This window comes from Bidens hawaiensis, unplaced genomic scaffold, assembly GCF_021521415.1.
Source record: "Bidens hawaiensis isolate Kalapana, Puna unplaced genomic scaffold, B.hawaiensis_p1.1 tig00002866_1, whole genome shotgun sequence".
NCBI classification, from domain to species: domain Eukaryota; kingdom Viridiplantae; phylum Streptophyta; class Magnoliopsida; order Asterales; family Asteraceae; genus Bidens; species Bidens hawaiensis.
In genome coordinates this window covers 36739-108827 of record NW_027491154.1, presented here as the reverse complement: position 1 = coordinate 108827, position 72089 = coordinate 36739, and the positions used below count along the sequence as shown (strand labels likewise).

Here is a 72089-nt window from a genome sequence, read left to right as displayed (position 1 = left end):
GTACACTCATCGGCATCGAACCAACAACCGCAACCAAATAAGAAGTACAAATCAGCTTCAAAATTAGTTGCAGATAGCCGTATCATAAAATCCCCAATATGGAAAATCGAAAATTCATAGTAGTTAGTGTTAAAGTTATACACTGATAAAGTGGTACGAAGAACATCCTTAATGTATACATCAATTTGTGGTAAATACCAAATATAATCTCTAAACAGAGTATGTTACTTCCTCCATAAAATTAGAAACAATATTCAAGTTAAATTACCAGTCTCTTAGTCCATATATGGTTCCAAAATGAAAGGTGACGACAGTAGAAACCGGAGCCATCGGAAAACATCGCCGTCTTAGCTCCGTCGCCTATGGTTCCAAAATGGAGTCACAATCGGAGCCACCGCGTTAAATAATCAAACCGTTCGATGACAGAGTCTTTCACACCGGCGACATCTGGAAAGCACAGCACTCGAACCTCCGCCGTCACGCCACCTAGGGATTCCAAATGGAACCTGGCAACATTGTAGACAGGAGGATCGTTACCATAGTACCACCGCTGCCACCTATGAAACTCGGCAACGGCGGGTGGGGTTGAAGATGGTGGCACCGTAGGGACACAGAGCTGTCGCCGGTAGAGAGAGAGAGTCATGGCGGTGGAACCGGTAGAAGAAAGAGAGGCCGGTGTGTGATCAAATTATCAAGACACAGAACAAAAGCAAATGTAATCGAAAAGCCCAATGTCATGACTGACGATGTAATAAAACACGAAGAACGTGGAATGGACCTGTGTATAACAAGTAAATAAACCATCTTAAAATGTACAACACGAAGAGCCTCAGATACAAATTATAAAGAACCATTTACAACAAAAATAACAGTATGTACAACATGTAATGCACATTTTTGGTTAAACATGTTGTCTTTTAATATATATAATAGTAATATGCAAATTTACCTATTTTGAATTATTTTATTAATAATCTCTCTATTCTAATAAAATAAAATGTCTGGGACACATGTCATTCTGTGGTTGGATTTCAGCTTCAAAATCCCACCCAATTTTTTTCTCCATTATGTTCCATAAAAGCTCTCGGGTAAAACCCATATTTTGATCCAAACCCATTTTTTCGGGTCATATTCAACGTTGTAAATTAGTCTATTTTGCTCAAGCTAGGGTTTATTATATTGTATTGCCTATTGGGATAGCAGCCTTCGGGCTTTGCCTGTCCTTTTTAATCAAGAATTATGGCTCGGCCCGGGAAAGCGCTGGCAACAACAGAAAGGAAGGGGTCCATGTAGCTGCTGCGCCCGCCCCCCTTTTAGTCAATGGGGCAGCAGGTTCGGCATCTACTACAAAAGAGAGAATCCACTTCAGATAACCACGCCTCTGCTAGGCAGCGTGTGGAATGGCCGAGAGCGGACTTTCATGTTTTTTAGATAGAGTACATGTTTTTTAGATTTAAATAGAGTAATAGTACTCTATTCCAAATCACGCGAGCAGACATTAGCTATTACTAAGAAATTTTGATATATTCACAGTGATTCGAAGCCTTTTTGGTTCCTTTTTTTGAGGGTACTTCCGGAAACAGATCCAGCGGAGACGCAGTGGGGCCTGTAGCTCAGAGGATTAGAGCACGTGACTACGAACCACGGTGTCGGGGGTTCGAATCCCTCCTCGCCCACAACCGGCCCAAAAGGGAAGGGCCTTTCCCTCTGGGGGTAGGAAAATCATGATCGGGATAGCGGGCTATGGAACTTGGGTGTGGGTCTTTTGTCGAAATGGAATGGACTTTTTATTTATTATTTATCGTAAATGAGTGAAGCATTACACATAGTATGCGTATGCCCGTCCCCCATCAGCGTATTTTTTTGTTTTACGCGCCCGTAACTCTTCCTCAGCCAGGATGGGGCAGAATAGCAGAGCAAGTACAAGTATTAGTAGCATAACAAAAACGCGTTCCTCGTCATTAATATGTTTGCTCGCAGCAATTGTGGCCTCTCGGTAGAATCGATAACTGCATCTTTGATGCACTGCTAGTACTAGTACATCTGAGAATTCTTAATTGGATAGTTTTCTCTCCTTCTCTGCCAACGATTCTTTGCTTCTCCTAGGGTTTGATCGATTTCGTTTCGTCTTCCACAGTTCTATGTACGTAATCATCTCTCTTTATATTTTAACATATGAATATCAATATCGATTTGGTATTTATCTTCTAGCCTTCTTGGGTTTCTTATTTCATCTATGATCTTCGTGTTTTTGGTTAGTATTTGATGTTTTTCATTATGTAATTACTAATCAGTGTCAAATAATCCATTAACAACAGAGGAACTTTAAATCGTTTAGGCTTATATTGGTGTTTTCTTTAATATTTGTCAAATAATCTATTAACAACATATGAACAGAACGACTAGGGCCAATATTGTTGTTTTATATACTTTTTTATGTTTGTCAATACGTATTGTCAAATAATTCGTTAAACACATACGAAGATATCAAAACTATTAGGGCGTAATTTTTTTTGTTTTTTTTCTTAATACTTGATGTCTTAATCATTTTTCTAACAGTAATTAAACGCTGTTATGTTTTTTGTTAAAAGGATTGTAGTTTTACATACACAAGCCGGCCAATATCATTCTGCTATACTTTGTTTCAATGTTTACCACCTGCTTATGTTGTAAAAGAATTTGTTAATCAGTTATGAACATGTTATTGCATATATATGCTGAAAATCGTAACCTTTGGGTCGTAAAGCTTCGAAAATTAGGATCTGAATATTGTCTATTTCATGAATGAATTGAGGTAGTGAAAAATGTATACCTAATAATTGGTTGTCATGTGATATTTTAGAGGGTGAAGAATCAAACCTGCATATCAATATAAAGCAAGATGCATGGAAGTAAAGTTGGGTTCTCATAATACTATAAAACAAGTAAGCAGTGTGGAATTTGTTGTACTTGATGATGATGCTAATGAAGGTGCATTCAAAACAATCAAGATAATAGACTAACGATTTGTGAGATCTAATCTCTCTCTTTTTTTTAAACTTTTTTTTTATTTATTACTATGGATCTTATTGTTCTTTTTGATCATTGTTAATTTTCAAGCGGCTGCTAAAGAAACTTGTTGATCTTGGTAATTTCGGAGATGGCATCTTATTGACCCTGGTGAGTTCTGAAGGTGTTCAAACCCAGCTAGAGGTCCATCGTACCTTAAGCATGTACAATTTAGGGTCTTGTGTAGAGTCAAACTGTCAAAGGCCCGAGATACCTAGATGAAGTCCAAGTTTTTTTTTTTTTTTTTTTTGATAATGCAGTGAACCAATGTGGGGATGCAAATCTCAACAAGCGTCCCAAGATGGATGACGTTGTTACAATGTTGGAGGTCAATCGATACAACAAAAGCCGAAAGTATGCTTCAAGCAAGGTTGTCTTTGCTTGCGGAAGTATCGCGGGCCTTAAAAGACACGTACTTTGTGTTGAGAAGATTTTACATTATTAAATGAATGTTGGAAGATGTGACCCAGTTTTGCTACTTTGAAAAAACAAGGAGATTATAATGGGTATATGCTAAATGATGGATGTTTCATATATGTAGTTTGCATATGTAAAGATTTATGTTACTATTTGACGCAGAGTTAAAAAAGTATTGATGATATGCACAAGTGCCGTTCGTTTTATGCTGTGAATGTACGTAAGATATTTTGATTCATCAAATGAGTAATTTTTATGTTACATGTGTTATGTGTTTGTATGTGTTCTCAAAAAAATTTTTGATTGTTTACTGTTGAGTAAAACTTGGTTTTGGTTACTATGTTATAAGTTTTTTTAATCTTTTATATTGGTTTCCATGTGAAAAGAAATTTCCATAACCATGAAAATATGTTTTGATATGGCATTCTTTAGGAATGATACAGTGGACGAATAAATATTGTAACATCATGTATGTTGGTTAAGTAAATATAGTAGTAGACTCATGTAAAACAGAGTATATAAGTTTGACATGACATCTATACTCTCTCACTTAAATAGTTTCATATTGAACATGAGTCAGTCCAAAGTTGTTTAGTCTGATCTCACATTGATAACTTATCTTTTAAAGTTTTACAAATTTTCTCTTCTTTCTAATTAACATGTTATTTTCTATGAGTGGTACGTACCTAATATCAAGGATCAAGGAAGCACACTTGTCACAAATAACTTAACACATGTTCAAACTACAAATACTCACCTCAAAAGACAGTTGAACTCTACAACAAAGCTAAGAAAATGTGTGCATACAAATTCTTTTTGATCCATACATTAAGGTATTGAAGGAACTACGGGTTATAAAAAACATAGATGTAATACATTTTTCACGTACATAATCTTTATTTTTATTATTTTGGATCATCTCGTGTATTACACAGGTTCTAAAGCTAGTAGTTGATATAGTAACTATTTTACCCTTATTTCTATTATACCTCTAAAAATTTTCATATTTATCCATTTTAAATTACTTTTTCATATGTTTTTACTTTTTTACTTGTCTCCTGCATTTTTAATAAGATTTTTATTGGGTTGCTAATTATTTTTTTCTTCGGTTTTTTGCTTATGTTGACCGAGATCCGAGCTTCACCGTTGTTCAGGGAAAAAAAGTGACTTGTGTCCCCGGGAGACGGCTTCCACCGGAACAACTTCAGTGCGTGGGAGAACGGCTATTAAAACCGCATGTGCCTCCCCTACTCCCGTAATATTTTTAAAGTGGTCCTGTATGTGAAATTGAGTATGCGTTTGGTTCATCCTCAGTGACAACCTTTATGGTTTAACATTAAATATCATGTTTCTTATTAATTGTTAAACATTTGACGCGTGGAAGTCAATTAAAATTAAACTTAGAGAAATAAAGAGAAGGTTTTAATTAGCTCCGATCGATGGTCATTGATTTGAGCAGCCACACAGTACGCAAGTAAGAAAGGTTCGTCGGAAAACTAGTTTACGTCGGAAACTACTTTAACTCGCCGACGAATGCACCAGGATACCGGAACCACTAATAACTTGCATACAGTGGCGGACCCATGATTTTTTTTCCAATGGAGTCCCATATTTTCGGTGTTCAAATTTTTCATGTCGGTCATTGTTCTGATCGGGTCAAGGCGAGGAACGTAATAAAAACAATATCATAACACAATTTTTTTTCAATCATCACCACTAGAGGTGGCAAATGTGACCCATGGGTTGAATGAGTTGTATTAAAATGTATATAATGAGTCGGAATGAGTCAAACTAAAAAAAGAAAATGATTGAAACGGGTCAAAACAGGTTGACATTTCTCGAGGGTTTTTTTTGGAACGATAAAAACAGAGAAATTTTTTTAGTATTTTTACTTTTTTAGTTTTTGATATATATTTCAAGTTATAATTTTTTAATTATTTTTTTTTATTTTTTAATGTGGGGTTTTTAAAATCTCAACCCATTTTAACCCATTTCAAGAACCCCTCACTAAAAAATTTAAAAAAATAATTAAAAAATCATAACTTGAAAATTGAAATATAAATCAAAAACTAAAAAAAATAAAAGTAGTAAAAAGGTCCCTCCGTTTTCTCGTTCCATTAAAACAAAAACTTTAAAGAAATTTCAATCATTTTTGACCCATTTCAATCATTATTTTTTTAGTCTGACCCGTTATATACATTTTAATACAACAAATTTAACCCAATGGGTCACATTTGTCACCCCTAATCACCACATAAACGAGTCAAAATGGGTCGGGTTGAGACATAAACCCTTTTTTCCCTTTCTTTCAAATTATCAATTTTATGTTCCTTTCGACCGATTACTTTTTTTTAAAACTATTTTCTAGATTAACTAGTTTGCGATAGAACCCATACCCACCCATTTATAAGTATGCGTCAAAGACCATTATCTTCGACTAGTGAAATATAAAACTGGTATTTTAGAGGTGTTTTGATGGTTCCAAAGAAAACCATACATAAAGTTGAAAACATTTATATGCATTTTAGAGGTGTTTGAATATTTCCAAAGTTATTATCGCAACATTAACAATCAAATGATTAACACTAAAATATTAACACTCCAACATTAAAATAAAATGATTAAAAAAAACAAAAACTGAGCCTTGTAATAATGTTGCAGACTTTAGTGTTAATAATCAAATAACTAACACCAAAAAAATCTTAAGAATGAAACTTGTAAATCTTAAACTTATGACCTTTCAAAGATAAAATAAGTGATTTTCTACCAGACCAAGTCAATATTAATAGTATTGGTTTCAAGTATTGAATCTTATGGGGTCTTAAAAAATTTAATATACCACTTCTACAAAAATTCTAAAAAACATTGGTCCCGAGACCAGATCCACAATTCCACACTATGTGGGTCCGACCCTGCTTGTATATAGTTCTTTTGTTAATTAGTTTCATTTAAGGTAGATAATGATATAATTTTTTCGTCAAATGTTTGCAAATGTATGGAGAAAGAATTGTTTAGTGGCCGGTTGCTTTAATAGTGTGCATAAGTTTTGGTCATGGCGATGGAAAAGAAGATTGTTAAAACCAAATAAAGACTTGGAGTTTGTTGTGTGGTCAACCTTTACCAGTAGGCGGCTCTTACGGATCATAAAGTTAAGTGGGCTTGGTTAGAAGACTCCTCCGGGACCTTCACGGTTACCTTTATGAATGAGACGTTGTTAAGTGCTTTCGACACAAATGTTCATTTTATTGTGAAGTGGAAGAACTGGACCATAAAAGGGTTAACATTTTAGACTAGAAAGTGAAGATAGATTGGTTGGCTACTAAGAAGGGTCTTCTTTTTAGAAATGTCATTGTCGAGTCGGTTAGCTGCCATCTTTGTGGTGAGGTTGCTGAAATTGTCTTGCATTATTTACTTCTTGCCCGGTCGTGAACTGTAGTTAGCAATATGTTAGTTACTGCATGGTGCAAAGTCCCTCCTCTTTTAGCGTTTTCGGTTTAAGATCTTCCACGATTCGCAACTCGATTCCAATTTGCAATAAAAAGGAAAAGATGTTCCAATGTATTTTCATGAGAAAAAAATGATACTTTTTTAACTCTACAGGATACTATCATGACCAACTGGACAATTCTACACGTCAATCCCACGAGCCTCTTATCTATTCTCATTTTGGCGGATTCCCTGCTATATTAATTACAACACCTCGCTCCTTATACAAGAGCAACTTTGGCCTAATGTTCCTTGGATCTTAGATGATCCACATCTCAGAGCAATAGGAGCATGATTTGGTAATGCGCCAATTTGTCAAGTCAATGGAATTGTTTGATCTTAAAGCCACGAACTAGACCAAAATCATTTTCAAAGAGTTTTATAAAATTTCTGAGAGATCAGAAGGGTTATTGGATTACAAATAGAGAAGAATCTAGTTTTTATTCTACATAAAGGATTTGAAAATAATACAGGCAAAAGAACGTTCTCTCGTGCTTCAAGACCGTTGACTAAAATATGTCTATGGTCAACTAACTGGCATATTTCTTTTTCTATTGTTTCAATTGTGGGCTTTGCTGGAGTAATTAGATGGGAGGACAAGACCATCTTGGGCAATAAAGAGATCTCAATCTCCAATTTAATCAAAGGATATAAAGTCTTTGGCATTTGTTTGGATTAAAACCATGTCGTCTTTTTAAATTTTAAGTAAGATAGATTGGTATAATTTCTCTTTTTAAGTTGTTTGCTTTGTCGTCCCTAGCGTCTCTAGCTTTGACTGTCTAATGAAAGTCGTTGTTGGATAGAAAAGAAGTTAAACTTTTGGTTTAAACTAATAGAGCTAAATATACCAACCACATACACCAAAAACATCTTTAGGATTAATTACTAAAAGTGGTTATTAGTAAGAAAATAACTATTGGTCTAGAGATAAACTTATATGTTTCTTAGTTGTAGGTTCTACGTTTGAGACCAGTTATTAACATTTTTTTTTTGGAGGGGGGGACACAAATTGTAATCTCATTTTAATTAAGGCCTTCAATATTGTTGAGCCGACCCTGTTCTCACCAACCGCTACCCTTAGTTGTTGTCTTTTTGTCTTCTCTGAATTTCTTATTAAAGATGTTTTCCGTTGTAATAGTATAATAAAACTGATTGAAAAGCAGATAGATTATTTCCTTGCAAAATTGGTTGATCTTTTCAAGTTTACTACATGGTCAGGTGTATTTTTATTTTTCTTATAAACACAAGAGAACATAAAAATTCTTTCCAATAAATGAGAGATAAAAACTTGGGGGGGATTTTATAAGTTGGAACGTTAGATCGGTGTGCTTCAGCTTTTCTGTCATGTTCGTTTATGTTGAACTAATAATAATAATAATAATAGAATATACAATTTTAGAACTTTATTAAAAAAACCATAACCAACATTAAATTCGTGTATGTGACTTTAGATGATCAGAACTCATGGTGCACTTGTCGATATTTGATGGATGCCTTGGTTAATACGATCAGTTGGGGGCAACTTTAAACAAAAACAATGATCAGAGTTGACACATACATGAATTGAAAGAGTTCCGCACTTTAGTGATGCACAATCTTTGTCGGTTTCACATTTGTGTTGAGCAAGTGAAACTTCAGGAAACTTCATTATTCCTGCTATGAAAACATCAAGAAGCAATGTTAACAACATGAATCAATATATGCAACACTTGTAAATACATTAATAGGACCAAGAGTTGTTTACCGTAGACGAAAATTAATATGACGCATAAGAGTTTCACTTTTGATGGAGTCATCTTTTTCTACGAAAGAAAGTAGAATTTGTTTTTTTTATGCTTATGATGAAATGTATGTTACGCCTTCAGATATTTTTATATGTAAGTAGTAGTATGGCTCAATCAATCAATGTAAAAGGTATACAAATAACAAATATATTATCTACACATAATATATATATAATCTATAGTATGGTTATTTTGATTGCTTGCATTTCAGGAATCTTTAAATATAAATTGGTAACCGGCATTTTTGCCTTCTCTCTTAAACACACTTCTTGAATTTTGGTTAGTTTTAAGAAAGAGAATATCAACTCTAAGTTTCTAATAAACTAGTAAAATGCCCGCACGATGCGGCGGGATACACACGTAAAAACTGCATCGAACGGTAGCCTCCTTGAAATGGTATGCATGTAACACGACATTGGACTCTTAACCGGTGCCGGTAAGCGTGTCACATAGTGCGTGTGTGTGCGCAATCTAGCGACGGTACGCGCCATAACGAGTGTGAGGATGAGGTTTTCGAGGATATGGATTAAGAAGTCCAAAGTGGAAGATGTTAGACAAATAATCAAATAATCGACCCGACACCATCTGGGCCTGAATATAACCAAATTCATCTTTTTTTTGTCGACCCATTTCGACCATAACCCGTTATGACCCATGACGCGAACTTGCATGATCCGACCCGTTTACGGTCCTAACTGGCTATCACGTAACATGTTATTTTTCAAAAATTAAGGAACTATATCAATACCATACTCAAATTAAAGAGAATAAAATACTCGTTTTTATGGTGTAATGTTTTAAAAAAAATATTAACGTGTGAAAAAGTCGTTTTAATATCGTGGGGGTTGTTGATTTAAAATTAGTGGGTAATATGTAACAATTCATCAAATTAACAAAAACTTGATCTAAGTTGAAGGACAATAATTGTAAATATTTTTTAACCAAATAATACTAACCGTATATAGTGTAACCAAATGACCATATTACCCTTAAGATTCAAATATTTCATGCAATGTAGATTGTACTTAAAGCAATCAAGGTTGTACCTCTTAAATTTTAAGAGGTCCCTTGAATTTATATATATATATATATATATATATATATATATGCTCCCTCCGTCCCATTTTAAATGTCCATTTTTTCATTTTTGGTTGTCCTAATTTAAATGTCATTTATATACATATAAATTCAAGTTCCAATTGTGCCCTTACTATTACATATACTAGATGTTTCATTTTACTCCACAAAACAAGTGAACATAATAACTTAAAGGACATTATTGTCATTTTACAACTCATAAAATAATATGATCAAACATTTTTTAATTTGTATGTTTTGGGTCCCATGACATTTAAAATGGGACGGGGGGAGTAGTATAGATATGAGAGATAAAAGCTTGAAAGATTTTGCTTCAGATAACACCCTTAAAATTATGATTCTCTTTTTACATGCTAATAAACGTTACAATCGGACTTCTAGCTCAATGACATGAGAGTGATGATTAAAAGTTGAGATCTTTGAGATTTCAGGTTTAAAACCTGACTCGAGGGCATTCTCACAATGGTGGGCTTTCTTCTTTATGTTGCTCTTGGATGAGTCATGCATGGAGCGTCAAATTCAGTAGAAAGGTTGACATCTCGTCTCAGGGATAGTTTCAAACGTTGTTTAAAAACATAGTTTTAAACGTTACAAGAAAATATTATAATAATAATAATAACAATAATGATAATGAGGCAGGGGTGTTCTTCGGATTCGTTTTTCGGGTTTTGGGTTTTTCGAGTCGGGTTATTTGGGTTTCAAAGTTTTAAATATTGACCTGAAATCCAACCCAAATCTCTCACGGGTTTTACGGGTTGGGTTAATCGGGTTTCGAGTATCCTAGAAAGAAAAACAGACAAAACCAAAAAAATTAATAACTACAATGCTAAAATTAAAACAACATATTCTTATTGATTTATAACACAAATGATCAAATAATAAACTAACCTAACTTGATAAAACAATTCAAAAGAAGAGTAAAACTAACTCGAACCATAATCGTATTCAATCGAGCGTGATTTGGTTGTTTGATTACGGTTGCTATTAGTAATAAACAGAAAACATAAATTAATAATAAGCAATCGGTCCATAATAGTTAGAATGACAACAACCGATTAAATACGGATTATAATAACTTTAGTGACCTACACTTAGCCAATTATACATAAAAATATATTTGGTTTTAAAACTAAAAGTTTATTCGAGTTTTTCGGGTTAACCCAAATCTTATAAATCAAACCCAAGAACCAACCCGAATTACTTCGGTTCGGGTTTGGGTTAGTCTTTTGTCAGGTCCGGGTTTTTTGAGTCGGGTTAGTTCCGGGTACTGATTTTTTTCGGATTGAATTGGATTTCGAGTTTCATGTAAAAGTGATAGCCCTAAAGTGAGGACACTAAATTGGTGCAAGTCAAAGTTTTATACTGGATTATTTGTTGATAAACATAAGTTTTAAAATAGTAAGAATAGAAATACCTCAACTATAAAATTTTATTAACCCACAACCAACATTATTTCCAGCACATAGTTTTAGTTTATCAGAATTTAAGGTGCATTTGTTGACGAGTTGTCTGGCGAGTGAATATGGCGTAGGAAATCTGACGGTGCAAATCTCCTATCACTTGATGCAAGTGTTAACACAACCCGAATTAAACAAACATCAGATCCACGTGAAGATGCTAATTCTCAGTCTGGGCTTTCAAGGCCTATCAGTTGGTAGGGTAGTGATGGGCCGATAGCTCATATCAATTTTGGGCCTGGTTCTTTCTGTTGTAGGGTTCCACACTAAAGATGCATAAATTGGGTTTTTTAAATACACAATTTCGGGTATGGAATCAGGTTTGGGTATAACCAGGTACTGGAAAATCAACTATTGGTAATACCCGGGTTGGGTTCGGGTCTGGGTATTGTCTCTAAAAACCATACCATATTCATCGGGTTCGGGTATAAAATCGGGTATTTGAATACCCTAATTTCAGGTATTGAAAAAACCTTATTTTTGGGTTTTGGGGATTTTTTCCGGGTATTTTTGGGTTTAGATTGGATTTTTTAAGAGGTTGCACTTTTTAGGGGTATTATTCGGGTATTTTTAAGGTATCTTTCGGGTATAGATCAAGTATTTGAAATACCCGGTTTCGGGTAATAGAAACACCCAGTTTCGAGTATTGAACTGGTTCGGGTCTTCGGGTATTACTTGGTACAAATCGGGTCCGGTTCGGGTTCGGGTTTTAGTATCAAAAATGCATACCGTATCGGTACCCTACGGGTAGGGTCGGTTACGTGCTCGGGTATTAAAAACCCGGGTATAAAAAAGCCGATTCCGGATTTTTTTTCCCGGGTTCGGGTTTTTGTGCACCAATATTCCCAACAGCTCGGTTCATAACAATTTAGGGCTCGTTGTTAGATCCAAATATTTAAACAACTGTTAAGCAACTGGTTTTGTTTATATTCTAGATTGAACTCTTTCTCTTTATTAACATGCATGATTCCTGACTCTGGAGCACAACTCACATGGCCTCGTATTTTGGCGTGGTTCATAACGCGACAGTATCTCGGTTTGAAAATGTGATAACCGGCAATGGTATTGTCGGTTGCCTAAACCACAAGAGCTTTATACATTTTTCGCTGTTACATCGGCCTCTTGTGAGTTATGACACACGCTTTTAGCTCATTCGTCAAATTCCATCTTTTCTGATACATTTTTGTCTCTTCTTATTGCTAAATCTCTAAACACAAAGCTACAATGCTTGTAGTACTTTCCGGCTCTACTTGATTACCCTTTTATCCATCTTTGTCTCGTACCATGGTACGTTTACACATCATTCACTGTGATATGGGGCCTATCCTCAATGTCTCACTCTGGTTACCGCTTTTTCATCACAGTTATGGCACCGTTAGTCCGTTCACCTAAATATATTTGTTAACCCACCATTCTGAGCTCTCTACTTAACTCATCATGTCAAACCTTTTGTTTTATTATCTTGCTAAACCTATATAAGAGCATTCTCATCCTATCACATAATCCTAAACCAAAAATTACACTATAAATTGGCAACTCACAAAAAAAGCTTTGGTTATGGATTGTTGGGAGGTTATAGGGAGGATCGATTCTTGGAAATGGCGGTGGAAACAGAGTCCATCTACTTTTGAAGAATGAAATCAACTTAAACAACTTATGGAAGCTTTAGCTCATAAATCTATTTTACAGGTTAAAGACGAGTGGTTTTGGAAAGATGGGTTGCACGGCAGGTTTGAAGTAAAAATGGACCGTCTTGACTTGGAGCAATCAAAAGGCAACATGTATCAAATTCATCCTTTTGTTTGGGATTGTTAGGCACCGTCCTAGGTAAAAAAATTTGTTTGGCGTGCAATTGATGGTAGAATTCCAATCAAGAGTGCCCTTGCCTATAGGGGTATGACATTTTCTGATTTGCTATGTCCCTTTTTTTTCTATTGAGGATGAAGACGCGGATCATCTTTTGGCAAGTTGCCCGTTTTCGGCGGCCATTTGAGAAGAGGTTTGTAGGTGGGTCAAAATTCCCACCCGGGGCAATTTTGTGGATGTCAAGACAATTTTGTTTTTTTGGAAATGATTGGAGTTCAAACAAGGTGAAAAAGAAATTGCTTATTACCATATTCTTTGCTACGATGTGCAGTTTATGGTGTAATCGTAACAAGAAGATTTTTGAAGGCAAGGATATTTTGATTCATAAAGTATTGAGCGATATAAAAGAACTGACTTTCTTGTGGCTCTCTATACGGTCGAAGATTTCTATAAGGGAGTGGAGCTTATGATTTGGTTTTAACTTGGACGGAATGATGTATTAAGTGTTTTGGTTTAGTTTCTTTGGTTCTCTTTGGTCTTGTTCCTCAGTTTCTTGTTGAGTTTCTATTATCTTGTACTCTTTGATTTATGGTTTATATAAGCCTTGTTGTTTAAAAAAAAAAATTACACTATAACTCACTATATTTTTTCTCTCAATTTCAATTAAGTAATTATTTTTTTTATATTTTTATCATTATCTTTTATATTTTCTTCACTCTCAACCACTTTAAAAAAATATTAAAAATTTATAGGGGGTGAAGAGTAGCTTTACAAATATACAAAAAAATTAGTTTGTATTCTATAATATAAAAATTTTTCACTCACAACACCCTAAATCACCCTTTAAATTATAAAAACACCTCTCATATAAAATAGAGCGTTAAATGAGAATGCTCTAAAATGTAATAATGCTCCTGAGCTGCTCACTTGAGGGTTGATTGGCCAAATTCTTTCGTACTTCGTTATTAGTTAAAAAAATTTGTGTTTCTACATTACAAGCAAAATGGGGTGCCGGAGCAAAAAGGATCGTAATTTGTTGAAGATTGCTCAAGCTTTATGTTTCCATGCGTATATGCCTCATAAATTTTGGTACGATGCTTATATCTCATATTTCTGTATAAGCTATTTAGTATTTACCTTCTCCAACCCTTGACCATTCTTTCATTACGAGACTCAGTTTTCCTTATCTCAACTTAACTATACACTTTCATATACCTTTGGATGCATGTGTTGCCCATTTGTTGAGGATAGCCAGCCACGCGACAAACTCTTACCCTAATACATTCCATATATTAACGTGCCTGAATTTTTCCATCGATTAATCATATTTATTTTAATTAGATACTTTTTACCCAACTTTTATCAAACCAATCGTACGTCATTCGAACGATAGTTTACATGTAATAAAGACTTTCTAATGGTCTTTAAAGTTTAAACAAAAATATGTGTGATGAGTGATGACATAACATTTCTACATCAGGAAATTATTTTTAAAGATACGTGTAGAATACTTAGTCAACACCATTGCCCTTTCACGTGAAGCTAAAGTTCTGCACCCTTACAAGGAATCTAAATCGTTAGTTTACCAATTGTTTTGGAAATTATCAGCCATCCACAAGTATGGAGGTAAATACTAAATTGTCAAATTCTTTTGATAACCAATAAATATTGGTATCCTCTAAAGTCTAAATTTGTAATTCATTTTAGACAGAATTACAAATTTTGTCCTTTAAAAAAAACTAAATTACGGTTCGTGTCTTTTTTTTTAGTTTTCTTGAAGGCGGTGTACTTTAAACTTTTTTTTTTCTACACGTTATGTCCTTTACGCTAACTGGGTTAGAAAAAATCAGTTAAGTATGACATGTGCCAGACATGTGATGGACATAATTGTAATATCAATGTATCTTTAAATTTAAAAAAAGAAAAGAAAATATATATAATACATTCCCCTTTTTTCTCTCTTCTTTCTCTCTAAGCCACCACCATCACCATAAATTTCGGCCACCATCATCACCATAAATTCCGGCCACCTCGTTACAGATTCCATTCAACCCACCACCACCACAAACAAGCACAAAATTAACACAAAACAAATCTCAAAACAGCAATAAAAACTCAAAACAATCAAATACCCATTTCATAAAATCAAAAACCCAGAAACGATTAGTCCAAACAATTGTTCTTCTACAAACAAACAAGCACAAAATTAATCTCAAAAGAGCAACAAAACTCAAAACCAAATGATACCCAGTTCATAAAATCCAACAACTCCATCTTCGCCGCCATCTTCTTACCATCACTAAATTCCGGCAACCACTTCATCTTCTCCGTCTACTACTTCAACCTCACCATACCCACCAAACCCACAACTACTTTGAGGCAAGTGGATCTGTGGGTGGGAATGTTCATACGATGGATATGGCGGCCCGGATCTAGGGTTTGTTGATTGAAACAACAGATCTAGGTTTCGCCTCGAAACACCGCAACACCACACCGCCGATACCTTTTTTCTTAACAGATTTGTTGGCCAGAGAGAGAGAGAGAGAGAGCGCATATACAGATGGGGTCTGATATGGTATATAACCCGGCGGTGGTCGTCACAAGCGGCGGAGATGGTACCAAGGCCTTGGTGGTGCTTTCTTGTAGAGAGATGAAGATGCTGCCGAATTTGTTGGCTATCGGGTGGTTGTCAGGTGGTGGCGGTGGTGGTGTATTAGAGAGAGAGAGTGAGAGAGAGATTGTTTAATGTTCAAATTAAACAAATAAGAGGTTTTGTTTGCAGGTATAGACAAAAATGCCCTCACATGCGCTTCACGTGAGGCTATTTAACTGAGTTTTTCTAACCCAGTTAGCGTAAAGGACATAACGTGTAGAAAAAAATGTTTAAAGTACACCGCCTATAAAGAAACTAAAAAAAAAAACACAAACTGTAATTTGGCTTTTTTTTAAAGAACACAATTTGTAATTTTGTCTTCATTTTATTATAACTTTAATAGTGATAATTAATATAGCATTATAGCGTAAAAGTGTAGAACAATTAATGTCTATGAATAGTATTATTTTATATTTGACTTTTCTTTAGAAAAAATTATATGCTCAACATGAATGTTTAGTATATCTAACTATTCCAACAAATTAAAATAACTGAAGACAAATGTCATTTAAAGATTAATTTTCAGTCAAAATTTTCTATTTAAACTATTTTTTTTATTTTTAATGAAAATTTATTTATATCAGTGTAATTAAAACCTATAAATCCTTTAATCAAATAACTAATTACCTAAATATAGCCCTCCTGGTTGCTTGTCATACCCCCCCCCTGGAAAAACCAACTTTCATATTACCCCTTGATATTATATAATTACCAAATTAGCACAAAAATAAAAATTTTATATTATTTTTTTACAAGTTGCGTTTTTTTATGATTCGAGTTTCGGGTTTCGGGTTTAGGGCGTAGGGTTTAGGGCTTGGGTTTAGGGTTTCGAGTTCGGGATTAGGGTTTAGGTTTTCGGGTTTTGGGTTTAGGGTTTAGGGTTCGGGTTAGGATTTTTGGTTTTCGAGTTTCGGGTTTATTTTGTAAAAGATAAAGAGGTAAAATAAGGATATTATAAATATATATACTATTAAAATTAAAAAAAATAGATATTATAAATATTTACAATATTAATACTAAAAAAATAAATTAATAGTAATACTTGATGGATTTTAATTTGATACATGTAGTGGAGATTATTAAGTGAAAAAAATATTGTAGGGACTAATATGTATATAAATAATGTTAAGAGGTAATAGGTAATTTATTTAATAAGTTAAGGGGGTGTATATTTAGTAAAAATGGGGTAAGGGGGGTACATTTAGCAGCACCATATGTGAAAATGATTTAAATTCTAATGAACTGGAATTAATTTCAATAAAATCTATATGGTATTTGGCTTGTAAATTTATGAATGTAATCGGAATGTTAACTCCTTAAAATAACAAAAATTAATATTCACCCACCTCCCATTTATAACAAAGACTATAATGTATCATCAAGAAGTCAAGAAAGATAGATAATGAAATTATAATCGAAAGGATTATGGTTACTAAAGAACTTGTAATCTACCCGTGTTTTAATCTTATAATGAACAAAGAGAGTATATTTTTGCTGTAGGATTAGAAAGTGGTAGCAGTTCTGAAAAACAGAATGATTTTGTGTACAGGTAGTATACAACTTCATTTGGGTTGGTTCGTATAATCTTTATTCGTGATACCGAAAGTGTTGGTGTTGACAATTCTAACAACAAGACCATATTATTTATGTGATCAACTATATATCCTCATTGTTGGGATTTTAAAATTGTAGATCGAGTTCACAATTTCCAAATTTGGGAAGTTTGACGTGCATTATATAAGGGATTGGTTTAGAGGAATATATTTCATGCTTCTAGATTGTGTTACATGGATTATCGTAACTATATTTGTAAGTGTTATCAACTATATAGTGTTTTTCTTCTTATGATACACTATATGATTGGTTCATGAATGATGAATGATGTGAGGCAAATTATAAATCCTCATATTTTCTCGTGTAGAGAGGTAGGTTTCGTCTTTCATTTTGACAAATTTGATTCGGACAACTTTTTGAATCATGTATGTTTTACTTTCAAATTACAGTATTTCGTAGATACACAGAGATAGACACATGTTTTCTTCTATCATTAATATATGTTCATGAAATATATTCATTTTTACTTTAGACACGTACAATTTAATGATATTTTATGTTAAACTATCATCCTTTACATTTTACTCTAGTTTTAATAGATTTTAAATACATTTAATTGTACTTGATGTTCGCTCAGTCATACCCATCTATGCTCGTTCATCTATAATAAGTTATTTGTTCATTTGTGTCTATTTACAACCGTGTACAATTCATTTAAACATGGAAGTCATATGCGGCATCTGTTTATGGTAATCCAGAAAACGAGACTAACCATGATAAGGGTCAAAATTTTCATGGGGACAGATCATAGACAAAAGTTAGGCCGGAAACATATAATATGTTAGGTTTGGATGATCTTCATGTGTGGTTCGATCAGGTAAATAATGTAAACTTGATACTCTCTCTATATATCTCTATAGGGTGTACGTGTTTGTTAACTGTTATGTGGGTCGATTATGGGTTTGGTTGGAATTCAAGGCTAGTAGCGGGTGTAATAAGTATATTATTGGAGGACTATGTGATGAAAAATCCGAAACAGGGAGCGAGACATCAAATCTTGTTGAGCAACCGCAGTGTGAGGGTTGTGACTGATCCATTTAGTTTGAAATTGGTGGTAATCAGTTTATATGAATTTTGTGTTATAAAGTGAAATATTCCACATATGCCGTATGTCACATCACCAAGTCCATTTTGTTGTATTCGTTGATGTTTATGGAATTATGAGCATTGCAACTCTAGAAAAAAATATTAAAGCCCAATTAATCTATTCAGGGCCGGTTCTGAGAAGGTGAAAATTTTTTTGGGCCAAAGGCGAAATTTTTTTCGAGCCTTAAGTAAAAGAAACATTTTGTTGGGTTTAAACAATTTAATTTTAAGTTGGCGTACTTGATTATGATTTGAGTTGTGTAAAAAAATTTTGTATAAAAATAAGCTTAAAATGGTCTCAAATAAGATTAGAATCCACAACCTTTTAGTTAGATGTCATACACATTTACCACTAAACCAAGCTAGTGGTTATATAATTGTGTTGAAATATTGATTATACATATTTTTTTTGATAAAAATACATATAATTATTTTTAAAAAAAATATTTCGGGCCTAATGGGGTGTCGGGCCTATGGCCGTCGACTACCCCGCCATGCCTCAAAGACGGCCCTGAATCTATCTTGTAGGTAAAAATATAAACCCGCCAACTTTTAAACCAACTTCGTATAAGTTATACCAATATTTTCTTCATGTGTTTATGCTAATTGCTATGAGCATTTATCAAGAATGATAAACGAGAATTAAAGCACAATTTAGAAATAACCGACTTATATTATAACCAGAAAATATAACTCAAAAAACTGATTACAATATCTTTGGTAGCGATGGTGGTGATGGTTGTGTTTATTGTGTTGTTGTTGTGTCTCTAACACTAACTTTGTACATGTATTTATTCTAGCAACCCAACTTGGTCACCAAGCATAATGTGTGTCCACCACTCAACTTGGCCACCAAGGTAAACTTGGCCACCTAGCATATGGACAAATGTTTCATAATACCTCTTAGACTTTAACCGACTTGTTAAAACCTCTTAGGCCCAGTTCACCGACTTGTAACCCGGAATAGAAATTAATCGAACATTCAACCCCCTAATTTCTGATTCGGATTAGAAAGGTCTTCAACTCCAAGTAATTTGTGCATCTCCGTGAACTTATTCTTGCGAGTGCTTTAGTGAGGATTGATATACATCTATTTATACATCTCGAATCCCTTGTAAAGTTGTGTTTATTTAATGTTTTGAGTTCGGTTTAGTTTGTGTTTCGTTTATCTTTTATTATTTAAGGTTTTGAGTCAAGTATTTTACATGATTACTTCACTAATGTTTTGTTATGTTTTCATATAGATGATGGCTTTGGTGATCAAGGAAAAGATGTTTTAGGAGGTTCCTATTGTTACTTCCCTTCTGTTCGGCCCAAACTTTGCAAACAAGCCCGGTTTTCACTATATAAACTTAATTTTGTAAACCTAAACGAATATATAACATATTGCAGCCGATTTCAAGAAGGAAAAGAGAGTTTTGAAGGTGTTTTTGAGGTTAGGAATAGAGAAGATCATCAAGCTTGCATACGAGTGTTCAAGGGTCGATTAAGACGGGTTCTCTCGTTCTTTTTCATTGTTCTTATTCATTATCTATCATGTCTTGCTTCTTTGTTTTTAACACTTGTTTAGGATTGTTTTTAATAATGATGCTAGGCTAGACTTCATGTCTACCTAGGTTTGATGAACATTTTGATGCTTGATTCTTGCTTTGGACAATTGTTTTGATTATGGATTTCGTTATTTAATAGTAAAGACTTGATTTTGCTTTCATGATGCATATGAATGTTTTTTATCTTGATTGATTGTTAATTATAGCTTCACATAGATCTTTTATCTATTGCTTGTGTTCTTTAGATTTAGGGTTTATGCTTAATCATTACTTGATATTTTGATTATTGTGATTGAATAGGCCTATTAGATCATAGAAGTTTGTTGATAGTTGATTTAGGGTTTTAAATGTTCTGCTAAATTCCAATAGCTGTAAGGTGAGGAGTTGTTCATGTGTCTTGGTCAATCGCATTCCAGGTTAGATTAGTGACAGTAGTCTTACATGGTTATTGTGTTGATCCTTGTTCATGATGTCGTGTTTAGTTTATCAAGTTATCTAGGGTTTAGTGTTTCGTAAGATTGTTTGCTTTAGATACTATTAATTAACCTTAATTGATGACTGTGAGGAAATCAATATAACTGATTGCTTAATAATCTAATAATTATTCTTTACGATTTTAGCGATTAAGGGTCCTCTAGGGTTTGTTATATGAATATATTTAGAAATCAGTTTCCATATCATATTAGTTGTTCATTGCTTGATGATTGTTGATACATGGGATTCTCACCTAAGTAGATTCCTTCTCTTATTGGTTTCGATCTTGTGTTTGGTTGCTTGTTTTTTTAGTTTACTTGTTTATTTAATTTCTTAGTTTAATTTAGTTTAAAAACCCCCTTAAAACATTAATAATAAATAGCTGTGTCGTAAGTCGAGTCTAATGTAACACCACGGCTAAAGCGGAATACGCCCGGGTCCGACGTACAGATTGCCCAAAACACATGTGATACTATTAAGTGGCAATAATATCATTAATTCATTAAAATCTCAAGTACACAACTTTATCAAATGAACAAATACAAAGAAGAAGGAACAAAGCAAATGTCTTATTGTTTATTAATTAAATAACCTAACTTCTAGTATTTTCGTCATTTCATCCTCTAATGAAAATACATGTAGCATATATATAAAATTAAGTCAACTAATTGAATAGTTGGTGAGTTCACACAAGTTTTGATACAAGTATATAAAAACCATACAATTCCATGAACAAGTATAAATGAGCAAGTAAGGTCCTTTCCAGTTGGGATTGTGCACCAACGTACTCGGATAATAGCGCAAGTAAGTGTCTTTTCTGTTGGTAAAAACCAACATACTCGGATCGGGGGTCCCTATTCCACTCATAACATCGAGGTCCTGAGTGCATAGGGGGCGTATGATCATACTTAATGAGGAAACCATGAGCAAGTAATCTTTGAGTAAGTAAGCAAGTAAACACACAAGTCCATGTAACGAATTGTAGTTTGTAATAATAAAAAAACGAAATTGAATTGCTGATAGGATATATATGTTACCCCCAAAATAGTTAAAAAGGGTAAAAATGGGGTGTGAGAAACGCACCTTGATGTTGAAGACAAACTTGAAATAAAACCGAAAGTACGTAAATGAAATCGAAGCAATTGAACGTCACGAACTAGAATTAAAAGCATAAAAATTAATATTAACTGACGACTTATAAAAAGTAGATATTCATACAAGCACTATAAGTATATTCTAAGCGATTCATAGAATCCTTAGTATCCAAACAATCCCACAGATTATTAAAAGTTTGACCAAAGTTTGACTTTGGTCAAACACTTTCGTTGGCTTTTGACCAAAAGGTCCAAGTTGTTGACCGTTGACTAAAAATATTGACCGTTGACCAAAATATTGACCGTTGACCCTAAATGTTGACCGAAGACCCGTTAGTGACTTTTGACCAATTATCTAGACTTAGAATAGTCATAAGATATTCATAGTCGCAACCTAACAATCGATCATGTAATTTGCATTTAATCATTTTTCATGCAACCCTATGACTAAGTCACACTTTTACCAATTTAATTTCTCATAAGTAAGACCAAACATTTACTCAAATAATTTCAAGTTGACCAATAAAGTCAAATTCCAAAATAACACAACAATCTATGTACAAACTACAACTATTTTTACCAAACAGCATGCTGGACAAATTTGGGCAGGTTTTAAGTCACCATAACCTATTCTTCTAACCAGTCAAAACATGCAAATAATTTACCAAATAATTACCACAGATAATTTCTTGTATTAGGAACAACATAAAATTTTCTTGTAATTTTTCAACATTCACAAAAATCATGAACATTCATACACTACAACAACCTATTTTCAGCTACCTTATCAGCACAACAGAATGTAAATATTTGCTAAAAATTTCATATTTGTCCAATTGATGCAAGACCAATTGGATTGGATTCCTAATTCAATTTATAACATTCCAGAGGTGGAATCACACAATTATCCATTTTCAATTACAAGCTACACAACTTACAATACGAATCCAAAAATTACTTTTTCAATAAGAATTGCAACCCGGTTTTGTAAATTCATAAAAACTAATCAAACAGAGTTCAAAAATTATGATTCTTGACTTTTTGAAAACTAGATTTAAATTAATTAATCATAGTATCACAAATTAATCAGAAACACCAACTTATCATCAAGTTATAAAATCTACAATCTAAAACACAGAATCTGTCAACAAGAAGATTCAAACCAAAAGTCACAAAAATCATGATTCTTATATCCTTATGATCTTTAATCATCAAGGAACCATTTTCTATAACCAAATCTCATGTATTTAATTATTTTACTGATTTATAAAATAATATTTATGTACAAAAGGTTTCCATATTTTCTTTTATGACAAGACACACAATTTCTTTTAAAACCATCAACTTAATCATCTTTTTATTTCTTATGATTACATGTGTTTGGATACTCAATCCCACAATCCCAAATCAAATAAACATAAACAAAATGTATATTAACCATGCTTACTTACTTGCTTGATCAATGCTATATCACTATTTGTTCCAAGAATCACCCAACTTGATTATGATATTTTGAGAGTGTTTTAGAAAAATAAAATGTATGTGTGTGTGATGTGATATGGACGGCCAAAAGGAAGAAAAAGAAAAGTTATAACCTTAATTGTTATTTACTCATCATTAACACAATCATTAAGACATAATTAATTTTATTAAACTTTAGGTTATGTCATTTTTTATTACATGTGACATGTTACATTCTATTATAAACATTTTCTAGTAACCATATGTTGTGTACTAGTATTTTTGTTACTTGTCATGTAATATATCATAGGTTATGTTATTTTAATTATTTACTTCTCCTACAACATATAAGTATACAACAACTAATCATGTAACATGTAACACAATTTCACCCACCACATATAATACATGTAAATATCATGTGTGACAAATTTATTATAACCTATCATATATTATAACATGCGAGACAAGTTTATTATTCTAGTTATACTAGTTACTCTCACTTAAGTCACCAACGACACCACTGACTCAATGTATGCATACATGACACTATATGCATGGGAGTTCATTAACTTAGTTAACAGAACTAATTGGGTTTACTGACACAGGCAACGGGACTTAACTGAAAATGCCGTGTGTCACATTGGGGATTAGAAATGTTGAATGTATATTTTATTATGTAATTGGATATTATAATATGTTTTTATACATATATTTATAAATAAAAACCGAAAATTTAAAACGGGTCGGATTTTCGGGTTTGAAAAGTAACGAATGTTACATCTAATTAGTTAATTAACGTAATTTATAGAGTCATGTGGGTTCGATATTCTGGACTTACTTAGCTTTAGTACAATTTATCGGTTCACTTGCCGGTGTTTTGTGTAGTTGAGTTTTAGGTCTTTGATGTGTAGTGAAACACACTTACTTTCCGTATCATTTTTATCATGTTTTAATTGCTTTTTAGTGTAATTATTAAGTTTTATGGTTTGTTTATGCTTGATTTTACAAATATAATTGTTTACTTGTAGGTTGTGAAGTTTGGTGGAAAAAAGAGTTAAATTGAAGAGTTTAGGGGCCTAATTGTGCAACTTTCAAACTTATAAGTCAAGGCCCGACCCAAGCCCACATCTTAAAAGCCTTTTATATATTTTATGATTAATTAATAACAAGAGGAATCAGCCAATTATTAGCCATTAATCCCGAAATCACACAAAAACCTAAAACTAAACCCTAGTTCCGATCGGAACTAGTGCAGCCGGCAAGAAAGAAAGAAAAAAAGGAAGAAGCAAGGCGGCTGAGGGTTGTGACGGCTGTGGAAGAAGAAGGAACCTTGGGGCTGCTGCTAGGGGCTTCAAACAATCAATAATATCAGCCATACTCTTAAGTAAAACACTCATAAACTTTAGTTATTGTCAAGAACCCTAACTTTGATTGATTTGGTCTTTTGTTTTACATTGTTTTGCAATTGATTGATAGATTGACTTATAATTGATTGTGTTTGGATCTTGATTGAGTTTTATCATGTTTATATTGATGTTTATGATGTTTACTTTAATTGTTTGTGGCTGTCCAAAAGTTATGTTAGGCTAAACTTGCTTGTTCTACCTAGGATAGATAATTGTTGAGTAGTTTTGACTTGTTTAATGGATTGTTAATGTTCAAGACTTAAATTATTGATGTAAAGTTTAACTAAACCATAAATTAGATTGTGTGTGATGGCTGTGTTTTATTTGTTATTACTTATAATCCTCTTGCATTAGTTAATTGAATTGGTTTTGATTAATTGATTGCTTGTTAAACTCTTTACTTGGTGTTTTGGGTTTATTTGCGGGAAGTACAACCGTAGGGATAAGTGGGTATTATATCATCTAAAATCAGTTGAAATACACCTTCTTTGAGACCGAGAGGTGATAAGAAGTAATATTGTCTTGTTGCTTTTACTTGTTAGAATTAAGACCGCGCGAGAGCGGGTTTTTGTCTTGTCAAGTTTGAGTGTTTATGTGCAATTAGTTGGTTTAATTTGGGTTAAGTTGAATTGTTCCTCTATCCTTGGTTGCGTAGTATTCGTTTCTATTAGGATAGTGTGTCGGTGAGACCGAGAGGTGAGTCGTCATTTGAACACGTTAATAATTGTTTTTTTCCGGTTTGTTCTTTAAAATCAACTAAAATAAGTTAAAGTTTGTTAGAGAGACTGAGAGGTAATTTGACTTTCTTAAACAAGTTTTGGTTGTGTCATCTTTTATAACCGGTGTCTTGAATATTTTCAATCCGTTGTCTTGTTATTTCTTTCAACATGATTCATTCCTAGGTAGACGTTTTTACATATTGAATTTAAATCAAAGTTTTCTAAAAGTGTTTTGTCAAACGTTTTCGTTTAGTTAAATTAGTTTAAGTAGTTAAATAAAATCTTAAAAATTAAATAAATATTATTTTGGTAAGTCTTGGTTAGAGTTTTCTTAATCATAAACGTTTTCACGTGTCTTTGAGTTCGACATCCGGACTTCCTTGATGCTATACTATTTATGATCGGTACACTTGCCGGTTTTGTGTGGTTTCTATAGGATTTTCGTTTTTATAAATTTAAAGCTTAATTGTGATTCGTTCTTTATTTATATTATACATTTTCACACATCAGTCTTGTTTTTATTACTTGTTTAATTTAGTTAATATTTAATTGACTGTTTTTAACACATCAAGGATATCGACCCGTTACTCTTTCCCGCTAATGTGCTCAACATCGACCTCACCGTCGTTGTAGCAATCTCGGATAAAATGAAAGCGAGACGTTATATGCTTTGTTCGGTTGTGAAAAACCGGATTTTTCACAAGGGCTATTGCGGGCGTGTTATCAACTTTCAACATAACTTTCTGCAATGCTTCTCCAGTCAATTCGCTCAACAACTCTCGGAGCCATACAGCTTGACATGCGGCTGCTGAAGCCGCCATGTACTCGGCTTCACACGATGAGAGTTCAATTGTCGCTTGCTTTTGTGAGCACCATGCAATTGGAGATTTCCCGTAATAAAACATGTGCCCCATGGTACTTCTACCATCATCCTCATCTATGTTGTGACTACTATCACTATAACCTACAAGTCGTTTAGACCCGTTCTTCCCGTACTTGATCCCGTAACTCGTCGTTCTCTTCAAATATCTCAATAGGTATTGTATTGCCATACCATGAGATTCTCGTGGGCTTTGCATATATCGACTAACAATGCCCATAGAGTACGCCATATCCGGACGAGTGTGTAATAAATACCATAAGCAACCCACTACCTTTCGATACCCGGTTGCATCGAGTTTTGCTTTATTCTCGGCTTTTGAGTATTTCACACCATGATCCATCGGGAATTGAGACGGATTACAGTTTTTCATACCGGTCTCCTTTAGAATTCTTTTGGCGTATCTTTCTTGTGTAATTATTATCTCGTCCTCTCGTTGGAATACTTCGATTATGAGATAATAGGTTAACTTCCCGAGATCCGACATCTCAAACTTGGTCTCCATACCCTTTTTGAAATAGGAAATTATACTCGAGCTTGTACCTATCACAAATAAATCATCCACATACACGGCTACTATCAAAAAATGTTTCCCATCCGTCTTTCGGTAACCGATTGTTCCTTGGAACATTTTTGAAACTTCATGTCTCGCAGGATGTTATCGAGCTTTGTGTTCCAAGCTCAGGGAGCTTGCCTTAACCCATACAAGGCCTTTGACAACTTGTAAACTTTTGTCTACTCGCCTTTTTTCTCGTATCCTTCGGGTTGTGAAACGAACACAACTTCTTTCAATTCACCATGTAGAAATGCCGTTTTTACATCTGATGTGTGAATATATATATATATATATATAAAACGAATCGCAACTAAGCTTTAAAAACCAAACAATCTATCATAGTTCACACAAACGGAAAGTGTACCGGTCGCGTATAGCAAAGATAAGGAAGGTCTGGATATCGAACTCGAAGACACGTGAGAACGGTTCAAATAATAGACCCTAATCCAAGTCCTACCCTAATAATATTTCTAATTGATTTTATGATTTTTATTTTAATTAATTAAAACTAACTTACTCAACTTAACGAAACTTACAAGAAAACTTAATGGCACTAACGGAACTCTTAACGAATATGGAGAAACGACTACCTAGGCAAGAACCCTATTGACAGTTCAACGGTTAACGGAATTAACTAGTCACACGACACCGGGATCTTAAAATAATCAACTAAGGCTCATTAAGTTCGCTATATCACCTCTCGATCTCACCAACTAACCCTCACAAATCTAAGAAGATTGAATAAATGCACCGGGAAAAAGATTACTAAGGTACCTATCACTCCCCGACTTAAGGCCTAGGCGTGTGACCACAAGTTGGTACCTGTTTTGTAAATGTATCAGAGTTTATGGGTTAATTTTAGCGGAAGACTTTTGGTTGAATATAATATTAATTTACATTGAAAATTTACTCGGGAATTAAATACCTGAGTATTGGTTTAAAAAAGATTGTTTTCATATTACAAGGATTTTATATCAAAAATGGAGCCATCTTGTATGCGCTTCTATCTTCACTTAGACTTCAATCATCGTTAATGCTACTTATGCGTAATTACCTGCAATGGGTTGGAAAAATACGTCAGCTATATGCTGGTGAACACGTATGACTCAATAAAACATTTGAATGACATTACAATACAAATATAGTTTTCTCTACAAGCTAAGCAGAAGCATTTCTACTACTGGTCTATGTACCACTGCCCTACACACACAATTGTTCCCGAACCACGTAGCCCTTACCGGGAGACTAGTTATGACCATTAGCCCGCGGCCACGTAGCCTTTGAATGATTTAGGCTGAACGGTTATGTTTGGATCCAGACACATGTGTATTCGGTCTGAGTTGACTTTATTTTCTACTTTGTATTATAAAGTTTTAGAGATTGTATGATCTCATGTAGACATTGATTGACTCGCTAAGACAAACACCCGTTAGTCTCATTGAGTATAATAAGTTTTGACTGATTAAAAAGGTTGACGTATTCACCTGTACCGTCGGTGTTGTAAACCTTGATTGATTGATTGACTGTGAATGATATTTAACCTACACATAATTAGGTTCGTATGAATGTTTTGATTGATGATTAAGCTATGATTGTAAGCTTAACCTTGAAATCGTTTATCGCTGATTGTGAATGAAAACACTTGATTTTATGTGACGTTTGATATAGCATGCTTTGGCCTAATAGGTTCTATCATGTTGATAAGTTTCTCCAGGTAAGTAATGGGTCCCTCGGTTGATTGGGATTTATGTGAATTACTTTTCCTTAGGCAATAAACTTACTACTAGTGATATCCCCCTTCCAGTTACTACATGCCCGTCAAAATATATCTTTTGTTTAACATTACTTCATCATGAAGTAACGTTTATGAAAACATGATTATGAATGAATGTTTGTAAAATACGATCAAGGTTAAAGGCCATAGCCTCGATTGATAGTCTAAGCTATAATTCAAATAACTTAAACATAACTCCTATCTTAGATTGGATGCTTAAAATGATAACACGATAAGGCAGGACTTGATCTACTCGCTTATGAGATTGCTAGCTTAATTCCAACTTCGTTTCTTGCACGTATTACGAGAAAGCAGCACGTCGGCTTGCTACGGCGATAGGGCATGCTTTCCAATGCTATATGTGTGTAAAGGAAGGTGTTTTGGGGATGATTTGAGCTCATGCCCGTCACCCCCATTTTATAGCCAATTTTCGTCCCCATCGCGGTACGCGATGGGTTCCTTAGGACCTGTCGCGTACCGCGGCGCCGCAATAATACGCCGCCTTATGCGGTGGTGACACGTGGACTGTCACAACGTGCCATGTGTTGACACGTCGTTGGACACGTGTCCACTGACTCAGCAACCCCATCGCGCTACGCGATGGGTTTGATTGTTATCCCGTCGCGTACCGCGACGGGAGGAGATTTCTAGATTTTCATTTTTAGTCCCTATACTTTCTAAGTTAATATATTTAGACTTAAATTAGAGAGGGTAAAAGACGTGGTGTTACAGTAACCTAATGACGCATCTCCTCTCGGACTCAACGACACAAAACCCACTAAAAATTGGTACTAGCAATTACAGGGATAAATGGGTAACAAAATCTAACCCGATCTAAGACACTTATTTGCACGCAAAACTAAACCGGACAAAACCAAAACTCGCTATCGCGCAATTCTAACCTAACCGAATAAAGATACGAGACAAACCGACTCCCTATTACCTCTCGGTCGCAAGGAAGGTGAAACTATTGAATTTTAATAATTAATTGCACTCAAAATTCCTATGGTAGTACTAACCACAACGAGATTAAAAACACCAAGTCTATGACCTAAACGTAAAACCCTAATCGAACGACACACAATTAATCAATCAAAGTCAAACGCGGAATCTCAAACAATAATTATATAAAAACAATATTTTAACACATCAAAGATTGAATTATATAAGCCTTTCAACAGTAATATGTCGTGTAATTAGTTAAAACCAAATAAACCGTCAAGCAATGTCAATAATCATCTCAACCTAGGTAGTACAAATAGTTTAGTTACTCATAATAATAATAATAATAGAATCAAAATAAATAGTAGCAAAACTCATCTCTAACAATTCTTGAACTTGAATGAAGAAAACAATGTCTAAAACTTAAAACCAGATAAATAACTAACCAAATAGTGCATCAAAACTCTTTGACCAATACGTCTTGGCTGCCCTCCTCTTTAAAAATAATATTTTGTTCTTCTTTGAGATGCTGGTTCACAACAACAATGGTTGACTAGCCAAAATAATTACAACTTGTAGTTAATTCTTTTTTTTCTTCACTTCGATGCAACTTCCGATCGAGATTATTATTTTAAGGTGCTTTTTAGTTTTTTATTTTCTTTCTTCTTGCCCAACTTCCGATTGGAAGTCAACCTAAAATGGGTTTTGTTAACTTTCTTTCTTGCTGCCGCACGGACACAACTTTTGAGCTTAGGGTATTTTTTTTCATTCTTATGTTATAATGTTAATAACATGTAAGGCTTTTCACAAATGGGTTTGGGTCGAGCTTTTAACTTGGTTCTTTAAACATTGATCAAAAAGGCCTTTTAAGTCTTGCAAGAACTCGGTTCTTTTCCTCTTTAAAACCCGCAACATACGAAAGATAAATAACTTTGTAAGATCGTACTAAAACAAGTTAAGAAACATTAAATATTATATATATAAATGACTAAAACAATGATAAATGGTGCAGAAAATAAGTGTGTTCTACAACACATCAACATCAAGATGGTGGATTTCCCACCCGTTAGATGCAACCAATGCAATTAGTTGCCGAACGGTCTCTATTCGGGCAACCGGAGCGAAAACATCATCAAAGTCAATCCCGGGTTGTTGCACGTAACCCTTTGCAACTAACGAGCTTTGTACTTGTTTATCGTTCCATTCGCATTTCGTTTGATTTTGAACACCCACTTCAACCTGATACATTTTGCACCCTTTGGAAGTTCGACTAACTTCCATGTTTCATTCTTGTTTATCGAATTGATCTCGGTATTCATAGCACGAACCCATTCTTGGTTCGACTTAGCCTCAAAATAGCTACTCTGTTTACCACATGCTGTGAGAAACAATTGCTCATAGTCATAGTCAATATGTAACACATAATCTTCTTGTAATCTTCTTGGTAAAATCGAGACTCGGGTTGAACGTCTTAGACCTGTTTGGGCCTCATTTTCACCCGAATGGACCTGTGACTCGTTACTCGTCGACTGAACTTGAGAGCTGGTTGAGTAATTAGGCCCGATATGACTTGGTTCTGCTGAGTCGTTGGACTCGGGTTGAACCGATGATGTAGGTTCAGAGCTTGGGCTACCCGGGTTGCTTCCAGACGTTTCTTCAATGGTGGGTTCGATTTGACCAATTCCATTGTCAACCGCACCCCCAAACAATAGAAAACATACCCGGCTCGTAGTCATTCTTCTCGAATTTCTTTGCCCAATTCCACCCTTTGTTTTCGCCGAACACAACGTCTCGACTATCGAGTGTTCGGATAGAAGAGAAGGTATGCTTTTAAACCCGTCTCCGACCCGAGAAAAACGAGTTGTCTTGACCTATCATCAAGTTTCTTTAGATGTACACTATCAACTTTAGAATTCGCCATGCACCCAAATACTCGAATGTGTTCAATAATCGGTTTCTTTTTCTTAAACCGTTCATATGGAGTTTGATCAACCAAGGCCCGGGTTGGCACCCGATTGATCAAAAAGGTTGAATGTCAGACCGTTTCTCCCCACATATAATTTGGTACCTGCATCGCCTTTAGAATACTCCGCACCATCCCTATTAAAGTTCGGTTTCGCCTTTTTACCACACCATTTTGTTGTGGCGTGTACGGGGCGGTTAAATGCCGAATAATTCCACTTTCATCGCATAACTGATTGAAATCACGTGAAGTGAATTCTCCTCTTTTATTGGTTCGAAGAGTTTTCATTGGTAAACCCGCCTCCGTCTCGATTAGGGCTTTAAAACTCTTGAAACTTTCAAACGCTTCACATTTTTCTTTCAATAAAAACGTCCACATATATCTTGAGTAATCGTCTATAATAACAAAGACATGCCTATTACCCGAGATAGTTGATGGGGTTATTGGACCGCACAAATCACCATGAACTAACTCCGAAGGTTGGGATGCTCTAAACGAGGATGTAGCCGGTAATGAATGCGTCGTTTGTTTACCCACCAAACACGATTCACACAACTGACTTTCGTGTTCAACATGTGGTAAACCTCGTACAAGATCCTTCTTAGCCATCGATTTCATTAACTCGAAATTGATGTGCCCAAGTCTTGCATACCAACGCCATGCATCATCTTTAATCTTTGATTCCAAACACACAGGAGCTCCAATCTTCACTCGTATTTTGTAGAGTCGGTTTACGGATCTCTTGATCTTCATAAGTAACCTCCCGTTCTCATCGTACATGGTTAGAAGATCATGTTTCATCCGAATGTCATATCCGGACTCCGTTTCTTGACCAAAACTTATTATATTATTTTTTAACTCCGGAATGTAATAAATCTCGGTTAGCAAGTCTTGGACACCCGGTTTTCCTTGGAAAACAATTGAGCCTTTTCCCTTGATTTGAACAAATGACCCATCTCCGAACTTAACCCTCCCGGTTATGTTATCGTTTAACTCTAAAAAATATGACCGGTTTCCCGTCATATGATTACTTGCCCCATTATCCAAATACCATACATCATCTTCGACCCGCTCGGTCTCGTATTTCTTTGGTATTAGGTTTTGTTCATTTAAGAACACAACTTGTTGCATATACGCCGCATCATCAAAACTTTCATGGGTTTCGGTTTTATTTGATTCTTGACCCTTTTGAACTCGGTCCGGGCAACCGGATACAAAGTGACCAAATTGGTCATATCGGTAACATAAAATCTTTGACCGATCTTTCTTCACCTTTATTTTCCCCCGACTTGATAACCCTTGTTAGGTACTAGGGGTTCGGTATTGGCCATTAAAACGGCCTCGACCGCGACCTCAACCTCCTTGTCCTCGTCCCCCAATAGATTCAAGACTTCTATGACTTGATGATTCATATTTACCGAATAAAAGTTTATCTTGGTCACCCCCTTGAATTTCTTCTTCTAGGATTCTCTCCTCATAGGCTCGAAGTCGGCCTACAAAATCTTCAAATCCTGTTTTATTGAGATCCAACACTTGCTCAAGCGAAGCAACCATCTGAATATACTTCGATCTTGGGAGACTTTTGAGAAACTTCTTTACACACCTTGCTTCGTCTATAACTTCGCCGAGAGTCGCAGATTTCGAGGCAATGCTCGATAACTTGCCCGTAAAGTTATCTATGGAATCTGACTCGTTCATCTTCATATTGTCAAATTCCACTGACAAGGTTTGGAGACGTGCTTCTCTAACCCATTCGACACCTAAGTGTCGGGTTTTAATCGAATCCCACATGGCTTTAGCAGTTTCTTGATCTCCAATTTGCATGATCAAGGTTTCAGGTTTGGATTGAAACAACAAGGCCATAGCCATGTCATTTTTGTCTTCATCGAAGACACCAGAGTTGATGGTGTCCTAAACTTTGTGAACTCTTCGGACTACTTTCATCCTCATAGCCCACACGATATAGTTCGTTGCAGTTAACATTGAACATTGAACGGAAGATGGACCGTTCTCTTTCCCCTTTGGCGGAGGCGGTGGAGTCGTGTCACCCATGGTTACTCAAACCCAACTTGTTTGAATAAAGTAACAATTGAACGAACTATTTGATTGACAATGACAACAACTTCTTCAGGAGATAAAACCAACTTGTTCGATCGAGACACCTTCTTTGTTGGTCGTTAATTATCATGTTCTTGAATCGAGCTCTGATACCAATTCAAGAATGATAAATGATAATTAACGCACAACTTAGAAATAACCGACTTATATTATAACCAGAAAATATAAATCAAAAAACTGATTACAATACCTTTAGTAGTGATAGTTGTGTTGTTGTTGTGTCTCTAACACTAACTTTGTATATGTATTTATACTAGTAACCAAACTTGGTCACCAAGCATAATGTGTGTCCACCACTCAACTTGGCCACCAAGGTAAAGTTGGCCAACAAGGTGAACTTGGCCACCAAGCATATGGAAGAATGTTTCATAATACCCCTTAGACTTTAACTGACTTGTTAAAACCTCTTAGGCCTAGTGTGAATAGATTCAATTTTATATCTCACAATATGGAGGATTACATATATATATACACAGATAAAAACCAATTACAATAAATAAAGGGAAAGTGAATAGACATAATGAATAAAGGAAAATGAATGGACATGCATTAAGTCACGTTGACATCCCCCTGCAAGCGGAACGGTGGCGGTCGACATCCTAGCCGATCTCGAAAAAATTCAAACTAAGATCGGGAGAGGCTCTTGATAAAAATATCCGCAACCTGAAAACTTGGTAGGAATAAAAGCAGTCCGAAGTTTCCCAGAAGCAAAAAGTTCTCGCACAAAATGGTAATCAAGATCGATATGCTTCGCACGTTTATGTGAGACCGGGTTTTGTGTTAGGAACAAGGCACTTTTGTTGTCACAAAAGAGAGTGGGACAATCTGGAGGCAAAGTATGCAGTTCGTGTAACAGATTAGCGACCCAAACAATCTCTGCCGCAATATTGGCCATAGCACGATATTCTGACTCACAACTGGAGCGAGCAACAGTTGGTTGTTTCTCGGCACTCCAGGAAACTAGATTACCGCCCAAAAAGATAGAGTAGCCGTAGGTTGAACGGCGAGTGTCGATGCACCTGGCCCAATCGGCATCAGAATATCCAAGAACCGAAGCATTTGAGGGCCTATATAAAGTTAAACCATACGACAGTGTTCCCTTGATGTAACGAAGAATCCTTTTAACACATTGAAAATGGGCGGTAATCGGAGCTTTCAAAAACTGACTCACTTGATTGACGGCATAGGAGATGTCGGGTCGAGTAATGGTCAAGTATTGCAACGTCCCAACAAGCGAGCGGTACATAGTTGGGTCCGAATGTGGGACACCCTCTGAAGTAAGAGATTCATTGGTTGCAAAGGGCGTGGACACCGGTTTACTATCAAGCATCTCCGCACGTTGTAGTATGTCAGTAGCATATTTGGATTGGCAAAGGAAGATGCCATTAGAGATGTGAGATGCCTCAAGACCCAAAAAATATCCAAGCCTGCCAAGATCTTTTATAGCAAACTGTTTATGTAAAGTAGTAATAAAACGAGTCATAGCGTCTGGATCATTACCAGTTAAGATAAGATCGTCTACATACACAAGTAGGTATAGGTGACAACCATTATGATTGAAAATAAAGAGCGAGGGATCAGCTCTACTGCCCACAAACCCGTTTTGAACTAGGAAGTCGCTCAAGCGCTGAAACCAAGCCCGTGGTGCTTGACGAAGACCGTAAATAGCCTTCCATAACAAACAAACATGATCCGGGAATCGAGGATTAGCAAAACCAGGTGGCTGCTCCATGAAAACCTGTTCACTGAGGCGACCATGTAAGAACGCATTATTAACATCTAATTGATGCAGTGCCCAATTGTTAATAACCGCTAGGGAGAGAACTACTCGGATAGCGGTAGATTTGACTATAGGGCTAAACGTATGAGAAAAATCCAAGCCCGGTAGTTGTGAGAACTCTTGAGCCACAAGAAGAGCCTTATACCGATCAATTGACCCATCAGACCGGTATTTGGTACGAAACAACCACTTGGAGCCAATAACGTTTTGAGCTGTTGGACGGGGAACAAGAGTCCAAGTGTTGTTATTGTTAAGTGCCGATAATTCATGATGCATGGCATCAATCCAGTGTGGATGTTTGCTTGCAGACTTGAAGCCCTTTGGGTCAGTAGTAGCAAGATCTGCGTGGTGTTTGGGTTTGAAGATACCGGCCTTTGCTCGAGTAATCATAGGGTGGAAAGGTTGGATAGATGGTGGTGGCGGTGAAGGGGTTATTGGGTTTTCATCGGGGTTATTAGATGTAGACTCATCTGACGAGTCGGAGGAACTGGTTGTTGGCGAGGGTGGTGGAGAACCTGGAGCATCATGGACCAATGGAGGTTGTATGATTTGGTGAGTTGAGGAGGCAGTGGGTAGAGAGTCATCACAACAAGGAATAGGAGGTGAGGAGGGTTTGATGGGTGTTGCATGTACAGGAACAGTGGTTGGCATAAGTGGGATGAACTCATTGTATGTGTGCCATAAAGTGGTATCAAACTGTTCGGTTGAAGTGGTTCGTTGGCAAGAAAAGAAATTCTCGAAAAACCTTGCATGTCGGGTGATGTAAGTGCGATTTGTAGCCGGATCAAGACAGCGATAACCTTTGTATTGCGGACAATAACCCAAAAAGATACATGGCAGGCTCCAAGGGGACAATTTGTGAGCAGAGTAGTCCCGAAGATAAGGGTAAACTAAACACCCGAACACCCGAAAGTTGTCATAGGCCGGTGTGGTATGAAATAACACCTCGAATGGAGATTTGTTATCCAAAAGCCTCGAAGGGAGACGATTTATAATGTAGACTGCGGTGCTGAAGGCATAAACCCAATAGATAGCCGATACATGACTATTGAACAACAGGGCCAAACCGGATTCAACGATATGACGATGCTTTCTTTCCGCACGCCCGTTTTGTTGAGGCATGTACGGGCAAGATACCCGATGAAAGGTGCCATTCTCCTCAAATATTTTCTTGACATGATGATTTAAAAATTCGGTGCCGCCGTCACTTTGGAATACTTTAATTTTACGATTAAATTGTGTTTGAGCAAACTTGATGAAAGTTATTAAGACATCTTTAAACTGAGACTTCGTTTGCAATGGGTAAAACCAGGTGAATCGAGAATAATCATCGACAAAAATAACATAGTAGCGGCTGTTGTCAACAGAGGTGACAGGAGAATAACCCCATAGGTCACAATGGACCAAGTCAAGCGGTTTTGATGCACGTTGTTCATTAGTAATAAAAGGTAAGCGGTGCGATTTTGACAATTCACAAGAGTTGCAAACAACCGGCTTAGGTAAAACTGAAGTAAATGTTAAACAACCATTTTTATTTAGTAACATAAGCGTATCATGAGATACATGACCCAACCGAGTGTGCCACAGTTCAAAAGAAGCTTTATTTGAAGACGCCAAAAATGCACGCGGCTCAGACTTGAGAATGTAAAGACCATTTTCACACCTTCCTTGTGCTAGAACCTGCTTCGTTGCTCGGTCCTGTATGTAAAAATATGGTTGGGAAAACAAAACATCCACGTTATTGTCACTAGTTAATTTGCTAATAGATAACAGATTTTGCACGAGGCGAGGTACAACTAAGACCTCGTTTAATCGTATATTTGGGGAAATAGTTTTATGGCCAATACAAGATATGGATAAAGAGTTACCACTGCCAAATGTTACTTTATTGTCACCACCATAGGAAGAACTCTGTTGCAAAGACTGATTATTATGAACCATATGATTGGTGGACCGGTATCTGCAACAAACCAGTCAGGTGTGGAGTGGTGGATGTTACAAGTAGCATGAAATGCCTTGGCTGTATCCTCGAAAATCGGGGTTTTTGAGGCAACAAATGATGACAAACGTGGGCATGCCGATGCATAGTGGCCATTTTATCGGCACAATTGACAGTGCGGGGGTCGGCGAGAACCACGACCCCTACCACCAGACGCAAATCCACGATAGCCACGACCTCCACTACGATTACCCCGTCCCCGATTAGCATTAAAAGCAACTGGAGGGGAACCGGTACCATGAATTGACGAATGGAATTGTTCATACGATTCAGCTTATGTTATAATATCACAAAGAGATGGTAAGGGCTTGACGGTGCGAGTGGCTATGGAAAACGTCTCGAATTCAGGGCCTAGACCACGAAGAAACAGGTGCGATTTCTCAGCATCTTCAACCGTTTGGCCAACGGCAGTGAGTTGGTCCAGGATGTGCTTGAACCGGCGACCAAAGTCAGCCACGGTAGAGGTGCCCTTCGAAATCAGACGCAATTGATCGCGCAGGTTCTGAATCCGATCAACAGATGTATTGCTAAAGGCCTGTTCAAGTGCCTGCCAAATAGAATATGCAGTGAGGAGACCGATGACTTCCCCTAAAACTTCTTCAGTTAGGGATGCATTTAGAAGCATAACAGCTTTTTGATCATCAGTCTGCCACACAAGATACTCTGGGTTGGGGGTGCGTTTATCACCATCAACGATCTCAGCAGAGGGTGGATCGGAACCATTGATATGTGCACTCAGATTTTGCACATAAAACACAAGAAGCATTTGGTTTTTCCAATAGAGGTAATTTGTGGGAGTGAGTTTTAGGGCTATCATGTGCATGAAGGAGTTCATAGGTGCAGAAATATTAGGTGCAGAGGAGGAGGCCATGGACAAGAGATAAAACTGTGAAGAAGATGAAGGGGAGGGAAAAAAATGGGAAGAAAGTGAGGAAGATAGACTGGCTCTATACCATGTGAATAGATTCAATTTTATATCTCACAATAAATAAAGGAAAAGTGAATAGACACAATGAATAAAGGAAAATGAATGGACAGGCATTAAGTCACGTTGACACCTAGTTCACCGACTTGTGACCCGGAATAGAAATTAATCCAACAATTTATAGTGGTTTGTTTGTTGATCTTTTTGTTTATTTTTTCGGCATATTAGCCATAAAAATAGTTTTTACATCAAAACAAAAGACAAACGAGCAACAAACTGCGTCGCATATGATATGTGGCAAATGAGTAAATTACATGATTGATGCTACCTTAGATAACACGAGGCTATTATGTTATAAATACAACTTTTTCTAACCGAAATACATATCGTACTTCAGATTTTTTTTATCACCAACTAACTCAACTGCTTGATGAAATTTGAAAAACAGTTTAAACATCAAACAAACACATACTGAGAAAACGTTTGTCTCAATCTGAAACTTCAAGGATGTCACCGTTCATTTCAAAGTTGACTTTAGCCAAACTTTTGACTCTCGACCCTTTATCTACTCTAATAAACATGACCATAAATTCATAATCACAGGTTCAAAATTGACCACATGATAAACCCAACTTGTTTGAAAATTTAATGGAAGTGCAATTTGTGTGTAAGCTAGGGACCAAGATATGGTTTGGATCTCTTCATAATTAACATGATCAAACATCCTATTTTCTTTTTCAAACTAAATAATTTTAATTATGATTAGAACAATATGTCTGGATTTTTGAAATCCAATAAAGTTGAAAACAATTATTTAAAGGTGTTCATGCATTATATGATAACTGAAAAGATACAATAAAAAATGATTGGACACTTCTTCATCTTTTTAGTGCAATTGCTCTGTAAAGTGCTAAGAAGGGCCATGGGTGGAACCTAAATTATTTATAGTAGTTAAAAGGAATCTGTCACTTACTATAATCTCATTGCCTCATTATTCCTCTTATAATTTCTCAGTTAAACTACTCACAAATTCACATAACATGTTTACTACAGGATTTGAACTCTCAACCTCTAAGAGATAAAACCTATTATATTTCTCGTATAATACTCTAATCTTTTCCCTAACCCTCTATCTCCTCCGGTGGTGTATATATCACCTTCGTTTTTTAGTATCATATGAATTTTTTTTATCCCTTTATATAAACACAAAATATAATTCGTTTATTAGTTAGTTAATTTTATAATATACAAAATAAATATATACTGAATATTTAGAACTCGGCTATTGTTGCGAGATGACAGTATGTCTCTTGGTAAATTGTAAAGATTAATATTTATGCCTCTCCAACTTGCAAATTAAGTTAGATGCAAGGACATTTCATTCACGCAATTAAAATAAATCAAAGAATGCGATCACCTTCATATTATATTGGTCGACTTGCCGTTTTGTGTTTCGTCCAACTAAGATGAGAACATGACTTCAAATATATTTATTATATTAAGGATTCTTTTTTCTATAAATAGTTAAATCAGATATTAAATTGTTGCGAGATGATGACAACGATCAAGCTTTCAACTTTCAACCGAAAGCTTACGCTGCTACACCTAAGATACCCTTTGATCTGAACCTTGAGTTGCCCATTTTCTTTTTATTTATTTAATTTTGATTTTAATATCCTCAAGTTTGAGTTAATAACGTAACTATTCTCTTATAAAAAAGAATTTGCTTATAACTTATTTTGAAATAAAATATATATCAAATAACCTGTTATTTTTCCTTAACTTAATTGGTTGTTATAACCTTGAAAGTAACCTGAATTTGAAGAAGATTACTTTGAAACTTTTACATTAGTTGGTGTTCAGTTGCGACTTACTAACGGCTTCAAGAATCATTAAAACGTATGTATGATCGAGTTCTTTGATAATTCATTAAGAGTTTCTTATACATTTGATAGGTCAAATTAAGGCTTGTTAATCTTTCATGTAAATGATTAGAATACAACATAAAAATGTAGATTGAATAACTTAATTTTATATTTGTATTTGACTTTTGGAAGATGAGATCAAGATGAATATTCTAATCATTATTTTAATATTAAAAGTTGCATAGTTGATGTTTTGACATCAAGTTGCTGTGTTTGAAATTAAAGTTGCGTTTGATAATCAATTTCTCATTATCATATAATTAACTTCATTAATAAATCCCAAATTTTTAATTTTTTAAACCAAGAAATTTAAAAGTCTCAAGCTTGGATCCCTTATCAACCATTAAAAACTTGAAGATAATAATGACAGGTTGACCGTGCCATGACGACATACCATTTGGTTTTCTATAAAGAGAGAATATTATGAAGGATTGTTAATAATTAACATTTGAAATGGGTCTGCATATCCAAAGCATCTCCTGAGATTCATGAGATAGACTATGGTCATGAAAATGTTATTTATTACCAAGACATAGTTACCGATCAAAAGATCGGTTCAATCCACACTCATCAAGGATCTAAAGGACTCAACCAAGATGCTGCCATTCTTTATCAGGTTTCTTTCTCATCTCATAAATGATAATTAGCTATATGGAACAACTCGGTAGCAAATTCATGACACACGAATATATGCTAAGGATTTGGCCGTAACAAATACCTGTTGTTGTAGTAGTGTCTATTTTACTTTATACTTCCAATACACCGTCAATATCTTTTCAGTATTACTGATGACATGTTTATATTTTGATTTGATGAAGGATTACGGAATGGACAACGGAGTATTTGCCGGTGTTTTTGATGGTCATGGAAGGAATGGTCAGATAGTGAGTAAATTTGTGAGAAACAAGTTGCCATCATTAATCATCAACCAAAGAAATGCCACCATGGCAAAGGGTAAACCAGTAAATGAACCAGATGAGTTTGAATCCAAAGATTTCCATAGTTGGAAAGAAGCATGTCATAGTGCTTTCAAAGTCATGGACAAGGAGGTTAAGCTTTTGGAACATATAGATTGCTCTTGTAGTGGTACAACGGCAGTTATTGTCATTAAACAGGTACCATAACGCAATCTATGTCTTTTGATGGATCATTAGCTTCTATCGTAAAAGTTAGCACGCGATATGACGAGATTATATAATTTTTTGTTCTATAGGGTGATGATCTGGTTATTGCTAATCTTGGTGATTCAAGAGCAGTGCTTGGAACAATGGCGGAAAATGGAATTAGTCCGGTGCAATTGACCACTGATCTCAAACCAAGTGTACCTGGTAAGTATGGATAAATTAACATAATACTAGATGTAAAATTTTGTCCTGGACCATTGTGTTATGTTGTGTTGTGTTGTGTTGTTATATAAGCTAACGAATGATAAAATTTTGTGCAGCGGAGGGGGATCGAATTAGAAGGTTAAATGGTAGGGTGATGTCATTAAAAGACGAACCACATATAGACCGAGTGTGGTTGCCACATCATGACTCACCGGGCCTTGCTATGTCGCGGGCTTTTGGGGATTTTGTACTTAAAAGCCATGGGATCATAGCAATTCCTGATGTATCATATCATCGGTTGACCCCAAACGATCAATTCATCGTTCTTGCTAGTGACGGGGTAAGTCAAGTACTTATTGTAACACCCCGCAACCGCAGCGGAAACGTAAACGGGGTGCGACAGACTCGTCTGATATCAACCACATTGTTTATAAAGAAAACTGAATACATTAATATACTTCAAATTACATTATCTTGTATTTCATTACCGTCTAGGTGATGCACACATCATACAATACGATACACAATTCTATTTGTTATAATGTATCCTAACATCCTGCACGCAAATCTTACACACATCAAGCACTTAGCACGTAAGCAATCACTTCATCTTAATTGTACCTGAAAAGTATGTGAGAAAATGGGTCAACTACGAATAGTTGGTGAGTTTCACAATTTGAGTAAACCATGATAAATCCATATCAAAATATAATATTATCTGGAGACACTGTTAACCCAGTACTGTACTCATTCCGGGGGCAATGTTAACCCAGAATTACGATGTAATTATGCTGAGCCCACAAGTGAAACCTCTGACTATCACACACAACCCCCGTGGCATATCCCCCGCCCACGGGCCCGTGGCATATCCCCCGCCCACGGAACTGCCCCAAACCGCTATGTCTAACATTACATAGCAAAATAAATAACAACAAAATAGACATGTGCAACTGGCTGGGAAACATCAGCAAATCCATGCCGGACCAGTTGGGTTTGTCAAACCAATAGTACTATCCACACTCTACCGGCTTTCAGTTAATCACTCGTGTTCCGGGGCCTTAGAATGTTAGCAACTCAGACAATTACCATCTTAGTACATTTCCGTACGATTCCCGTACAATAAAATATATATAAATCCACGCAAATCCATGCGTTCAGTATGTACTTAAACATTTCAGTAAAAACATGCTTCCGCCCTGAGAAAATATTCGAAAACAGTTCAGAAAAAGGGGCTTGTGAAACTCACATTAGCACATGCAAGCAGGTAACAACAATCATTATCAGTTAACACGTCCAATCTGTAATATGATCCCTACGATCGTTACTATACACTCATTATTAATATAACTTTAACCAAGTTAACTGGTACATCTGGGGACACTGTTAACCCAGCACTGTACCCGTTCTGGGGGCAATGTTAACCCAGAAACACTTCTCCGGACTCAGATTGTGATGTCGTTTAGAGTTCCATGGTCACAACTACTATTAGTCGTTTTTCTCGTTTTGCGTGTCTAGCACGGTTATCCGTTTTTACGTTTCAAAAAATGAGTTTGGTCACACACGACCCGAAATTAGTGGTTGACTGATAATTTAATTAAGGTTGTGAAATTTGAGCTCGGTTTAGACGCCCCGTTTGGCCGCGGGACCCGTTTTCGTCTTTAGCGTACCGGAAACTGTTAAAATAGGTTAAAATTACCCAAATCATCCGAATTAATTTCGGATGATTCATTTTTACTTGTCTAACTCAGTAATATGAAAATAGTTCATTTTTAGGGTTTATATACACCAGTCAGCTCGTTTAAGCGAGCTTTACCGGTTTACTCGTTTTAAGCTTTAAAAGTTCGTTTTTGCATAAATAATTATCCGTTTATTCTCGGATCTTTAAATTTTGCACAAATGACTTTTTGACAGTGGGGAATTTTATAAAAATATTTCCAGAATTAATTTTTATATTTAAAATTTATTTATCTATTTTTAAACACCATTTAAACACTAAATATGTCGTAAATACCAAACGATCTTAGAAAAATCCCAAATTTCTCCTTGATGTCCCCTGCCATCCACATAGTCCCCTGTAATTTTTCCAGAACTAAAATCTTCTTTTACATGCCCCTTTTACTAAAACCGAGCTAGAAAACCCTAGAACTCGTTTAACTGAAAAGCCTACTTATACTTCTCCAACGGGCCTCAAATTTTGTGTGTGACTTATACATGATATAAAAAGTTTATCTGCAATTTTCCAGAATTTTTCATCATATTTAACTATTTTTCACCATTTTTGGCCAAAACCGAGCATTAAATTCACCAAATATTCATCCTTTATCCAAAATTTACCAAAAATTCACAGAACTCATATTTTCATGTGTTTAACACCTCTGTAAAATTTCATGACCTAACTCTAAAACATCAACAATCTGTCCAAATTTCCCAAAACCGAACATAACCGAATATACCTTTCGTTTTCCGCCACTACAAGCTACAAACTCGTCTTTCCGCCTTATCTACCACTAAATACAGAACCTACATCCAACATACCACAATACCAAGCAAGTTACACTCACGATCAAGCCTCTTACACTATAGTTTCGGTTATGATTCAAAAACAAAGATTTAAACCGTAAAAATTCGTTCTTGGTTCGTTTAACTCCTTTCTTGGACCAAGATCCCTTGTATAACCCGTATACATCACTTGATCATGCAAGAATCGGTTTTCATCTTTGAAACCTCATTTTCTTGCAAACTAACTCAAGAAACGAAGATGAACACGTATATAACACGATTTTTACCTCGGTTTTCTTGCTCAATTTCCGGATTTTTGGATGTTAAAGTGGAAAGGATTGAAGGATGTTGAGAGATTTGATGAGAAAAAAGAAAATAAGAATGGGAATGTGGACTTAAGGTCAAGGGAGGGGTGGGGTGGGACCCACCTCTCCATTTTTAACCACATATTCGGATATCGGAGATCTGGATAATGTTTTGGATAATCTGGTTCAGTTCGTTTTTCGGTTAAAAGTTTAATTCGGCTTAAAACGAGGCTAAAACGGTCGTTTTTGGCCTAAAAAAATGAAATTTATATAAAACCGATTTAAAAACTTTAAAAACCTAAACCATGACATTTATTAACTTAAAACGTCATATCATTAATTATTGCGCATCTTTTTCGGCTTGATCGATCATCTCTTGCTCGGTTTGGTATTAAAGGTTTCGTTTAATGTACCGACGTACCATTAAATCGAAATTCTTTTTCTGTGACGTACTTTACTTATCCCGAAGCATTAATGCTTCGTAACATCACTAAATATCATATATATCGTCTATAATTGAACCCTCGATTCGTTCGGGTTTCAATAACTATCGATCGATTGATCGCGTATTCAATACGATGAATTATATATTCACGTACAATCAATACAGTGAACCATGTATTCTCGTATAATTACTCTGGTAACTCATGTACCCGACATTAAATATGACGTAATTATTATCTACCGGTTAGGGTATACCGGGTTTCGTCGGAATCGTTACACTTATGATCTCATCATGCTACAACTTTTTACCATTTATGATAGTAGATCTATTCAGATTTCAGATTATATTTTATTGTGGAAGAGTGACATGTTAAAAAACTAAAAAACCAAATGAATCTTAATTGTCATAACCTAAACCTCCCCACTTGCTTTATTAAAAAAGTTGGTCATTATTTCAACAACTAATTTTAATCCTTTCAGTTATATGTTATTTATGCAATATTAAAAAAACAAGTCAAAAAACGTTAACGAGCCAAACCAATCAAAAGGTGTCAAGATGAACTGGTTGTTAGATAACGGGTCAAAACATGTCACTTTTTACTACGTGTTACAACAAGTTTGTGAATAAAATATATCGTGTCAAGTTGGAGTGATGGGAAAAATATTTTTTTGTTAACGTCTTTACATATAATCTAAAAGTTAAAGCATAAAATATAATTAGAAAAACATTTTCACCAATAATTTAAATCTTTACAGCAGCCCATATTAATACACCTCTTTAATACACTCATGTCACTAATGAGAGTTGAACCCATGACCTCATAAATGTTTGGCCACCTGGATTAGATTAAAGCAACTTGCCCCATTTGACTAGCAATCGGGTCAAACCGCCCTCTCATGGTTACTAATTCTACAAATTTCAGGTGTGGGATGTGCTTAGCAACAATACAGTAGCATCAATAGTGTGGGGAGCTGAGAGTGAAGAATCAGCAGCAAAAGAAGTCGTTGTAGCTGCAACCGCGGCTTGGAAACAGAAGTTCCCATCATCAAAGAGGGATGACTGCTCGGTCGTCTGTTTATTCTTTCACAAAAACAAGCAAGACTTGTACAGTGCAACTAAACAGTCAGACTTGTAACGCACAAAACTTCTTTGACACACTCGTGACAAGCAAGTACCTACATCTATGTTATTTATTTCTTTCATGTATGATGTGAAAAGAATAGGTTTTTGATATGATATAAAAGTTTCAATGTGATTATATTAATGAAAAGTGAAATAAAACATTGAAAAAATACAGACAACACCAAAGTGATTATTTGCACTAATGTTATAGTTATATGATTAACTAGCTAGGTTTATCTGATTCTTTCTTTTTTTTTCGCGATAAATGAAAGTCATACCAACAGACGAAGAAGTATATCCCCCGTCAATAACAAGATTATGCCCCGTTATGAACCCTGCTTCATCGCTAGCCAAATATACAACAGCATATGCAACATCTTCAACCAATCCACATCTCCCTTTTAACAAACTCGCATTCTCGCCCATTTTCTGTTGCACTTCTTCGGCTGTTATATCCTTTACAAAACCACGATACGATTCGACTAGCATACGTGATAGGACAGCGTGAGGTAACACACAATTTACACGGATCCCATATGTGCCTAACTCGCATGAAGAGCTTCTTGTTAATCCTAGAATGGCCTCTTTGGTTAATGTATACGTGTGTGATCCAAGGCCGCCCATGATGGCGGCTGTGCTTGACGAGTTTATGATTGCACCACCTTTGCCGCGTGAGATCATAGCGCGTGCAGCGTGTTTTGTCCCGTGTAAAACTCCATTCATGTTCACTCCAATAACTTTTTGAATCTTTTTCATATCAAGAGTTGTGATGCTTCCTCCTTCAACTATGCACAAGAAAATTTTGGAGATCATTTGGGTGGTATTTAACTATTTATTGAATAACCGGGACCCTACCAATAGCCTGCTATGAGTGAGATTTTACTGACTACATTTGCATGTTAGGTAACTATTTATTGAATGTTAAACAAGCATACAACCATTTTGTCACTTGCATCTAACACTAGAAAATACTTAAATGTTTACCTCCAATTCCTGCATTATTGTACATGATATCGAGTTTGCCTTTCCAAGTAATAGCAAGTTGAACAGCAGCTTCGACATCTGATTCTATCGAGACATCACAATGTATAAATCGACCGTTAATTGAATTTGCAAGACTTGTTCCCAAGTCATCCAGAATATCTGCAATAACAACATGTGCCCCGTTCTCGGCCATTAACTTCGCAGTGGCACCGCCGATCCCTCTTGCACCGCCCGTTACCACCGCAACTTTGTTCATTAACCTTGTAAATATGAAAATTTTGTTTTATCACATAGTTGTATAAAAAAAGTCTTTGATTATCTAAAATGTTTTTGGGAAGAAATATAAAATATATATCATGGTAAAGGTAGTAAATTAATCCAACCTTTTTGTTGTAATGATGTGGGCATCACCATTATTATGGCCATTTTGTTCCATTGCTTTGAGGGTTATAGAAGATCATGGGAGGTATTACATTTATATAAATGAGTAAGGATGGAGATAGGTTCTCTTTGTATGAATTATGAATGTTTATGTTTATGTGCATGCAATTACCATTCTCTTCAACCATTTTCCACCTATCATATTGTTAATCTTTCTTTTCATTCATTAAACATGCATCATGATAGATTATGAAACAGGATCAAATACATTTTATTCTTAACATGAAAATGGTGAGAACCAATTTGTTGTTATGATTAGGTTTATTTTTATAGGTGTTTGCTGCTCTTTTTTGTTCGTATTTGCTAATTTTTGATTATGAGACGTTATAAGTATTTGTTTATTTATATTTTGTTGTTATTATTAGATGTTTTCTTTTGCTGTTATAAGTATTTGTTGGTATATGCTGTTATTATTTTATTCTTGATTTTGATTCTTTTGTTGTAGTTTTTAGGTTCTTTTCTTTGTTATTATAAATCATTGTTTATGTAGATTGGTATTGTAGTTGGTATTGTTTCTTACGTTCGCATTTTTAAATAAATTACGTACTCATGTTAAGATCAAAATGTACATGAACCTTCCCCGATAGATTATAGTATTACTCTTTTATTATAGTTTTTATTTACATATTCAGTGACATAAAAAGAAATCTTTTAAACAACACATGACCCGGGAGGGCATTGTAATCCGGAAGCGGGAAAAAAAAGATAAAAGAGAAATAACTACTCTTCAAGGAAAACTCTACCAATATGTTATAGAGTGAAAACTTTGAAATTAAATACCAGAGTTAAGAAATCACATGTAGCAACTAATAAACTGTTAGTTGATGGCAACCCGCGCTTTGTTTAATAAATGAATTTCAAGAAAAATCTTCTAATTCAAATTATTAGATAAGAGTGAAAGTTATGTATGTTTTAATCTGTACCGTTTCTACTATTCTTTTCCATTCTCACTAATCATCATCCAAGTACATATGAGTCTAACACTAAGGTTATCCACCCCTCGTCAACTTCTTGATTATAATCATGCATGTTCACTCAGCATACAACCAAAAAAACACTTGTCTACTTATTAGCAGTTTCAAATTATTCGCAGAAAGTAACTTCGAGGAAAAATCACCTCTAGACCAACCTGAAAAACTGATTATATAGCAAACAAACACCTTTTGACCTGTCAAAAGAGTTTCGTGACACTTGGTTCTCGCAAGAGGTGTCAAACTGTCAATTTGATCACTAAAAATAAAATCAAGAATTTGAATTTATTTAGTCTCTAGAACAAATCTTAGTAGAAAAAACAGAACAAAATGAACTTATTTATTAAGAAGACTGTCATATAAATGACTTCAACAACAGATTGGTGAGGCAAATGGCAGTGATTTTACAGAAACATATGTGCCAAACATGGAGATAAACCATAATTTTAATGATGTAAAGATGTTAGACATGGGTTGTCCAATATTTTGCAACCAAAAGAAAATATATAAATATGTATGTTTAGAACACACATAGTGTCCAATTTAGGGATCAAGTGGTCGATTTGATTTATACTAATTGATTTCATATATGAGCGGTTTGAACCTCACCTAGTCACCTGGGACCTCCCCTCTAAGACCACCCGCAGTGGCAAAGTTTTGGAGGCGTTTTGCCTTATAACGCGGGGGGCACACCCCCCCCCCCGGCGTTTTGGGGTATTTTTTTAGGCGTTTTCTACATAACGCAAGAAATGGGCTAAAAAATCAAAAAAGATATCCGTTAAATGCCGTTGGATAACGCGAGAAATGGGCTTTATGACTACACTCCATTTTTGTAAAAAAGTCATAACTCTGACTGGGCGCCACATGGCGCATAATGCCTGGAGGTGGAGAGTTATGACTACTCATGGTCTAAGACCACCCGTAATGGGTGCGTTATGTGTAGCGTGAAGGACGAAAACGCGGGGGGTACACCGCCCCCCCCCCCCCCACTGCGTTATGTTGAAGTTAAATTTGCAAGCGTTGTATATACAACGCTGAGAATGGCACAAAATCCAAGGTGACCGTTGCAAAAATGACCGTTGGAAAATTAAAAAAAAATTTTATTTCTTATATATTAAACCATTTCATCCCCAATCAAACCTCATTAAATTTATAAAAATTCTCTTTCAACTCTATAAAAATTCCTTTACACCAAATTCAATATATATGGATCCTCCATCTATATATAAACAGTTTTTCAGGCCCGACCAACAAGCCGAGGACGTGGAGGAGGAACGGGCGGTTACGAGTGCGATTATGCTCGCGACACAGTATATGAGTTCCGTTACGGGTGCGATTAGCTCTCCACCCCCCGTTTCAACAAGAACATATATCGAACGAGATCGTGCCGAAGCCAACAACCGGTTGATGGCGGATTACTTCTGCGACACGCCGAGATACAAGAACCCGAAGACCTTTAGGCGTCGTTTTCGGATGTCTAAAAATTTATTTATGCGCATCACCAATGATTTGGAGCGTGAGTTTGATTACTTTAAGCAAAAGCCTGACGCTCGAGGGACGCTAGGATTCACGGCTATTCAGAAGGTTACGTCAGCCGTGCGCGTGCTCGCCTACGGAAACACGACCGACATCAACGACGAGTATTTAAAGATGGCGAAGACGACGACGACAACGACGAATAGTTTTTTTTATTTTTTCTTGTAATATTTATTTAATAAAATATTATTGTTATTTGATTATTCTTATTAAAAATTTAAAAATAAACAAAAAGTGTAAAAGTGACTGGGCGCCACGTGGCGCATAACCCCTGGATGTGGATAGTTATGACTACAACCTGTTTTTGTACAAAACCATAACTCTGACTGGGCGCCACGTGGCGCATAACCCCTTGATGTGGAGCTTTACGACTACACATGGTCTAAGAAGCAAGTGTCTCTATTAAGTGGGCTAGCCTAAATTGGCAACTGAAAAGAGGCAATAGCCTATATGTTTACTATTATCACCAAAAATCCAACTAATCGATAAATGAGAGAAATTAACAAAAAATTTATGCTTATTTCCTTCTTTTCTAATCCTTCCAAATTGTAAAGATTTGGAAGGAAATGTTTTTTTAACACATCAAAATTTCACTTTTCTCTCCATTTCCTTAACACGGTAATTAATTAATTACATCTTTCCGGTGCCCTCACTTTCTTTTCTCTTCTCATTTCTCTCATCATTATTCTCTTTCATTTATTATGCTCGGGAACTCATAGGTTTTGATTTTTATTAAGTTTTTCTCCTTTTTATACACCCCTCCAAAGTTGGAATCTAGGACAAAAGTAATTTATAAGTTCTAGTTTAGCTTAAGTTTGGATTTTGGTCGAACTTATGAACACGTTCAGATAAAAGTGTTGGGTTGGAAGGTTAATTCCATGTGATTATACAAATTATAAACAAAAAGGACTTTATTTCATAACTTGAACTGATTAATTAATTACTTATGTTATACTAAAATTCTATTTTATATTACAACATTATAGTTGAAAGATAGTTAACTAGTTAAGTATCAAGTTGTATATCTATGTTATAAATTTAAATTTTAATATAAAAAAGTATTTGGGTTAACCGTCTGTCATGTTTATGTCAACCACGAATACATGGCTGTGATAAAGTTTATGTGTCCGACACTCTTTTCGATTTTTGGTTCATATAAGACTTTTAAATGCGTGTTGGTTCTCAATCCGCCAAACACGAATCATTTAAGAGAAGGGTCCCTCATGTATGATTACCTTATGATCTGGTAGTATTATTGGTTAGTAGTCGATTTTCATGTTGGGACATTATTGGATTATAAAGCTTAGGATAATCAATCATGGAATATTGGTGCATTATTTTATCAAATGATTCCATGTGTTTGTGGAGTGTGGACTTTGCCAATTCTTTACTTACACGATATGGGCTTAGGATTGATGAGGGTTTACAAAATAAATGTACAACTTACAAGAATATATGTATCTAATAAATAAGTGTTATTTGTTATAATTCTGTGACTTTTTAGTTAGGGGCCGTTTGGTTCGCAGAATCTTGTTATAGAAATTGAAATGTTTTATAAGAATTGGAATTTGATGGAATTTTCCAACCAAAATTTTAATCGTGTTTGGTTGGTAATTTCTTGAATAGAATTGAAATTAAGCAAAAGTTAGAAAGACATAACTACCCTCAAAATCTTCTTCCTCAAATCATCCTCATCCCCACTAACAACCTTCCTAAACTTTTTTTATTTTGGCTTTTTTTAATTTTCGTTACTGATTCTTAAATAAATTCATTTCATTCTTTAATATCCCGTAAAATTAATTAATTCAACATTACTGAAGAAACACGGATTTGCTCCTCACTAATGGGTCCTGGATCCAATGAGTCAATAGAGTAGGATAAGGTTAACTGTCAATACGATATGAACCCAATTGCCCAAAGTCCAGTGACGTGAACCTGCAAAACAAACACTGTGAACTCGTTACGGGAAGGACAAGAGGGGGGGTCTTCCCGTAACCACCCTCCGGCGTGAGAATCCGTACAGTTCTGATGAGAGTAAAGTACTTAAGTAAACTGAGAGAGTACAGTGGGAGTGAATGGATACCTCATGATGATTGAGAGGGTATTTATAGCCGAAGGGTGTAGGGAAGTGATTGGGCCAACTGTCCCTTTAGAAGATGCCCTCATAACCGTCTGGACGTGTGTCCTCATATGATAGGTTCAGCCTATACGTTGCATGTGCATGTATAACAACCTGGACACGTGCCCTTCAGATATTGGTTAAAAGAGTAATATTTGTCATGTGCATGGTTATAACGGCCTTGCCATGTGTTGTTGGCTGATTGACCGAAGGATCACGTTTTGCCCAAGAAAGCATCTTGGCAGATCTTCTAGAAGGTAACTAGCTATTGACGGCTGGCCCGGGACATTACCTCGTGGTCATTTACGCGAAAGGATGTTCCTTCTTGCGGATGACTTTTGAGGGTGCCAGAATGCTTTCGCATGTTCCATGAGGGTGTTTCTTCCTCAGATGATCTATGCGGATGGTTCATATGTCCCGCGGGTGACTTGTGACATGCTTTTGGATGACCCGCGGTGTTATTTAAGGGTATTTGGGTATTTTTAGTACCTTACCTCTATATTTCCTTTTGATCCTTCATTGTTGCTCATCATGAATGGAGGTTGTTGTTCCATCTTCAATATTATTTTCTGAATCAAATTGAAAAAAGAGGTGAAGGTTGGTCTTCTTCAGAGGTCATTATGAAATTAGTGCAGAAGAAAAAAAAAACATTGGTGAGATCTTAGTTTGGGGAAGAAAGTGTCAGGGTAGTTTTGGTCATTTTCAAACATGCCATAGGAATGTTTTGAATTCCATAGCTATCATGAAGGAATCTCAATTCCTAAGGTTGATGGAATTTTAAGGAATTAGTTCCAATTCCTTTTCCTTTTCCTTTTCCTTTTTTAACTAACCAAACATGATTTTCATGGGATTATGTTCCAACTCCAATTCCAATTCCAATTCCAATTCCATTTTCATTTCCATCTCCTACGGATTTCACGAACCAAACGGACTCTTACTTTTTTACTTTCTCTTTATTTATTTGATAAATAAGTTTTTTTTTCTAGTTTTTGATTCTTAATTCATAAATACTTGTTGCTATCATTTTCCTTTTTCATTTTTCTTTCTTTCAACTAATAAACAAGCTTGTTTTTCACTTATATTTTTCAATTTCTAAATCTTTATTACTGACTATTTAATAATTTTGTATTCAACTCATGTAATATTGTGGTTTCTAGTGTAGTTAAAGAATAATAATAATTTATAAACTAAGAGGCGGATTTTTAAAATCGAATATGTAAAATAATAAATATCGCATATCTTATACACTTCAATATAATTTACTCAAAACCTAATCAAGTAACATTTACACCCTAGGCAAATTTCACATCGGTTGTAAACATGACAGATCATTTGTTTATAAGTAATTACCTGCCTCATAAATCAACAATGCGTATTGGGCTTAGACGCTAAGTTGGATGTGGAGCATATAAAAACTCCATAATTAAACATGCTTTGATAGAAGTAGTACTAATATGGGTAACATTCTGGCGCAACAGATGTAACACCCCGACCAAAGGCGGCGGAACATGCCGGGGTGAAACGGATTGCCCAAGAACACAAGACACTATTAAAGTGACAATATTTAATCAACTCATTAATTTCATTTAATCACCAAAGTAACACATATTGTTCATACAAATAAACACCAAAATACGAGAAATAGATATTGTTCATTCTTCTAATAACCTAGCGGTATCAAATAGAATGACGTCTTCGAACTCCAACTCAAGTAATAATCAAACATGTAACAATGCATAAAATAACATTTGTCAACACGTATGTTGGTGAGCAATTTCATAGTTTTGAGTATATATAATATGAGCGAAATCCACAAACGTATATGAGGCTATAAATAAAAGCATCAATCATGGTATATAAAACATATGTAAATGAGGATCCTTACTAATCGGTACAACCGACATACTTGGATAATGAGGCCCTATTCTACAAGCACAAGGCTAAGTAGTTAGGGGAGCCTATGATCGTACTTAATGAGGCTCAACAACAACAACATAAAAATAAACACTCGCGCACGTAAGGTGTGACATCTGCCCCGATCCGACCCGACCCAGGTACCCGTTTCTCTGACCCGATCTCTTTCTTTTATGATTTAATATTTATTTATACTTATATTTTACTTTTAATAATATATAATTTTCCTTCCCGCCTCTTTCTCTCTCTTTCTTTTCGCCGTCCCGCCCTTACGCCTTGTTTCCCTCTAACTCTTTGCTTGTCCTTTGTTCCTTCCCGCCTAAGGTTGTCTGCGCAGCTCCACGCGCCAGACTCCTTACAAGGAAGCCTGCGTGAAGACCACCTGTTACAGCGATACGCGGGACGAACTCTTCTCGCAGCACGCTAAGAATTGTAATTCTTCTCGCAGCGCGCTAAGAACGGTAGTTCTTCCCGCGACGCGCTAAGGATTTGTAGTTCTTCTCGCAGCGCGCTAAGAATCGTAGTTCATCCCTCGACGCGCGAAGAATTATAGTTCTTCCCGCGGCGCGCTAGGAATTTTAGTTCCTCCCGCGGCGCGCTAAGAAATGTGATTCTTCCCGCGGCGCGCTTAGAAATGTAGTTCTTTCCGCGACGCGTTAAGGTTGTTTCTGTCTGCCTTCGCGCTCGCGCTCTCTTGACCTTCTGTGTCTGCCTTCGCGCCTTAGCCTTCTCGCGCTAAACCCTTTGAGTTTTCTTCTGTTTAAATCTAGCCGTTTGCTTTTGTGTTGTCTTATCTTTTGAGCTGTTGACCTAATCTGCTTTATGTCTGAAAAGCCACTTTTGGCGCAGCATGCGCACCAACCCCATTGGTTGGCAGAAAAAGTGACTGACATTATCTTTTGAGATCTGCTTTTGCCATGCTTGACCAGTACCTTTAACTGACCTGACCTGCCCATGCCTTTTTACTGTTCCCTGTCAGCTTTATCTTGCCCCCTGCAGCTGCCATATCTTTTGATATCTTTTGCTTTTGGAATCTTTTGCTTTTTGAGATCTTTTCCCCTTTTTCTAGGGATTGTGTTCCCTAGGGTTTCTCTATAAATAATAGTATTATTTTTCCTAACACTACACACACAAAACACTTAATCTCTCCTGTTCTCCTTGCTCTCTCTGCCGCCTCCCTCTCTGCCTCGTCTACCTCCCTGTTCTGTCCTGCTTTTCCGGTAATATATATATATAATAATTTAATTATGCTAACTTATATCAAGACTTAAAACCAATCATTAAAACAATAATCTTATTTATAGGTTAACTTGTGCTTGTTTAAAGTTGGTTCTTGCTTTATCTTGCACCGCATCGTTTATCAAGTGAGTAATCTCGTACCTAATCCCTTTTTGCTTTTAATGTTTTGGGATGTTCATGTGTTCATACAAACTTAGAGTCTTAAACTTGTTTATGAGCTTTAGTCGCGCAGTATCCCATGTGTTGAGGACGTTTACTTGGCTGTTTATTTGTATGTGTGTATCATTAACCGCTTTGTTCGGCCTATTCCGCAGTTTTCATGGATCCATTAGATGAACACGGGAGACCTATCGTTTACGGTTTTCTTTGTTTACACTTGCACAGATGTTTTCTTGTTTTTGTGCTCAATTGGGAGCACGGATTGAACTATGAACTATGAGCTATGATCTATTTAGGCTTGATCACAATCTGATTACACCCTTGTTAAACACCAGACATACACGTGTTGCGCGCAGATTTATTGTTATCTATGTATTGTATTAAACTTGATTTCTCACCAACACGCAAGTGTTTGACGTTTATTTTAACACATGTTCAGGTTTGCAGTAGCTGTTTTGGAGCTTATGGACACGTAGGAAGTTTTCTTTATTTTGGACCTAGATTAAAATGTATCAAGACAAGTTATTGTTGTTCGAATATTTTGCCTTATAATATATTGATTTATGTTGATTTATGTTATTTGTGTTTACCTTGCGCGTGCGCGAATGAATGTATTTATTAAATATTGACACCCAATAGTGTCACGAGTAATGAAACAATATGTGGCGCCCCGATGTATAATCCGCCTTTGGTCGGGGTGTTACAGATTGGTATCAGAGCTCGTTGACTTTAGGATAGGTGGTTAGACGTAACGGCCTAGAATACCTAAGAGTCCCTTCTCGCGCATGAGAGAAATCTCATGTTTGCGCGCTTATTGTTAATTACTCGTTATTTATGAATATGCTCGCGCTTGCGCAGTATATGATTTTATGTTTTATTCCGCGATATTTCGATTTTTGTTAAATTTTGATTTTTATTGATTTTACTTACATACTCGTTTGTTGGATTTGAAAATCCGAAAAGTCATGGTGATACATGAATAGTTGATTTTCAATTTCCATTTACGATTATGTTCTGAGGTTGGAGACTTGAAAAGTCATGGTGATACATGAATTGTCAACCTCCAATACTCATTTTCTTGTATATATTATATTGAAGATTGAAAAGTCATGGTGATACATGAATCGTCAATCTCCAATACTCGTTTACTCGTATATTTTAAATTGGGAATTCGGAAAGTCATGGTGATACATGAACTGTCGATTCTTGATTCGAATTCGTTACCTTTATTAAGTCTGCAATTAGGGTCATTTATTTTACTTTAACTTTTGATAGTATCTAACTCCGTGAAACCAAGCTTTTCGAGGTTATACTTTGCGATAAAACTAAGATATTAACTAAAATTAAAATTTTTATAGAATGCCTCCGCTATCTCGCCGATTTCAGAGAAGAGAAGCCTCGCGCATGCGTAGACAGCAACGTTCCCAGGAAATGGCCGCCGCGATAGCCCAAGCCTTGAGCCAAAACAATACCTCCAGTTATAACATTAAGTCCTTTAACGCGGGTAACCCTCCAAAGTTCACAGGTCTTGAAGGAGCCACCGTGATGCTCCAATGGCTCGAGAAGATTGAAAACACTTTCCTCCACACCCAATGCCCCTCAGACAGACGAACCCTATATGCTTCCAGTGTCCTGGAATCTAGAGCGCTTACATGGTGGAATGGAGTAGCTCATGCGCGTGGCGCAGAAGCTGCTTCTAGCATGCCCTGGGAGGAATTCAAAGAAATTCTGACGCGAGAATTCTGCCCTCCCAACGAAGTTAAGCGCCTGGAAGAAGAATTTTGGAATCTTAAGCAGTACAGTGGCGAAGCGCGCGAGTACGCGACGCGTTTCCATGAACTAAGCCTGCTTGTCCCTCACCTTGTTACCCCTTCACGTCGAGCAATCGAGAAATTCCTTGGGGGTCTCCCCATGGAAATTCAAGATTCTGTATGGGCCAGAAACCCAGTAACCCTCTCTGACGCCATCGAGTTGGCCGCTGTGCTCAGCGACAACCATGTCAGAGCAGGAACCCTGTTCCTGCGGGGAGCTGAGAAAACCAAACCCACCAAGACTGCCCCTGAACCAACAGAAACCAAACCAGAACCCTCAAACCGTAACAACCTCAAGCGCAGGCGCAAGGCCTATGCGCTTACCAACCCACCCATTGCCCAGCAACCTATTTATCAACCTCCAGTTTACGCGCTTAACCCTCTGTCAGCCTACCCAACACCTCCTGTAGTCCACAACTATGCCTTAACCAATCCCGCACTCCCTGCCCCGCCACCTAAGAAACCTTACACAGGAAATCAACCATTTTGCCCAACCTGTAGACTTCACCACCCAACCCAAACCCCGTGTCGACAATGTAACCGATGTGGCCGCGTTGGTCACTCTGCCGAATACTGTAGAGTCCCTCTCGCCAACCCAATTGCGCCAACACCACCAGTCTACCCGCAGAATCCACAACCAACCTACCAAAACCCACGACCCAGATCGTGCTTTAACTGCGGTGATCCCAGTCATTTCCGGAACGCGTGCCCAAGACTACAAGTTCAGATCACACAAGCGAATCCGGTGAACCAGATTTCGAACCAAGTGACGCGTGGACGAGCTTTTAACATAACCGCGCACCAAGCGCAAGCGAATAATGACGTAGTTAATGGTACATTTTTACTTAACGGATTTTATGCTTCTGTACTTTTTGATACTGGCGCCGATCGAAGTTTTATTTCTCGCGCCTTCGAGCAGAAGCTTGCGCGACCGCGCAGCGATTTAAAAGAAGATTTTTCAGTTGAATTGGCTAACGGTGAAACTGTTTTAATTAACTCGGTGATTAAAGATTGCACGCTTAACCTTAACGAAAACGATTTTCTAATCGACCTCATCCCCATGCCTCTTGGGAGCTTTGATGTTATTATTGGTATGGATTGGCTTTCGCATAATCGCGCCGAAGTTATTTGTGCCAAGAAGTTGATTCGCATTCCTCGAGAAAATGGTGATCTTCACATCTACGGCGAAAAACCCTCCAGTGGTCTTAAGCTTATGTCTTGCGCCGAAGCCCAAAGACTCATGCGGAAGAAGTGTGTTGCATTTTTAGCCCATGTGGTCAAACCTGCTGAAGAAAAGAAGCTTCGCGATATCCCCGTCGTGCGTGATTTCCCTGAAGTTTTTCCTGATGATCTTCCTGGTATCCCTCCCGCTCGTGAAGTCGAGTTCCGTATTGATCTTGTCCCTGGTGCTTCCCCCGTAGCTAAATCTCCTTACCGTCTTGCGCCCGCTGAGATGCAAGAATTGGCAAGCCAACTTCAAGAGTTGACAGCTAAAGGATTCATTCGCCCTAGCTCTTCGCCCTGGGGTGCTCCGGTGTTGTTCGTTAAAAAGAAAGATGGATCGTTTCGCATGTGTATTGATTACCGCGAGTTGAACAAACTCACCATTAAAAACCGGTATCCCTTACCGCGTATTGACGACCTCTTTGATCAACTCCAAGGTGCCTCTTGTTTCTCGAAGATTGATCTCCGCTCTGGCTATCACCAGTTGCGCATCCGCGATGAAGATGTTCCGAAGACTGCTTTTCGAACTCGTTATGGCCATTTTGAATTCTTGGTCATGTCCTTCGGTTTAACCAACGCACCCGCCGTTTTCATGGATCTAATGAATCGGGTGTGTAGGCCTTTCTTGGATAAATTCGTGATTGTGTTTATCGATGATGTTCTGGTGTATTCTAAGACCAAGGCCGAGCATGAGCAACATCTCCGGTTGGTGTTGCAAAAGCTTCGAACCGAGCAGCTCTATGCTAAGCTTTCCAAGTGTGAATTTTGGTCTGATGAAGTACAGTTTCTTGGCCATGTTGTGAACAAGATGGGTATTCATGTCGACCCATCCAAAATTGAAGCAATCAAGAACTGGATTACGCCATCCTCTCCTTCTGAGATCCGTTCCTTTCTGGGCTTAGCTGGTTACTACCGGCGATTCATTTCGAACTTCTCAAAGATCGCACTGCCTTTAACAGCTCTAACGCACAAAGGTAAACCGTATATTTGGGGCTCGAAGCAAGAAGAAGCCTTTCTATCGCTCAAGCGTTTGTTGTGTGAAGCTCCTGTTCTTGCGCTACCTGAGGGTAATGATGATTTTGTCGTGTACTGCGATGCCTCCAACCAAGGTCTCGGTTGTGTTCTTATGCAACGAGGCAAGGTTATCGCTTACGCATCAAGGCAACTCAAGGTTCACGAAAAGAATTATACAACACACGATCTCGAACTTGGTGCAGTTGTTTTTGCCTTGAAGATCTGGAGACACTACCTTTATGGTACTAAGTGTATCCTCTACACTGACCATAAAAGCCTTCAGCATATCTTTGATCAAAAGGAACTTAACATGAGGCAACGCCGATGGAACGAACTCATCAGCGATTACGATTGTGAGATCCGGTATCATCCTGGTAAGGCTAATGTGGTAGCCGATGCGCTCAGCCGAAAACCCTGCCAGCTTAACTGTATTTTGCCGCGCACCCAGCTTCACTTCGCGCCGATTCAAAGCAACCTTGAATCGCGTATTCGTGACGCGCAGCGCGCATCCATCAGTAATGGTAACCTTCGCGCCGAGTTAGCGTGTGGCGCGGAAGCGCACTTTGTCCCTAATTTGAGTGGAATTCTCTGCTATCTCAATCGCATCTGGATTCCCTTTGATGAGAATCTTCGCGTTGATATCCTGAGTGAAGCGCATAAATCACGGTATTCTATTCATCCCGGCGCTGATAAGATGTACAAGGATTTGCGCATTACTTATTGGTGGCCCGGTATGAAAAAGGATATTGCTGTGTTCGTAGCTAAATGTCTGACTTGTTCTAAAGTGAAAGCTGAACACCAACGCCCATCTGGTTTGCTCGAACAACCAGAAATTCCTACGTGGAAATGGGAATGTGTAGCGATGGACTTTATTACCAAGTTACCTTTGACAGCTAGCAAACATGATAGTATTTGGGTAATAGTGGATCGTTTGACTAAGTCTGCTCACTTTCTGCCCATTCGTGAAAACTACCGTGTTGAGCAACTCGCGCAGCTTTATGTCAAGGAAATTGTCTGCCGCCATGGTACTCCTTTGAGCATCATATCCGATCGCGATGGCCGTTTTATATCCCGCTTTTGGAAATCTCTCCAATCTGCGCTAGGAACTCGCTTGGACATGAGTACGGCATATCATCCTCAGACTGACGGTCAGTCTGAGCGAACTATTCAAACTCTTGAGGATATGCTCCGATCTTGTGTTCTTGATTTTGGAGGTAATTGGGATTCGCACCTGCCTTTGATCGAGTTCTCTTATAATAACAGCTATCATTCCAGTATCGGTATGGCCCCATTTGAAGCACTTTACGGTCGTAAGTGCCGCTCCCCGATCTGTTGGAGCGAAGTGGGTGAAACTCAAATCACAGGACCCGAACTTGTTCAAGAGACAACCGATAAAATCGCCAAGATCCGTGATCATCTGCTGACTGCCAGAAGCCGACAGAAGAGTTACGCAGATCGTAGGCGGAAGCCTCTCGAATTTCAAGTTGGTGATCTTGTTCTCCTCAAAGTGTCGCCCTGGAAAGGTGTTGTCCGCTTTGGGAAGAAAGGTAAGCTTGCTCCTCGATATGTTGGTCCATTCAAGATTCTCGCGCGTGTAGGAAAAGTTGCCTACAGACTTGACCTGCCGCCCGCGCTCGGTAATGTGCATCCAACGTTCCATGTATCCAATCTCAAGAAGTGCTTAGCTGACGAGAACCTTCACATTCCACTTGATGAAGTTCAAGTTGATGAAACTATGCATTTCGTTGAGAAGCCTGTTGAGATTATGGATCGCGAGGTAAAGCAAACCAAGCGCAGTCGTATCCCTATTGTTAAAGTTCGCTGGGAGTCCAAGCGCGGAGCCGAGTTTACATGGGAAAGGGAAGATCAAATGAAGATCAAGTACCCGCACCTGTTCTCTGCGCCACCTACTTCGAGATAAATTTCGGGACGAAATTTCTTAAAGTAGGGGAGACTGTGACATCTGCCCCGATCCGACCCGACCCAGGTACCCGTTTCTCTGACCCGATCTCTTTCTTTTATGATTTAATATTTATTTATACTTATATTTTACTTTTAATAATATATAATTTTCCTTCCCGCCTCTTTCTCTCTCTTTCTTTTCGCCGTCCCGCCCTTACGCCTTGTTTCCCTCTAACTCTTTGCTTGTCCTTTGTTCCTTCCCGCCTAAGGTTGTCTGCGCAGCTCCACGCGCCAGACTCCTTACAAGGAAGCCTGCGTGAAGACCACCTGTTACAGCGATACGCGGGACGAACTCTTCTCGCAGCACGCTAAGAATTGTAATTCTTCTCGCAGCGCGCTAAGAACGGTAGTTCTTCCCGCGACGCGCTAAGGATTTGTAGTTCTTCTCGCAGCGCGCTAAGAATCGTAGTTCATCCCTCGACGCGCGAAGAATTATAGTTCTTCCCGCGGCGCGCTAGGAATTTTAGTTCCTCCCGCGGCGCGCTAAGAAATGTGATTCTTCCCGCGGCGCGCTTAGAAATGTAGTTCTTTCCGCGACGCGTTAAGGTTGTTTCTGTCTGCCTTCGCGCTCGCGCTCTCTTGACCTTCTGTGTCTGCCTTCGCGCCTTAGCCTTCTCGCGCTAAACCCTTTGAGTTTTCTTCTGTTTAAATCTAGCCGTTTGCTTTTGTGTTGTCTTATCTTTTGAGCTGTTGACCTAATCTGCTTTATGTCTGAAAAGCCACTTTTGGCGCAGCATGCGCACCAACCCCATTGGTTGGCAGAAAAAGTGACTGACATTATCTTTTGAGATCTGCTTTTGCCATGCTTGACCAGTACCTTTAACTGACCTGACCTGCCCATGCCTTTTTACTGTTCCCTGTCAGCTTTATCTTGCCCCCTGCAGCTGCCATATCTTTTGATATCTTTTGCTTTTGGAATCTTTTGCTTTTTGAGATCTTTTCCCCTTTTTCTAGGGATTGTGTTCCCTAGGGTTTCTCTATAAATAATAGTATTATTTTTCCTAACACTACACACACAAAACACTTAATCTCTCCTGTTCTCCTTGCTCTCTCTGCCGCCTCCCTCTCTGCCTCGTCTACCTCCCTGTTCTGTCCTGCTTTTCCGGTAATATATATATATAATAATTTAATTATGCTAACTTATATCAAGACTTAAAACCAATCATTAAAACAATAATCTTATTTATAGGTTAACTTGTGCTTGTTTAAAGTTGGTTCTTGCTTTATCTTGCACCGCATCGTTTATCAAGTGAGTAATCTCGTACCTAATCCCTTTTTGCTTTTAATGATTTGGGATGTTCATGTGTTCATACAAACTTAGAGTCTTAAACTTGTTTATGAGCTTTAGTCGCGCAGTATCCCATGTGTTGAGGACGTTTACTTGGCTGTTTATTTGTATGTGTGTATCATTAACCGCTTTGTTCGGCCTATTCCGCAGTTTTCATGGATCCATTAGATGAACACGGGAGACCTATCGTTTACGGTTTTCTTTGTTTACACTTGCACAGATGTTTTCTTGTTTTTGTGCTCAATTGGGAGCACGGATTGAACTATGAACTATGAGCTATGATCTATTTAGGCTTGATCACAATCTGATTACACCCTTGTTAAACACCAGACATACACGTGTTGCGCGCAGATTTATTGTTATCTATGTATTGTATTAAACTTGATTTCTCACCAACACGCAAGTGTTTGACGTTTATTTTAACACATGTTCAGGTTTGCAGTAGCTGTTTTGGAGCTTATGGACACGTAGGAAGTTTTCTTTATTTTGGACCTAGATTAAAATGTATCAAGACAAGTTATTGTTGTTCGAATATTTTGCCTTATAATATATTGATTTATGTTGATTTATGTTATTTGTGTTTACCTTGCGCGTGCGCGAATGAATGTATTTATTAAATATTGACACCCAATAGTGTCACGAGTAATGAAACAATATGTGGCGCCCCGATGTATAATCCGCCTTTGGTCGGGGTGTTACATAAGGCATATGAGACATATAACACACAATAGAACAAGTATTCTAGCATCATACACCCTAAAGTTTGTGGTTTGAGAAATGAGTATAATATAAATCATTTTTGTTTGAATAAGTATGCATGTTACCCCCTAAAGATAAAAGTGAAAACGGGGGGGATTAAATGTACTCACGTTAACTAAGTAACTTGAAAGATTGATTCGTGAATAATCGGAGATCGGGTTAACGAGCAAGACCTATATTAAACGGGTCTTAAGTTAGTAGGTAGTCTTGAAAGGGTTTAAAGTAAAATATGACAAGTAAAGTAAATAAATGAAGTTTATGGTTTAAAAATGTAAATATTTGGGAAATTAAAGACATGTTCTAAAAAGTAAGTTTACTCGAAACCGGGTCTTGGTATTTCATTCATAAATATTACTCAACCTATGTTAAGCAACTTATGTGGGTTATAATGCACTAATGCAAGACCCTTGGTTATATAAATACCAAAACAAGGTTTTAATCGAGTGTTCGGATTTGTTAATTTGGGTCTAGATAATTAACTAAACTCAAAGTTAACTCTCCAAAATATTTTGAGATAACTCAATAAAATCAAAAAGACTTAACCAAGCATATAGTTCTATTGTGAAGAACCTCAACGTCCGTTAAGTGAGTATTTGGTTTCACCGGTCCAAACTTGTTATAAGATCAAGTTGGATTCCGACACACCAAGTAAGTTGATAAAATACTTAAAATTAGTTTAAAATACATTCTTGAAGAAAAGATGAGTTTCGGTGGCCAAAAACACACTTGTGTGTCTTAAGCAAGTGAACTCGGTTTAGTTCGGTCTTGGTTCGGTCCTTGACTCGGGATGATACCGATGATGGTTGCCACATACCCAAATACCATAGAACTATAAAAATGGTTTTAGAAGTTCTAATATCCAAATCTTACATAAACATGTTTATTTAACTATTTAAAACAAAACTAGTAAACAAAACTATTTAAATCAAAACTAGTAAACAAGAGTAGTAAACAAGAGTCCGGTCTTGGTTCGGTCTTGATTCGGTTCTAATATCGGGATAAAACCGATACTAGTGACTTCATACCCAACACCATGGAACTCTTTAAACATGAATTAGAAACACTAAACTACTTACAATATAAACAAGACTAGTAAAGCATTAAAGGAAAATAGTATAATCAAGAACTACAAAGAGTCCTCCATGAAGCCTTGCCTTGTAGCAATCACCTCCCGAAGAAGATGAAAGCCGAAGGAAACAAGGGGTGCATATTATATATATGTTGTACCACAATATATGAATTAGTAAGTAACAAAACAAAAATTAAAGAAGGTTGTTGTTTGATAATTATAAACCTTGAAGGTTAGAGAATGGTGTTCTTAGTTTGAGAGAGAAAGAAGATGAATGAGCAAGAAGAAATGAAGGGGATGAGGTTGTTTATATAGGGAAGGAATCAAACTTGTTTTCCTTGTTTTATATCAATACTTGCTTGTGTTTTTTTTTTCTTAAAAAAAGGTTTAAATAATACAAACTAGTAACAAATCCAAATAGTAAGAGATGATTATGAAACATAAAAATCCAACATTTTATATTAGTGAAGGATTTGGTTTATAAATCGGGTCGGGTTTTGATACAAATACAAATACAAATACAGAAAAGACCGAAAATGACGAATGTTACAACAGAAAACGAAACTGTGATTTCCTGATAGGCTAGGGTAAAACAGACGATACCGGATGTTACTCATCACTTTGTTTATCCCTAAATTAACTTTGATAAAAAAATAATTATGTGAATATAAATATTTGATATGAAAATTAATTTTGAATTTTAAAGAGGGTTGCGACGTAACTTGTTGTTCGTTTATCTACCACTTTATTTTAATCATTTTAAATCTAATGAAAAATCTAAAAACAATTAACAGAAAAAAAAATTAATAATAATATAGAGTAAATGATAACTTTGGTACCACAATGGCTCCTATTGGGCCAAGTGGTGAAACACTATTAGGCCACGTCATTTTGCATATATATTCTTTTTATATTTTAGTTTTAGTACAACAACAAAAACCGACTGGAGTTCTTATGAACTAATCGTTCTACACTTCTTACTTGGTGTAGCTTGTTACATGGGTCGATAACGCTCGGGTATTACCAACATCAAGGTTTTACTGGTCTTTTGGTTTTAGTTTCAATACCGTAGCGAATGTAATGAAAACCGATCGAACTCGCGTCGACTCACTGTCTGGGACCAACAATGCCCGGGTTTTACCGACTCATCGCCTCAATGCCCATGACCAACAACACTCAAGTTTTACCAACGTCCAGGACCAACAACGCTCAGTTTTTCAGCTGAGCTGACGAAACACCCCAATAAAAACACTAGTATGATATACAAATATTGAAATTCAAATGCATATATCCTTTATATCATTGAAATCAAAATAATATAAAAATATTAATAAGAAAACCCGAATATAAAAAAGGTTATAAAATAGGAAGCTCTAGAAGAAAGAAAGAAAGAAAGAAAGAAAGAGAAAGGTTATAAATTCAAAAGGAGGAATCCAACTACTTCAACAATACCTGCTACCAAAGAAGATGAATCTGTACGCAATCCTGCTTCTCACTGTACCCTTGATCCTCACAGTCGCTTACGCCCGTCTGTCGGTAAACGATTTCCTGAGGCTACCGTCTGAGAGACTTGACTCCGATGGTACCCGGTGGGCTGTCTTACTCGCCGGATCCAACGGTTACTGGAATTACAGGCATCAGGTCCTTATACACTTATATTTCTAATCCTATTATTACATAATTCTTATTTATTTTTTTTTATCTATCTCACTCGTTGCTATTTGATCAAAATTGTCATGCTGTTTGATTTTTCATAAGTATCAACTAGTTATGTTAATTGTATTTCCTATAATTTCTTATATTATATTATTTATCGTAGTGTTCCGGTTTTATATCGTATGTTGCTTTATTTAGGGTTAGTTGAACCGGCCTCTGCTCTAGTACCATGTAAAGATGAACCGGGCTGTTGGCTCGATACTAATAAACGCTAAGATTATGTGAAGTGGTTTAACTAAAAGTGAAAAACGCCCTGTCACGTCTCTGCCTACGGACGCCGTAGGCATGAGGCTCTCACCAACTTTTTACTCAAAAATGTGTAATTGTTTAACTTATATACAAGGAAAATTGGATACTAACAATCCAAACTATCTACTATTGACCAATATTAATCTCAACTAACAATACGACTATCACTACTCCCAACTTTCAACTTTGTTAGTAACAGCAATCTCAATCTAATGAACGGTTAACTTTGTCAGTTAACTAGGTTTAAAATGACAAAGATACCCCTTCACATTAAAACAAAAAATCACTAAAATGACATTAAAACAAAAAATCACTAATTTAATAGATATTGAATAAGAAAAAACAAAATTAAAATTACATTAGGGGCAACAATCAACAAACAAACACATGCATCTTCTTCAATAAGTTTCCGGCCACCTACATGGTATTACGGCGAACTTCCGACGAGCAAAAGAAAATCATCAATTTGCACCCGACCACACCCTTTTTTCTCGCCAATAGCCACCATTCCAATTGCTTGGAACCATCAAATCAGATCTGAAATTTGTTATGACCACATCCTAAACCATTAATCGGTTGTTGTGTTTCTAAGATGTGTACCATGATTTGTGGCTTGTTTTCGAGATCTGAAGCGAGGAGATGATGGTTGTTATGTCGCCGGAAAATTTTGGGCTGGAAGAATGGTTACGAGATGCGAGATGGGATTAAGTAATCATCAGTTCACTTGGTTTAAATAGGTGGTGAGTTCGTCGCAAAAAAACGAACCTGACTGACGAGTCCACGTGGTCCAAACTCGCTGGTTTTTAGGGTTGGTTGTGACGGTTGGTGTGTTCGCCGGAGTTGGATCAACGGTGATGAAGTATGGATAGAAAGGTTTAGTGGTGATGTCGGTATTGGGGTTGAAAGGCCTCTGGAAAATGGTCGGGTCGAGGTTGAATTGTCGCCGGAGTTCATGGTCTTACCGTCACACAATGCTTGTCGGAGAAGACGATATACAGTATAATACATGATACACATATCATGTGGGGTCCATGTTAATTAGTGTTTTATTTTTATCCTCTTTTTAGTGATAGGGGTACCTTTGTCATTTTACACCTGTAAAGAAGATGGTTGTAGTGAAAGTAATGTTTATTACTTGAAGGTGTGTCTAATACATAAGCCACTACACCTATATATACACAACTAAACCCTAGCTAACAGCCCATAAAAGGCCCATGGGCTCTATCTAACCAAATGGGCTAAAACCCTAACTAAATACAATTAACACTCCTCCTCAAGTTGGAGCATAGATGTTAATCATGCCCAACTTGTTACAAATAAAATCTATCTGAGCTTTCCGGAGCGGTTTAGTTAGAATGTCTGCTAGCTGAAAATTTGTCTTCACATGAACTGGTTGAATGGAAGGAGGATCAATTTGTGTGCCTACTACCCGATCTCTGATAAGGTGGCAGTCGACCTCAATATGTTTTGTCCTCTCATGAAATACTTGATTCTTGGCTATGTGAATAGCTGACTGATTATCACAGTATAGCCTCATCAAGTCATTAGAAACAACCCCGAGCTCTCTGAGAAGACGACGAACCCATGTCATCTCTGATGTTACATCTGCCATGGCTCTATATTCTGATTCGGCACTCGACCGGGAGACCGTGTGTTGCTTCTTACTCTTCCATGATACAAGGTTTCCCCCAACAAACACACAATATCCGGTGGTAGATCGTCGAGAAATTGGACAACCTGCCCAATCTGCATCTGAGAACCCTGATATTCGACCATCTCCTTCTTCCGTGAAGGCACCTACACGACAATGACCCTGATCAGAGTATAATATGCCCAAGCCAGGTGAGGTCTTAAGATATCTTAAGACACGAAGGGCAGCATCCCAGTGACCGGTGTATGGTGTAGCCATAAATTGGCTCAGAACACTGACAGTAAAGGAGATATCCGGTCGTGTGACGGTTAAATAATTAAGTTTACCAACCAGCCATCTGTATCGCTCAGGATCTTTCATTGGATCTCCTTCCTTTGGGAGGAGTTTCTTTGTAGGAAGCATTGGTGTATCAACAGGTTTACAACCCAATAAGCCACATTCAGTTAACATATCAAGAACATACTTTCGTTGGGAGAGAAGTATTCCTTGTGGAGAGCGGGATACTTCTATGCCAAGGAAATACCTCAGTCGACCTAAGTCGCTTACCTGAAACTGAGACTGAAGAAACTGCTTGAGTTCGGAAATCCCGACCTCGTCATCACCTGTGATTATAATGTCATCCACATAAACAACTACGATAATCCTCTTCCCTTTCTGGTGTCTAAAGAAGACAGAGTGATCGTAGGCACTCCGCGTCATCCCAAACTGTCCCATAACACTAGAGAATCGACCAAACCATGCTCTGGGAGACTGTTTAAGACCATATAGAGAACGACGTAGTCTACAAACTTTCGAGGCCTCCTCCTCAACGACGAACCCTGGGGGCTGCTCCATATATACCTCCTCCTCAAGAACACCATTAAGAAAGGCGTTCTTGACATCAAGCTGGTGGAGCGGCCAATGATTAATGGCAGCAAGAGCGATGCAAATACGGACAGATGGCATTTTAGCAACCGGAGAGAAAGTTTCATCGTAATCAATGCCATATGCCTGAGAATACCCTTTTGCAACCAACCGAGCCTTTAAGCGGTGTAGGGAGCCATCCGGGTGTAGTTTAACCGTAAACACCCAACGACAACCAACAATACGCTTCCCTTTAGGAAGTGTTTCAAGATCCCATGTATGATTGGACTTTAGAGCCCCGATTTCATCTTCCATAGCCTGTCTCCATCCTGGGTGAGCGAGAGCGCTCGTCACATTTTTGGGAATCGGGTAGGAATCAAGGGTAGTGGTGTACGCATGAGATTCAGGAGATAGGTGGGTGTAGGCAACATAGTCCTGAATTGGGTAACGAGTACATGTCCGGGGTTCCTTGCGAAAGGAAATAGGTATATCGGGAAGTGGGGCACCACGAGGATCATAAACAGGTGTGTCAGAGGTTGGTGGATCGGGTAACGATGTAGTAGTGAGAGGTGTGGATTGCTCAGATGTAGGCGGAGTATCGGAGGGTATTTCGGGGTCGTGGCCAGGTTGTGAATCAAGAGTCGCTGATGTTTGACCCCTATCCCGCCTAGCATATGTGAAAAGCAGTGGCGGAGATTCTGTCGGTGGGTCAGAATCAGTAGAGATTGGATCGGTAAAAGGAATTGACACAGGAATGGTGGGGATGAAGGGAGATGTGGGTATATCGAGGTCGGGAAACGGGTCAGAAACAGGAGTGGAACACTCGGGAAAGTAAGGAGACTCGTGAAAAGTGACATCGGCACTGGTAAAGTATCGGTGAAGTGATGGGCTATAGCATCGATACCCTTTTTGAACCCGTGAGTAACCAAGAAAGACACAACGAATGGCTCGAGGATCAAGTTTGATGGTTTTTGGACTATGGTCATGAACATAGGCGACGCAACCAAATACTTTAGGTGCGAGAGGAAATGGATCATCGTTGGGAAATAGTATAGAAAACGGTGTTTTACCATGAAGAACGGTTGAGGGCATGCGGTTAATCAGATATGTGGCAGTGAGAACGGCATCTCCCCAAAAACGATGAGGAACACGTGATTGGATCATGATTGTGCGAGCAGCATCCAATATGTGACGATTTTTGCGTTCGGACACACCATTTTGTTGAGATGTATAAGCACACGATGATTCATGAATAATGCCGTTGGTTTTTAAGTATGAAGAAAAGTCGGTGGAAAAATATTCTTTAGCATTATCAGATCGTAAAGTCTTAATGGTGGTGTTAAATTGGTTTTGAACATAAGCATTAAATTCTCGAAATATGGAAAATACCTCACTACGAGATTTCAATAAATAAACCCAAGTAGTGCGAGAATAGTCATCAATAAAGGTAATAAAATATTCAAAACCCAACGTAGATTTCATAGGGCAAGGACCCCATACATCAGAATGCAACAGTTCAAAACAAGAACTGACTCGATTGGGCACCCTAGGGGGATAGGGACGCCTGGTATGTTTACCAAGTTGACACGACTCACAATGAAAATTAAAAGACGAAAGCGGTAAATCTGGTCGCATTTGCCTCAGAACTGCTGTAGAGGGATGACCTAACCGACAGTGAGCCTCCCTGACAGCGGAATCACATAAGTTTGCTACAGGATGCGAAAACGGGGATATACGATAGAGACCTCCTGATTCAAAACCAGTACCAATTACCCGATTTGTTCCTAGTTCATGAAAAACGCAGTGAGTTGGGTAAAAGGTCACAAAACAGTTGTTTTGTTTGGTAATCTGACTCACTGAACAAAGACTGGTAGGAAATTTAGGAACAAATAGGATAGAAGACAGTTTTAGGTTTTCCGAGTTACTGATGGATCCTATGCTGAGAACGGGACATGAAGATCCATCGGCAAGACGTACTGGTGCATGGGAAACATTTTGAAGACTAGAAAAAATACCCCGATTCCCAGTCATGTGATGTGTGGCTCCAGAATCAATTACCCATGATAAGTCAAGGCTAGAAGGTTTACCTGAATGTGCCGAGCTGGTTTGAGGATGAGGCAACTGGGAGGTAAGAAACCGTTGAATAAGATCATGCTCCTCTTTAGTAAATGTATACATGTATGTATTTTCGCCCATAGTGATACACGAAACTGAAAATTGACTGTGAACAGTAACAAGTGCGGGTGGAGGGCAGGAACAGATTCCGGCGTAAACAGTTACTCGTCGTGAACAGTTAATCCCGGCAGCGAACAGTAACTTTCCGGCAGTGAACAGTAACTTTCCGGCAGTGAACAGAAATCCCGTCAGTGAACAGTGTTTCCGGCATGAACAGTGTTTCCGGCATGAACAGTACCGGTGAACAGTGAACAGTGTTCGTCAGTGAACAGTAGTTTCCCGGGCAGTGAACAGTGTTTCGGTGATGAACAGTACCGGTGAACAGTGAACAGTGTTCGTCAGTGAACAGTAGTTTCCCGGCGATGAACAGTACCGGTGAACAGTCTCGCGTGAACAGTGCTCGGACAGAACAACAAGGCAGGAGCTTGTTTCAGATCTGAAGGCTGCTGGTGACGGCTGGTCAGACTCAGGTTCGGGTCAGATCGCGGCTAGGGTTTGGATCGAGAGCCGTAGCTCTGATACCATGTAAAGAAGATGGTTGTAGTGAAAGTAATGTTTATTACTTGAAGGTGTGTCTAATACATAAGCCACTACACCTATATATACACAACTAAACCTTAGCTAACAGCCCATAAAAGGCCCATGGGCTCTATCTAACCAAATGGGCTAAAACCCTAACTAAATACAATTAACAACACCTACTTAATTGATAAAGTTAACAATTTGTTAGCTCGGGATTGTTACTAGTAACAAAGTTGAAAGTTGGAAGTGGTGGTAGTCATATTGATAGTTGAGATTAATATTGGTCAATAGTATATAGTTTGGATTATTAGTATCCAATTTTCCTATATACAATAATTATTTATTATTTTTTTTTTACAAAAATGTGAGTGGGATAGTTTGATTGGTTGGAGAAAACCTTGGCCCCACACTTTTTGCTCATCGGCCTCGTTAACACAGGGATGAGCAAATTGTATCGGGACCGGCACCGAACCGGGTACTTTCAGTACCAATTTGGTACCCACCTTTTGAGATTTCGAATGGGTGTGGTACCAGTATGGTACCACTATCTTACTAATTTTTTGCCTTTGGTACTGGTACAATACCATACTAAGCATTTTCCGTACCGGTACCCAGTTTTGACGATTTTCGGTATCGGTATATTCGGTACTGATACTAGTGCCGAGCTCATCCCTGTTAGCACCCCATTTGGCTCTTCACATCGTGGCGCCTCTCTACCGCCCCATC

General features: G+C 37.1%; 3 protein-coding genes across 3 annotated transcripts in view; 2 read left to right on the top strand and 1 right to left on the bottom strand.

Annotated features, from left to right (window-relative positions):
* Nucleotides 1–40481: 40481 nt before the first annotated feature.
* On the top strand, nucleotides 40482–45854 carry LOC143621442 (putative protein phosphatase 2C 61; the record flags this gene model as incomplete). The annotated part of the gene is made up of 5 exons (XM_077092864.1): nucleotides 40482–40634; nucleotides 40837–41133; nucleotides 41232–41346; nucleotides 41463–41686; nucleotides 45518–45854. Coding segments are annotated over 5 exons (1002 nt in total), but the record flags the coding sequence as incomplete, so codon positions are not given.
* A 67-nt stretch (nucleotides 45855–45921) lies between these two features.
* On the bottom strand, nucleotides 45922–47249 carry LOC143621444 (short-chain dehydrogenase reductase ATA1-like). The gene is made up of 3 exons (XM_077092865.1): nucleotides 47085–47249; nucleotides 46702–46961; nucleotides 45922–46502 (listed from the first exon to the last, which is right to left on the bottom strand). Exons 1-3 carry the CDS (start codon nucleotides 47135–47137, stop codon nucleotides 45937–45939), a joined length of 879 nt encoding a protein of 292 aa, XP_076948980.1. The 5' UTR covers nucleotides 47138–47249; the 3' UTR covers nucleotides 45922–45936.
* Nucleotides 47250–65605: 18356 nt separating this feature from the next.
* The window catches only part of LOC143621497 (vacuolar-processing enzyme-like), an 8590-nt gene continuing 2106 nt past the window's right edge, over nucleotides 65606–72089 (top strand). Inside the window, exon 1 of the mRNA XM_077092904.1 lies at nucleotides 65606–65848. Coding sequence (XP_076949019.1) covers nucleotides 65675–65848 — 174 coding nt within the window. The 5' untranslated portion in view covers nucleotides 65606–65674. The remainder of the gene's footprint in view (nucleotides 65849–72089) is intronic.

Coding starts and splice junctions, on each gene's coding strand:
- LOC143621444 (XM_077092865.1), bottom strand. CDS start 47,137: ATGGAACAAAATGGCCATAATAATGGTGATGCCCACATCATTACAACA. Junction 46,962..47,084: donor CACATCATTACAACAAAAAG/GTTGGATTAATT, acceptor CATATTTACAAG/GTTAATGAACAAAGTTGCGG. Junction 46,503..46,701: donor CAATAATGCAGGAATTGGAG/GTAAACATTTAA, acceptor TCTTGTGCATAG/TTGAAGGAGGAAGCATCACA.